This window comes from Rhinopithecus bieti, unplaced genomic scaffold, assembly GCF_001698545.2.
Source record: "Rhinopithecus bieti isolate Rb0 unplaced genomic scaffold, ASM169854v2 scaffold_23868, whole genome shotgun sequence".
Taxonomy (NCBI): domain Eukaryota; kingdom Metazoa; phylum Chordata; class Mammalia; order Primates; family Cercopithecidae; genus Rhinopithecus; species Rhinopithecus bieti.
In genome coordinates this window covers 379,178-449,664 of record NW_016811202.1, presented here as the reverse complement: position 1 = coordinate 449,664, position 70,487 = coordinate 379,178, and the positions used below count along the sequence as shown (strand labels likewise).

The following is a 70,487-nucleotide window of genomic DNA, read 5'->3' as shown; positions in this document are numbered from 1 at the left end:
TCTCCGAGTCAAGCCGAAAACAAGCACGTCTGTCTCTCCCCACCCACCTACAGCAGCACAATGGAACAGGAATCAGACCTCAGACACAAGGAAGCGCTAGTGGTGAGCTTCTGAGCATTCTTCCATAAGTCCATATAACCCACCTTTACTGAGTACAGGCTCAGACTAAAACACAAAAGACACTGTTAACAAGACATGTCCTCAGAGCTCCCAGCCTGGTGTAGTGGACAGACCCAGGCGCAGATAAGGATGGTACCAGCAGATAAGAGGCAGATTAGCCCTGGAGACACAGGATAGCGCGGTTGCTAAGAGTTTGGACCCTGGAGTCAGGGCTTAGTTTCAATCCCAGCTCAGCCACTCACAAGCTGTGTTACCTTGGGCAAGTTCCTCAACCTCTATGTTCCTTTCTTTCCTCATCCGTCAGGTGACAAAATGACAGTGCTTCCACGTGTTCGTGAGGATTTAACAGGTTAAGATGCATAATGCACCTAGATTGGTGCCTGTTAGAGCAAATGTATATGAGTGCCAGTCATGGTTAACTAAGGGAGTTGTGTTAGGGGTGACAGCTGGGTTTTATGATTTTTTTTAGGCAGACATTAGGGGAAAGGGCATCTCAGGAAGAGGGAACAGCAAATTCAGAGAATCAGAGGAGAGAGGGAAGAGATCGTAAAGTAGGTCTGGCGACTAGTGGCTAAAGAGAGGTCCCCTGGGGGAGACCCTGCAAGGCGCTAAGAACCTGACTTTGCCAGGTTCCAGACTGACTACTGAGACCACCCCTGAGCTGGAGGAATAAGCCTCTTCTCCACAAGTGGCAAAGACAGAGACTCTTGAAAGCCGCAACAGAGAGGTGACTCATTCTATACAACGAATCCTTAATATGAGTCTCGGCTGATTTCTCATCAGAAACCATGGCGGCCAGAAGGCAGCAGGATGGCATATTTAAAATGATGAAAGAATAAAAAAACTGTCAAGAAAGAATTCTGTATCTGGCATGACTATCCTTCACAAAGGAAGGAGAAATGAAGACATTCCCGTGTAAGTAAAAGCTGAGGGAGTTTGTCACTGGTTGACTTGCCCTATAAGAAATGCTAAAAATTAAAAGACATTGAACAACAACAAAACAACCAATCCAATTCAAAAATGGGCATAGGCAAGAGTTTGATTGCACCACTGCACACCAGCCTAGGTGACAGAGTGAGACCGTGTCTCCAAAACAAACAAACAAACACAGGCATAGGACTGAAATAGACATTTCTCCAAAAAAGATATACAAAGAGCCAAGAAGCACATGAAAAGATGCTCAGCATCACTCATCATTAGGAAAATGCAAATCATAACCACAATGAGATATCACTGTACACCCGTTAGGATGGCTATTACTAAAAAACAAAACAAAAAATAAGTTTTGGCAAAGATGTGGAGAAAATGGAACCCTTATGCACTGCTGGTGGGAATGTAAAATAATACAAATGTTGTGAAAAACACTATGGCAGTTCCTAAAAAAATTACAATGAGAATTACCATATGACCCAGCAATTCTACTTCTGGATATATACTCAAAAGAATTAAAAGCAGAATCTCAAAGAGATCTTTGCACACCTATGTTCAAAGCAGTATTAATTATAATAGCTAAAAAACAGAAGCAATCCAAGGGTTTCTCAATAGATGAATGAATAAACAATATGTGGTATAAACATGTAATAAAACATTACTCAGCCTTAAAAAGGAAGGAAATTCTGACACATGCTATTAATACAACATGGATGAACCTTGAAGATATTATGCTAAGTGAAGTAAGTCATCACAAAAAGACAAATAGTGTATGATTCCACTTATGTGAGGTACCTAGAGTAGTCAAATCAAAACCATAAAGCAGAATGGTGGTTGCCAGGGGCGGCAGGGAGAGGGGAATGGGGAGTTATTGTTCAATGGATAGAATTTTTATTTTACAAGATGAAAAGAATTGTAGAAATTGATAGTGGTGATGGTCATGCAACATTGTGAATGTATTTAATGCCACTGAACTATGCACTTAAAGTGGTTAAATGGGGCCAGGCACAGGGCTCATTCCTGTAACCCTAGCACTTTGGGAGACTGAGGCGAGTGGATCACCTGAGGTCAGAGGTTCAAGACCAGCCTGGCCAACATGGTAAAACCCCATTTCTACTAAAAATACAGAAATTAGCTGGGGATGGTGGCAGGGACCTGTAATCCCAGGTACTCAGGAGGCTGAGGCAGGAGAATCACTTGAACCTGGGAAGCATAAGTTGCAGTGAGCCGAGATCACACCACTGCACTCCAACCTGGGTGACAGAGTGAGACTCTGTCTCAAAAAAAAAAAAAATTGGAAAAAAAAATTAGAGTACAGTAGACAGTAATGCAAAGCTATACGAAAAAAAATAAAGAACACTGGTAAAGGCACTTGCATAGATAAATAGAAAAGTCATATTTGACCAGGCACGGTGATAGGGTGCCTGTACTCCCAGCCACTTGGGAGGCTGAGGCAGCAGGGCTGCCTGAGCCTGGGAGTTCAAAGCTGTAGTACACCACTATTGCACTTGTGAATAGCATCTGCACTCCAGCTTGGGCAATATAGTAAGACTCCATCTCTTAAACAAACAAACAAAAAACAGTATTGTTGTATTTTTGGTCTGTAACTACTTTCTTTTCTGTGTGATTTAAAAGACAAATGTATAACATAATGATACATCTATGTTAACTGGCACACAATGTACAAAGATGCAATTTGGACAATAAACAACATAAAGGGGGAGAGAGAAAACTATAAAGGAACATAATTTTTAGATATTATTGAAGCTAATTTGGCCTTAACTCAAACTACATTGCTATAGATTTAAGATGTTATTTGTAGGCCACGTGCAGTGGCTCATACCTGTAATCCCAGCACTTTGAGAGGCTGAGGCAGGCAGATCACTTGAGGTCAGGAGTTCGAGACCAATATGGTGAAACCCCCGTCTCTACTAAAAATAAAACAATTAGCCAGGCATGGTGGTGCATGCTTGTAATCCCAGCTACTCGGGAGGCTGAGGCAGGAGAATTGCTTGAACCCGGGAGGCAGAGGTTGCAGTGAGCCGAGATCACACCACTGCACTCCAGCCTGGGCGACAAGAGCAAAACTCCAACTCAAAAAAAAAGATGTTATTTGTAAACCTAAGAATAACCATTGAGGAAAAAAACTTTTAAAATACACAGAAGAGTAAATGAGAATCAAAACAGTACTTTAGAAAAAAAAAAAAAGTCAATTAAACACAAAAGAAAGCAGTAATGAGGAATTGAGGAGGAAAAGATATAAGATATACAGAAAACATAGCAAAATGACAGAAGTCCTTCCTTAACAGTAATTACTTTACATGTAAATGGATTAAACTCTCCAACCAAAAGGTAAAGATTGGCAGAATGGATCAGAACAAAACAAAACAAAGAAAACAAAAACCAACCACATGATCTAACTATATGCTGCTTACAAGAGATCCACTTTAGATCCAAAGACACAAATAGGTTAAAAGTAGAAGGATTTCATGCAAATAGTATTCCATGCAAATAGTAACCAAAAGACAGCTGGGATGACTATACTATCGGACATAGATGTTAAGTCAAAATCATTACAAGAAACAAAGAAGGACATTATATTTTACTAAAAGCATCAATCCAACTGTTCTCAACAGCCCACAAATTTACCTCCAAACCTCCCTCTGCCCACAAATCTGGGCCAAGTACACAGAGTCCCTACCCTGGCCCCACCATGAAGCCGGGAGTCATGACATACTGAAGCACAGAAGCCCTCCTTATGGTCCTTAAAGACATGAGTCAGGCGCACTACAGAGCTCTGAGTTCTTATTCCAGCCCTGGACAAATCCTTCTCCCTGAGACCTCAGCCCCTGTATGTTCATGAAGGACTGCAGTAGCTGTCTCATGGCTTTCCATGTCCACCCTCTCCCAGGGAGGGCAGAAGCCTCTCCCATTCCCAGGCACCCTCCCATCCCTGTGCCCCCTGGGGACTCACTCTCACAGTTCTAGTCACAGGTGCCTTTCCTAGGTTTCTAAGTTGTCTCCCCACATTGGTCTGGGAACTCCTCCAAGGCAGGGAATAGTAGGTGAATGCCTGCTCTACCTGCCTTCAAGCAGGAAGTACGCTTCAGCTGCTTCCTTGGTCCTGAAAAAAAACCCAGCCCCAGGCCAAGATGGGCGGATCACAAGGTCAGGAGACTGAGACCATCCTGGCTAACACGGTGAAACCCCGTCTCTACTAAAAAAAAATACAAAAAAACTAGCCAGGCGTGGTGGCGGCGCCTGTAGTCCCAGCTACTCAGGAGGCTGAGGCAGGAGAATGGCGTAAACGTGGGAGGTGGAGCTTGCAGTGAGCTGAGATCCAGCCACTGCACTCCAACCTGGGCGACAGAGCGAGACTCTGTCTCAAAAAAAAAAAAAAAAAAACCAAAAAAACCCAGCCCCGGGGAGCTGACCTGCTCTGTAGTTCCACAGACCAAGCCCAGTGGGATCCATCCTGTCCTTTGCTGTGATGAGTGGGAGGGCCTTGGGCACGTTACTCAGCCTTCCTGAGCCTGTTTCCTCATATGCAAAATGCAGATTAAAAACCTCTTTTCCGGCCGGGTGCGGTGGCTCACACCTGTAATCCCAGCACTTTGGGAGGTCGAGGTGAGTGGATCACGAGGTCAGGAGATCGAGACCATCCTGGCTAACATGGTGAAACCCCATCTCTACTAAAAATACAAAAATTAATTGGATGTGGTGGCGTGTGTCTGTAATCCCAGCTACTCAGGAGGCTGAGGCAGGAGAATTGCTTGAATCAGGGAGTCGAAGGTTGCACTGAGCCAAAATCATGCCATAGCACTTCAGCCTGGTGACACAGTGAGACTCTGTCTCAAAACAAACAAGCAAACAAAAAACCCTCTTTTCCCGCAGCTGCCATTGTGAGGCTAAAATGCCATTTGGGACTCCATGAAAATGCTTCTTCCTTCATCTGCTTCCCCGGTCTGCCTCTCTCCTCCTCTCTTCCTGCCAGTCCTTCCCTATCCTGAAAGATCCATGGGAAACAGGATGAAGGCTGTCCCTCCTGTCCAGGACTCATCAGGAAGCCCCAGGTAGGCAGAGAAAGAAGGAGGACTGTGGACAAGGCTCTGGGGTTTGCAGAGCAGGGAAGCCTCCCAAAGGAAGCAGAGGCCACACTGAAGCCTGAGTAGAAGTCAGTCAGGCAAGAGAGGAAGCCAAGCGCTCTGTGGATCTTTCAGGACAGGGAAGGATGTGGCAGGAAGAGAGGAGAGGGCTGACCAGGGAAGCAGATGAAGGAAGAAGCATTTTCATGGAGCTCCACGTGGCATTTTAGCCTCGCATCAGCAGCTGTGGGAAAAGAGGCTTTTAATCTTCATTTTACATATGAGGAAACTGAGGCTCAGGAAGGCTGTGTAACGTACCCAAGGCCCTCCCACTCATCAATAGCAAAGCCTGGGCTGGAGCCCATTGGGTCTGGCCTGTGCAACTGCAGAGCTGGCTGGTTCACCAGGGCTGGGCTTTCTTCAGGACCAAGGAAGCAGCTGAGTGTACTTCCTACTTGAGGGCAGGCAGAGCAGGCATTCACCTACAAGACACTTGCTCCCAGCAGAGGCCACCCACAGCTGGAAGTGGGTCAGTGTTCAGAGGGGCAGGAGCGGAGGGGTGGTGAGGAGGTCCCTTCAGCCAGAGGCCTGCCTCAGAGGCCCCCTGAGGGAGGATGCCCCTGGAGAGCTATGGGAGCCCAGGCCCTGGCACACAGCAAACACTCAGCGAATGGACTTTTCCTCTCCTAGATCCTGCCCATCTCTAATGGGCATTTGAACAGGCTCTCAGGCCGAGGGGCTCTAGAGGGGCTCTCCTCCAGCCCCTAGGATGGAAGAATATCTGTCCTGATGCTGTCCTGAAGCCTGCCTCTCACTCACACACAGACACACACACACACACACTCATCTGCAAACAGGCCGGTCCGTGCAGCCTCAGGGTGGCCAGGCAAGGCTGAGCCATTGGCCTCTGGTGACCCTGGAGACCGAGAAGCTGCTGGCCAAGCCCCCACAGCACACAGCCCCACAAGCCCTACAGCCTGCTGCCAGGCCCACCTGGCTCAAGGCCCACATTCCTGGCTTCTGCTCTGGAGACCAGGAGCTCATTAGAGCCTCAGACTGATCACGGGGAAGGGCTGAGGGTCAGAGGCCACTGTGGCCCTCAGTAGGAAGGGGGGCTGGAGGACTCAGCTCAGGGCAGCACCTCTGCTACTTCCCATAAAATCCCAGGGGGCTCCAGCTCAAGCCATGTCACCCCCCGCCCTCCAGTCACTGCTCCCCAAGGCCCTAAGGATAAGTTGGGCTCAGGGCCGTTTCTGGCCTGGCTTTGGGAGCCTTGCCAACCTCCTCTCCTCTTCCCCAGGGACCTTTCCACATCTAGGCCTTTGCACATGCTGTTCCACTGCCTGGGATCGAGAGATGTCTGTAAATAAAATCATTTCTGCCCAATGGGGTGAGCCCGTGAGAGAGAAGGAAACCCCAGCCGGCACATCAGAGGGAACAGGTTTCAGACTGGGCCTGGAGGGCTGGGTTTGGAAGTCTAGCAATTTTCCAAGAGAACACCCTGGGGAGGGTGTCCCATGGGTAAGCATATGGAAGAGGGGATATGGGATGGGGAGGACAGGCCACCCAAAGAGGTGGGAGCACTGACCTGCTGAAGAATCACCATGGTCCCAAGTCAGGAGCTCCTGCTGCCCACTGGGCCAGGCACAGTTCTGCAGGGAGAGAGACAGTGTCATGCTTCTGGGCAGGCCAGCCCTGGAAGCCTGGAGCCTGGCTGGGGTCACCTGGGCTCCTCCCAAAGCCCCAGCTCCTCCTCCCTCGAGGGAATCCTCCCTGGCTTCTCTCCCTCTGGCCACTGCCCAACCTGCGTGACCTAAGCCTCAGCCACTGTCACCAGCACCACTGCCCAGAGCAGCTGAATTCTTCTTTCAGTCACTGTCATTCAGAGATTCCCAAAGGGCTCCTAGAAAGTAGTAAGTCTGGCCCCACCAGGGACCTATGGCAAAGGGGCCCAGAGAGGGACCAAGACTTGCCCAGGGTCACACAGCTAGCCAGAGCAAATTTAGGACTAGGACTTAATCTCCGGCACTCAGCTTAGGGATTGTCCCAGGAATGTGGGTGACAAGGACAAGCCTGAGAGAGGGGAAGGTCATGGGCTGGGCATGACCTGCTCACGGCACACCCTGCCTGAAACCTCTCAAGAGCACCCACTGCCCTCAGGATGGCTCTGTGCAGAGCACTGGCTGCCGACGGGGAGGCAGGGTCATTGGGGTCTGTCTCTGGCTGTGCTGCTGAATGCACCGCACCTGGGCCTGGGCTCCCCAGGCCCAGCACAGTCTGGCCCCTGCTGATGCCTCAGTCTTTTCTCTCACTGCCCACTCCCTTTCATACCCTTATACTTGGACATCCTCAGTGACTCACTTCCTGAAAAACGCCAGCTCTTGCCATCTCCTGGCCTTTACACACTGGCCCTTCTACCTGAAATTTTGACTAGTGAATTTCCACCTGTGGTTCATGGTTCAGTTCAGATGATACCTCCTCCAAGAAGCCTTCCCTGACCACCCCAAAGCTGCCAAGAGCCTCTATATTCCCCTTTATCCCATTTTGACTATATGCATTATGTTGTCAGGGTAAGGATCTGTCCCACCTCTGCCCCCAAAGTTGGGGAGTTGATCCAGGGTGGGATGTGGCCGGTGGGAGAGGGTCTGAGACATTGCCTTGTCTCCAGCCTTACCCAGCACAGGGCCAGGCCCAGAGATGGGCTCTGCAAGGAGCTTAAAAGGCAGCCCCAGCCTATAGGCCCTGGTGTGAGGCCCCTCTGGCTCCCAACCTGTCCCCTAGAATGCACATCAATTTTTCACAAGGGACCATTCAAAGCTGCTGGGCATTCGATCCTCTGCCCATGACACCGCCTGACACCCGAGCCCTGACCCCTGCTCTGGAGCTCTGGAACACAGCAAACCCACGGTCCTTCCAGAGACCTGAACTAGTCTGGGTGCCTGGTGGGGGTGTGGATTCTACAGGGCCAGCAGGCAAATGCCACTGGGCGCTTGTCTGAAGATGGTGCCCAGGCTGTGGAGCCGGCGCCCTATGCCAACATGAGCCGTGAGGGCTGGGGGCAGAGCCAGTCCTTTCACTAGAGATGTGGGGCTCCAAGGGATGTGGATCAGAGGAGAGTGGTGAGGGCATGGAATTTAAGGGCCACATGTTAAAATGACAAGACATACATTTTATTTCTAAAAATGAGAACTAGACCACGTTCAAGTTAATTTCTTTTCCAACTGACCACAGGGGCCATAGGCTGTATTTATATTTCTATGTCTCTGCCTGGTTTTACCTCTTCCCCACTACAACCCTGGCTGGTGGGGCTTCATACTCCCATTTCACAGATGGGACATTTGGTGCATAGAGGAAGGAAGTGACTTATCCAGAATTGGAGATAAACAGTGTCAAAGAGAAAGCAAAGGAGACAGAGAGAGAACGGACTCTTCTCTCTCTCTGCCACCACAGCATGTCTAGTCCCCTGGCCCCAGGATGCCCCTAACCCCAGCCCCAGCTCAGAGAAGATTTGATGGACAACATGCCCCTTGGCTCTTCCCTCCTCCAGAGGACACGCGTCCATCTTCCCAGGCTCAGGACAATTTCGTTCAGTGGCTGTGGTGACTGAGCCCTCAAGGGTGGCAGGAAGCCTAGTCCTAGGAGAAAGTGGCTGCAGGGCAGAGGATCTAGAGGTAGCTCAAGTCCATGACTCCTCCACATCCAAACCCCTCCCAACGCCCCAGGACAGTGGGCAGCCCATCCTTACCTGGGGCCCAGCTGCTCACTCTCAGTGGCCTGCCAGCCTGGTACAGCTGCCACCTGCACGGAGGACTCAGGAAGCTGGGGTCATGGGCCCAGCCAGTCTGCAAACACACGTCCCCTCTTCCTCTGTCTGGCTCCCAGTCTCGCTCTGGACGTCCCTCTGGATATTTTCCTTCCTCACCGTCTCTCTGTGTGTGTCTTGTCTCTCCCTCTCTCCTGCCCAGAGCGGCTGTCCAGCCAGCACTGCTGCCCTCCCCTCGTCATTCCACAGCCTTCTCCCAGGAGGCGGAGCCGGAGGGGGCCTCCAAGGTCTGGGTGCGGTGACATCAGCTTGGGGGACGGGCTGTGCTGGGGCTGGGACTAATGTCCAGAGGCTGCTCAGGGCTCTGTTCGGAGCACTGGCTGCCGACAGGGAGGCAGGGTCACTGGGGTCTGTCTCTGGCTGTGCTGCTGAATGCACCACACCTGGGCCTGGGCACCCCAGGCTGGCTTCAGGTGCCTCCTGTTGTTTGCAGGACACAGCCTGCTGGCTCAGCACCTGAGCAGGTGATCCTGACTTAGTCTCTGATATGCTGGGGTCTCAGCCCGCCACCCTCCTCCAGCCCCATTTCCTCCTCCTCCACCTGGCTGTTTGGGAGAGAGAACGGTCAGGCAGAGCATGGCAGGAGAGAGAGTGCTGAGCTATAGCCCTGCCTTCTGCGCCTTCTCCCTCCTGCACACCCACCCTTGCCTCTGATGTGTGTCGCCTGACGCTCGTCAATGCAACATTGCCCCCACAACCTGCTCTGCGGGTTGGGGACACATGTTATTCTGTAATCATCCAGAAACTTTGCCAAACCAGCTGACTAGGAGCCACCCCACATGTGACAGCGACACATACAAACTGAAGTGAAATCTGTGATTTAAAGGGGTGGGCGGAACCAAGCAAAGAGGAGCGCAGGTCTTTGTTATTAGCGTTGTCGAGGGTGGAGACCTCCCGGGGCCCTATCAGGACCTGGCAGTTTCTCCTTTCCGCCCTCGGTGGCCACGCACCTGTCGGCAGCCCCATCGTGCACCTCTCCAGGGCAGCTCTGAGTGGCAGAAGGATGTCTCTTTTGGGTCCCTAGCCCCCATAACTGGGGTGTCTGCAGGGAAGCTACCCAGAAGGTGGGGTGGGGGCTCAAAGGGGCGCTATAGCTCGCCAGCGCCGCCTGCTGGTCACAGGCCCCACTGCCCCGCTGCTTTCATCAGGCGGGCTGAGCACCGCTGGGAAGTGACCGTGACAGGAGGCAGCTTCTGCTAGGGCCTGGGTCCCCTCAGACCCGACGACCCTGACCCAGGAAGACCCCAGGATGCCAACTGCCCCTTAGTCTGGTGGGCCTAACAGGAGTCCAGGAATCCCTGGAACACAGTCCCCACGTAGGATTTACACCTGCTGCCGAAAGCTAGTACTGGCCACTCCTCAAGCCCCCTTCTCCATCCTCCCAGGCTGGGCAGGGCCAGTGGTGTCAGCCCTACACGGTGCGAAAATGAGACCCCAGGGGAGCACAGGGGAGCCCATGGCACACGGCTGGCAGCAGGGACAAAATGCAGTGAGCTGTGGGGATGGGGTAGAGAGGTGGGCAGGTTGTGGGGGACAGGGTGGCCTCCAAACACCAGGATGACAGCTACATTGTGCTCAGCCATGCTATGAACCAGACACTATGCCAAGCAGATCACACAATTTACAACGCCCATTTCTCAGTCCCGTGAAGAAAGCGAGGCATCTCAGTTCACTTTGCCCTCACACTGCACTCACCCCGTCTCCTAAGTCCAGTTTTTCATTGAGTCATCCATTCTGCTTTCAGAATCATCCCAACCCTGCTGCTTCCCACCACCACACCAGCTTCCTGGCCCAAGATGCCTGCGTCTGCCCTCAGTAGCCTCTGCTCTGGTCCCCCCACACCTTCCTGTGCCCCGAAAGCACATCTCCTCTTCCAAGCCTTTCATGCACGGATCAGGGAGTAGGCGTTCTCTAACCCAGCAGGCCCACACTGTCCCATCAGTAATGTGCGGTGTAGTTTGTCATGACCAGAGTATGTATTTGTGCTCCCTGCTCGTTTGTAGACTGTTCCAGAGCAGTGATTGCTATGCCTGGTTCCCCACATCCCAGGTGTCCAGGACAGGCCTTGGCACAAAGCCAGCCCCGTACAGATCTACTGAATTAAGGAATGACTGAATGATCCCCACAATCTCAGCTCACGGGTGCACCAGGCAGGCAGTGGGGTCTTCCCTCTGACTGGAGGACAGTCGCCCAGGCCTGGGGAATATTCCTCCATTGTCCCTTCCCCCCAGAGGGACAGAGAGACACAGGAAAGTCTTTTTGGAATTGTGATAAGATTTATTGAGAATAGAACAGGCTTCTTGTCCCCCAACCCTGTGGTGGATCCTGAGAAGAGGGAAGCCCAGGCCTGGGTAGTGTGGGCTGGAGACCCCACCCACCTGCAAATGGGGACTCCCAGGTCCCCATGGGTGCATACAGTGAACAAAGTAATTGCTCTCCCCTACCTCCCCTGATCCTTACCTGCCTGGCCCCCAAGGTCTCCTGGGGACCAGAGATCCCTGCAATAGCCAGGAGCCAGCCTGGCCCACCTCAAGGGGCAGGAAGCAAGGGCAGCACCGTGGAACCTGTTCTGTCAGGGGGTGGCAGGCATGGCCTGGCCCGGAGACTGAAGCCCACAGGTCTGCCACTTGGTCCTGGTGTACCCCTGTATCCCAGGGGACATGGCTGAGCAAAGTCTCATGTGTTAGCCCGAGGTGCAAGCTGGCTCACTTCTACTCAAGAGCCTTGATTTGAAACAGACATAGAGAAGTGGTGATTACATGAACATACATATATCTAGTGTGTGCGTATACAGAGATACATAGAGAAAGGGGTATTTTGCCCTTACTCAGCACTTGGTAGTAAGAGTGCTGACACACAAGAATCATTGGCCCCACTTTGTAGAAAGGGGAAATTGAGGCACAGGAGGTTTAAGTGACTTGCTCCCAGTCATGCAGAGTCCTGGCCCCAGGCCCAGGTTCTTGAGGGGAAGTCCCGGCTTTCAAGACTGCTCTTGTCCTCCTTGTTGTTCATTTCCTGGCCCCTCATATGGCCCAGGGCCAAGACCCAGGAGCAGAGCCAGACACAGAGTGAGGAAGCAAAGTCAGAGAATCCAGCACCTCCAGCCAGAACACTATCCAGACAGCAGGATCTGGAGTCGAAAAGTCAAGTTCCCAAAAGGAATTCCCAGCAAGGACACAGGAATTCCTGTTCTTGAATTAACTGCACTTTTTCATTTGCTACACCTGGTCTGGAAGCCCGAGAAGCGCACAGAGGAGATCCCAAGTGGATCACGGCGCCAACGCTTACAAAGAGTTCTCCAGAGGACCAGCAAAACTGGAGCCAAGAAGAAAAATGGAGGTTCAGACTTTGAATTTTCTTTTAAAACCCCTGATTAAAATTGAGGTTTTCAACACAAAAATAATATAAAACATTGAGGACTAAAAGGAACATTTTGGTCCGGGCAGGAAGAAGAGCACTGTGGCCTCCTAGGCTGCATTTTGGGGGAATGTTGGTGGGGGGCTGTGGTCAGGTGATGGGGCTCCCTATCTCCTGCCAAGCCCAGTGGGTGGCCTGACTCTGGTGGGCCTGGCACCACACACCCCAGAGTCCTGTCTTTCAGGAAAAGCTGGGGTCTTACAGCAGAGAGGCTCTGGGAGCACTTCTCCCCTTCTGGTCCCCAAAGCCCCTCCACCTGCCTGGCCTCTGGCCCACTAACCCAGGCATGCTCCTTCTAGCACAGGGAAGAGGAGTCAGGAAGACGCCCTTCCTCACCCCCACTGATACCACCTCTCCAGGGACCTTAACCGAGGGGCTGGGAATGGAATCGGAAGCTAGAACGAGCAGGCAGCTGCAGCTCCCCTGGGTATCTGCCTCTGAGAGGACCTGAGGATAGAGGCGAGGCCCAAGGTAGAGGCTGGAGGAGGGCCCCGCTTCACCTGGGGCCTCAAAGGTGTCATTTATTCATTTGGCAAATCCTACTGAGTGAGGAAATGGATGGGTGAGTGGACAGGATTAGAGAATGAACAAATGTCACCTGCATATTTTCCCAATTCCAGCCTGAGCAGGAACCCGGCAGGAGCCAAGAGTCCTTTCAAGATGGGACAACACCAGGTATTGCTGATGGGGAAAGTGAGGTCTGGGAGGCTGGGTTGGGCCTAAGACACAAGGAGCAAGAATGGGGCTTGGGGATGTGGCAGTTTGTGTGTAAACAAGTGACATCTTCTTGGCACTCCTCGGCAGACAGCAGGGCCTTAGGAAAATGTTTTCAACGGATAGAGTCCCTTAGCAGTGGTGACAGTTGAGGCGGGGAAATCTCAGCAAGAAAACTCCTCCACGAAAAGGGAATGCTTTGGGGCCCTCAGGACACTGAGGCTGAGAGAGGGGCAGAGACTTCCTAAGGTCACACAGTAAGTCAGTGGAAGAGTGGGAAAAGGACCCCAGTGCCCTGGCTCCCAGGATAGACCCAGGCCCAGTAGGGACATGCAGATGGTGGTGGGAACTGCTGGAGTCAGGCAGGTGGGCAGGTGTCAGACAGCCATGAGGGAGGTGCTGCTGAGAATGTGCACAGCCACAGTGCCTGGCAGGTCGCTGGGCTGCCGGCTGTTTCGGTCCCGCAGGTGGAGGGTATGCAGGGCCTGGAGGTTGTCTGGGTCAGCCTTTAGGTGCACCTGGCCCAGAAATTCATCCTTTAGCACTCGGTGGTTCCAGACCTGCGAAGAGACAGAGGATCATGGGAGGGGCGGGCTACCTCCAAGTCCAGAAGGTAGGAAGCAAGGGCAGCTCTGTGGAACCTGTTCTGTCAGGGAGTGGCAGGCATGGCCTGGCCCCAAGGCTGAGGCCCACAGGTCTGCCACTTGGTCCTGGTGTGCCCCGGTATCCCAGGGGACATGGCCCAAGGTGTAAGCTGGCTCACTTCTCCACCCCCTACTCAGGTCTATGGGGAGTGCTGGTGGTGGTGGCAGGGCCTTGAAGTGCAAGCCTGGCTGAGGATCAGGGGCCCTGGGCTGTCTCCCTCTCCATGAACCATGGGCAAGGTGGTGCCCCTTCCAGAGCCTCAGGCTCCTCAGCTAACTAAGCTCCCTCCCATGCATAAAGTGAAATCTGTTATCAGCTCCGCTAGTGATCTTGGTGAACTTGGACAAGCGATACACCAACTGCCCTAGTTTCCCCATCTTTAATATGAGGGTTGAGTCAGCTGCCCTTAGGGGTCTTTCCAGCCCTGAGACATACAGGTCTGTGATTTGATCCAGTGTGACTCAGTGTTAAGAAAACTTGGATAAGCCACAGTGGCTCCCCCAGGGGGCCCCAAATGCTTGTTTACAGATGCTGTCTCATTGACAGAGATGCTGACCAAGGCCTGCGGGCCAGAGAGCTCCCTACTATTGAGTTCAGAATCATCATCCCCAGGCCACATCAGCCTGAGAGGAGAAGGAAGCCGTGCGAGGACACTGGCTTTCTATGCCCTGCCCAAGGCTCTTGCGAAATAGCCACACCCACCACACAGCGGCTCAGTGCCACTTTCTAGGTGGGGCCCCCATGGGGGAATGGGAGGGACAGTTCCCAAAGCTGAGGGTGAGGTCAGCAGAGATGACTGCTGTCCCCAGTCAGGAGACTGACCCTGCTGGATCTCAGGACCACACCAACGAATCAAATTAACCTACCTACAGAGGGACCTTGGAGTGGCAAGAGAGCTCCCAAAGCCACACCAGGGGTCAGGGACAGACAGCTAGAGCCCAGCATGCCTGGGTCTCCATCAGAGGGTCTTCCACCTGGGCTTGTCTGTCTGAGTGGGGAAGCCTCAGGCTGGGAGCCCGGGGGTGGCCTCTGGAACCAGGGGCTCACCTGTACAGTGATGGGCTGGCTCAGCTTCTTGCGGTAGAAGATGCCTTTCACATTGTACTCCGGTGTGGAGGTGCCCTTCTGCACGGCCGAGCGGACTTTGTCCCCCTCACACTTGATGATTACGTAAGAGTTAGCCCCTAGCGAGAGGGAGTGGGAGATGGGGTGAGGGTGGGGGCAGGGGCTGCAGCAGGGCCTGGATGGGACAGATATCTGCAGGTGAGATACCCACCTGGCTCAGTTTTTCAGATGGAGAGACTGGAGCCTGACCCACCTCAAGGCCCTTCGTTTCCAGAGACAGGCTGGCCAGCAGGGGCGCACTGGCCATCTCCAGCCTCCAGAGCTTTACCCACACTGCTCCCTCTGCCCGGAGCACCTTTCTCCCTTACCCCCTTTCATCAGGCTTTGTATCTTCTCAGCCTGGAAAAAGGCCACTCCCTCCAGGAAGCCTTCCCTGAGGTCTCCCTCCCAGCTGGAAGCCTCCTGAGAGCAGAAGGTAAACCTTTTCCTCTCTATGTGCCCAGCATCAGGCATCACCCCAGGAATGGCTGGGCCTGCAGTGCCTCTGCGAGCAGGAGAGCTCTGAGGCTGGTGTCCGTGCTGGCGGAGAGAGGCCATGGGGCAACTGGCAGGAGGGCCGGGGGACTTTCCCTGGAAGAGCTCACCTGCTGGGGAGTCCTTGAGGCCAGCAGCCCCCAGGACGTGTACCTGGGTCACCAGCTGGGGGTAGCCACAGAGGGAGCTCCAGCAGGTGTGTGGGGGCTCATCCAGGCGCAGTTCCCTGATATGGGGTGGCAGGGGAGAGGGGGGTGATAGAGAAGGGCCAGGAAGACAGGGGTGAAGAGGGGGTTCAGAAAGTGGGGAGGGAAGAAAAGCAGTATTAAGCCCAAATTTGATTTCATTTGGTCCTGGGCAAACTCCCATGAGCAGTCCCCAGCTGTCCAAGCCGTAGGGGCTTCCTGCCCGGTCCTTTCCCAGGGAAAAGGCAACTTGCTGAGCACCTTCTCTGTGCCAAGTCCTCCGCTGGCGTTATGGGTGATTCCTAATCTCCACAAAGGCTATTATGATGCCCATTTCACAGCTGAGGAAGCAGCAGGCTCAGCCAGGTGAGGGCTTGCCCAACAGCTGGAAAGCTGGGGAGCCTGGGTCGGCAGAACCCTGAGCCGTCTGACTCCACAAGCTGCCTCCTGGGTCTGGCACGTGCGCAGAGCTCACCTGTCCTTTGGGGGACACCAAGCCTGGGCTATATATCACAGTGGAGAGCAGTGCGAGACACACAGGGTCAATGCCCCAGCAGGGGCACAGAGGGCTTCGGCACTGGAGCCCAGAGCCACCCCCATGGGACAGGAAATTGTGGTGATAAGACCCAACCCTGGAACCAGGCAGGCTGGGTGACTCAGCCCGACTCCACCACCGGCTGTATGACCTTGGACAACCCTTCTAACCTCAGCCCCTGAATCTCATTGGTAAAGTGAGGGAGTCAGGCCTCCCGCTCAGGGATGCAAGAAGATCAAATGAGATGAGTGAAAGCTTCTCTGTCAACTGTAGAGTGAAGTGTACATACAAGAAGCTGTTCCTAGTCATGGCCAGGGATGCTGGGACAGGGGAACAAGGGAAGAGAAGGGAAGGGGATGGGCACTGGTATCAGCCCAGAGTGGCTGGAGGCCCAGAGACTCTGAGCATCTCCGAGGCTGCAGGTTCCTGGTTGGCCCAGTGTGGACCTCACCTCCACCCACACTGGCCTCAAGCCAGCCCCCAAGTACCGGCAATTGGAGGGCACATCAGTGAAGACTCGGAGCAGGAACTCGCCAGTGTAGCCTGGCTCGAAGGTGGTGGGGATGATGACATAGCGGCCCTCGGGCTGATCAGTGCGCAGGAAGACGCTGCGTGAGTTGATGTAAATGGAGCTGGCGGCCTTGTGCTGCAGGCTGTGCATGCGGTACTGGCGGTTCTCCTCCACCTGCAGGAGGAAGGCGGGGCTGGGCCACGTGGAGACACACCCTACAACACCCCGTCTCCCCCTCACCTAAAGGGACGATGGAATCCCTTTATATGAAATGTCCAGAACAGGCAAATCTATAGAGACAGAAGTGGATTCGTGTTTGCAGGGCTGAAGGGAAGAGGTCAATGGGAGTGGGTGGTGATTGTTAAAGGGAGTGGGTTTCTTTTGGGGAGATGAAAATGTTCTACAATTGATTGTGGTGATGGTTGTACAAACTCTGATCACACAAAAGTCATAAGATTGTATACTTTACATGGCCAAATTGCATGCTCTGTGAATTATATCTCAATAAAAACTATTAAAGGAGGCTGGGTGCAGTGGCTCATGCCTGTAATCCCAGCGCTTTGGGAGGCCAAGGTGGGAGGATCACTTGAAGCCAGATGTTCAAGGTCAGCATGGGCAACAAAGCGAGACCCCATCTCTACAAAAAACTTAAAAATTAGCCAGGCATGGTGGTGTTCACCTATAGTCCCAACTACTAGGGAGACTGAGGTGGCAGGATCATTTGAGTTCAGGAATTTAAGACTATAATGAGCTATGATGGCACCACTGCACTCTGGCCTGGGTGACAGAGCAAGACCCTGTCTCTTAAAACAAACAAACAAACAAAAAAAAAAAATAGAGGGCAATAGGAACCCCCCTGGTAACAATGTCAGTGGCTTTCTGACTCTAACAGCACAACCAAGTATCAGGATCTGCAGAGGTTACAGCACATGTCCATGAAGTGCCATCACCAGCTGCCAGGACCTGCCTGACAATCCCAAAACAAGTGTTCTTCGGTCACACTTAGTTGAAGATCACCAACATGCCAAAGTCACAACAGTTATGTCACAAGGACACTAGCACACAACAAAGTGCTACCGCCCACAAGGTATGAAAACAAAGTGGCCACAGCATGGACCAGGGCGCATCAGACAGCCAAGACTAAGGCATGCGACCCAGCCCTGCGCAGGTCCTGCGTGGACTTCACTCCGTTTCTCAGGCGTCTGACAGGCACATGGGGTCCCACCATTGCTGACTGCTCACCACACGACTTTGGGCATTTACACACGTGGAAGGCCTCAGGTTCCAGGCCAGGGGGTGTGGCCAGGGGTGACCCCACGTGGCTGTGCTCAAGGATGCCTCCTCCTGGTGCCCAGCAAGGCCTCCAATGCAGTAAGGCTGAGGGGCTGCAAGGGGTCCTGAGCCCTGAGGGAGGAGCAGCAGGGGCCCAGCAGATACCCAGGGCCTCCCAGGGCCTGGCCCCAACCACCAGCAATCTTCCCCTTCCTCATCCGCCAAACATCCCAGGCCTGTGGGTCTTAGGCAGAAAGCAATCAGGCTGAGAGCTCCCATAGAAGCCAACCGTGGGCAGGCTGGGCCCTCTGTGAATATTCTAAATTGGGCCCATGCCACGGCATCCTCACGTTTGCCACGGTGGCCAGGGCAGCTGGGGCAATGGCAGTGACCAAGGTGTTCTAGAGTGTTCTTCCCCAGGTATGGGCAGTCCAAACTCCAGCTCCCTCCCCCTCCCCACCCACAGCAGGAAACCTGGCTGGCCTCACCTTGTAGATGTCAAAGCCAATGGCCAGGTTCTCGCCCTTGCCCTCCCGGCGTGTGGACCGCTTTGGCCGCTGCTGGATGCAGATCAGGACTTCATCTTCTGGCTTCTTGACATCGAAGATGTACTGCAGGTGTGGCCAAGGAGAGAGAGAGACACTGCAGTGAGACCACGCCAGGGATGGGCTGGCTGGCTCCCGGAAGCTCAGATTCCAGAGCCTGGACCAGTCACAACACCTCTCTGTGCCTTGGTCCCTCTACTGTGAGGTGGGCCCACCAATGCCTGCAACGGCTACCCTGCATGAAGGCCGGGGAAACCAATGCCATGGTGGCCGCTCTGCACAGAGCCTGGCACACAGGTGGTGCTCAACAGAGGCACATCTAGGACCAGGGCTAAGCAGTGCCATGGGTCAGACTGAGGAGGCTGTGGGGAGAGGCTCCATGGGGAAGCCCAGCCCGGCCAAGTTCCCAGGAAGGGACAGAATTGTGCTGTTGTGGAAACAAGGGGCTGAGTCCCCGGCTCAGCCTCTAAATGTCCCTGTAGCTCAGGACAACATACCCAAATGTCCCTCAGAGCCATCCCTCAGAGCCACGGTTTCCTCATTTTTACCATCTGTAGGTCAGATTGTGAGGCTGGGGGCTTCATGACCCCCAGATGGGACCAATGTAACCCCATCTAACCTCCACTGTACAGACAGATTTGCTGAGGCCCAAGGAGGGACAGGGATTACCCAAGGTCGTACAGGAGTCCCTGGCAGGACAGTGGCAAAGCACGCCGCAGCTGCTGCAGGGGCAGGGTGGGGATCCCTGAGAACGCCCACCTGCGGGTTCTGGAAGAAGGTGTCCTTGTGGTTGATGCAGCCGCCACTGCGGTTCTGTCGCGGGTCCTCGTGCAGTGTCCAGGCGCCATGCAGCCGGGCCTCCTCCCACGTCTTGTGGATGCTCAGGTAGGATGTGTTGATCAGGCGGCACTTGATGATGTCCGTGAAGTACCGGCACACGTCCTCGAAGGTCATCCTGGATGTGGGGAGGGGCTGAGCAGGGTACCGCCCCCACACCTCTCCAGGCTCCTGGCCCCCCAGCCCAGCCACCTAATATGTCCATATGGCCCAGACGTGAGAGTACACAGCTGGCTTTGAGAGGAGAGCTAAGCCCACACAAGGGCATGGGCATGGCATTGCACAGACCCTTAACCTCTCTTCTGACTTGTTTCCTCGCCTGTAAAATGGGGCTGAATCTAACAGCAGGTGCCCATCTCAGAGCTGGCGAAGGAATTAGGTAATGTAATCAAAGCAGGCAGTGCAACTCTCAGCAGACAGAGCACATGGGCAAACCCAGGCTGTTACTGTCGTGAATGGTGTTAATAACTACTGTCTGCTGCCCTCTACAGTTTATAAAGCACATCTGCATCCACGATCTTCCATGGCTGTTGTGAGGCTTAAGTGGATGGTGGGAACCCCATGGTGAGCGTGCTGCAGTGGCCAGGGTGTTGCTATGGTCACTGCACACTGTGAACGCCTCCAGCGGGCTGGTGGGGGCAGGGGGTAGTGAATTAACTGTGAACATGTAAGAGAAAGGCCTTCAGAAGAAACTCTTTCTAAAGACAAGTAGTTCTGCTGTGTTTTTATCTGCTGACCCCTGAGCAAGACTGGCAAAGTGGCCTGGGTGGCCTTCTGCAGCAGCTGACCTGACACCTGCAGAAGGGCTCCTCATTGGGTGCCAGGACCACTGCCATCTGCCCCCGGTCTGCCTGGGGGCCCCGAAAGAATCCAGCACACACAGGATGCCTGTACCCCTCCAGGAAGGGGCTGAGTTTCCGTATCAGGTTCTGCTGAGGGGTGACACTGAGCCTGGCCCACATTCAGGACTCATGCAGGCTGGATGAATGCAGGATGAACCCTTATTACTACTGGAGTTTTCTTTTGTTTTGAAACAGGGTCTTGCTCTTTTGCTCAGGATGGAGTGCAGTGGTGCGATCATGGCTCACTACAACTTCAACCTCCTGGGTTCAAGCAATCCTCCCACCTCAGCCTCCCGAATAGCTGGGTCTACACGGGTACATCATCACACCCAGCTAATTTTTCATTTTTGTAGAGATGGGGTCCCACTATGCTGCCCAGGCTGGTCTCAAACTCCTGGCCTCAAGCAATCCTTCTACCTCGACCCCCCAAAGTGCTGGGATTTATAGACATGAGCCACTGTACCCAGCCAATTACTGGGCTCTTTAAGCTGAGCTGCTGTCATCTTCCCAGCTCACCCATGTACCTGCTTAGCTCCCCTCTCAAACCCAGCTGTGTTCTCTCACCTCTGTGCCACGTCTCCTTCCTTGCCCACCAAGGGCTACTCTATACCTCAAGTCTCAGCTTAGGAGCTAGCTCCTCTGGGAGCCTCTGCTACCTAATCTCAGAAATCAGGCTGCCAGAGGGCCCCTGGAGGCAGGCTGCAGGCAGGGCTTCCTGGAGAGGGACTGGGCATAGACCTAGTGCCCCTCGCCACACCACACCGCTGGTGCTGGACTGCGCTTCATACCTCCTTACCCTTGCTAGGGAGATCCTGGTGGGCCCACCTCTTAGACGACTCCCCGACCTGCATGCCAAGGTCTCGGTCTGGGTGCCACAGCGGCTCCAGGACCCCTCAGTTTGGCAGAGGGGACTGTGGGGATCAAAGGGCCTGGTATTGCCCAAGTAATTTTACAGAGGAGGAAACAGGCTCTGAGACGGTGTGACTTGTCCATGGCCACACAGCAAGTTGATGATGAGGCATGCAGGAGAGGCCTGGCTCCTGACTCCCCACCTGGTGCTCCCCGCCAGGCCCGTGGGAAGCTCCCCCTCAGCCGCGGACGCCCAGGGCACACACACTCACCAGAACTCACCGTCGTCCTGCACTGTCACACCCATCTTCTCCCGCTCACTCTTGCTCACTTTCTGCCACTCCTCCGAGCTGGGGTGTGAGGGCCGGGGAGGAGAAAGGGAGCTGTCTAAGAGGCAGGCCCACCAGGATCTCTCCGGCAAAGGCGAGGAGGCCCGAGGGGCAGTCTTGCACCAGGCCTCCAGCGGCACAGTGTGGCCAGGGGCACTGGGGCCATGCCCAGCCCCTCTCCAGGAAGCCCTGCCTGCCTCCTCCCTCAAGGGACTGTGAGCTGCCACCATGCTGGGAGGTCTGGAAGCAAAGCTGCAGGCTGGGAGGAGGGGGGCGTGACCCCCAGTGAAGAAGGCTCCTTCACTTAGCACTTGGGCTCCACTCCCATCCTGGCTTCACCAGGGCCATGAGCAAAGCACAGAGGGGTCCCCCATTTGCTCAGGGCTGTGGCCTCCCTCCCTGTTCCCTCCCTCACCCACTCACCAAGCTGGTCTGTACACCCGCTACGGATCAGCTCACCTCCAGCCCCAGGTCTTTCTTGTGCTCAATCCATCACCCCATACACCCACTCCAAAGTAATTCGTTCCTAGTGTCATCCTCCCCCAGATCCTTCAAGGCCCAGCCCTGGTGTCACCTCCTCCAAGAAGCCCACCCGTCCTTGTCCAAGCCCTCATGCCCTGTGCCTGCACCCCCATCCCCAGGCCTCACGTGTCACTCCAGGGCCCGTTCCACTCCCGCTCGCCCCAGGGGTTGCGTAGGCGGATCATGTCCAACTTCTCTGACTTGAAGAAGGCCAGTAGGCCGTGGCCCAGGCGCACCTTGCGCACATCAGTGACGGCATACGCATGGCCCTTTACCAGGCCGCACGCCAGGCGGGCCTCCATGTCAGCTGCTGTCACTGCCTGTGGAAGGACACAGTTGCTGAGAGAGGCAGGGCCACACTGGAACCCAGACCAGGGACTCGGGTGCTGGAGGGCCAGGAAGCCGCAGGGGACCTACAGGATGGGACGGGAATTGCAGTCATGGGGCAGTGCTGTGTTCACAGACCTTTAACACTCCCACGGGCAGCAGTCTCAGTAAAGGAAGGTACCCACAGTGGGTCAGCCCAGGGGAATGCTGGTGCAAATGTGCACTGGCTCGGCTGTTGTTAAATATTCCAGGAACTGTTAAGTATTCAGGAACATTGCTTTGTTTTTTGTTTTTGAGATGGAGTTTCGCTCTTGTTGCCTAGGCTGGAGTGCAATGGTACAATCTCAGCTCACCACTACCTCTTCCTCCCGGGTTCAAGCGATTCTCCAGCCTCAGCCTCCCGAGTAGCTGGGATTACAGGCATGCACCACCACGCCCGGCTAATTTTGTATTTTTAGTAGAGACGGGGTTTCTCCATGTTGGCCAGGCTGGTCTCAAACTCAAACTCAAACTCTCAAATCTCAGGTAATCCGCCCAACTTGGCCTCCCAAAGTGCTGGGATTATAGGCATGAGCCACCGCACGTGGCCAGGAATATTGTTAATAGCTGTTGTTTAAACGTGGGTAGCTGGAAATCAGCCATGGTGGGAGTATTTACACCACAGTAATTAGCAAATGCTACAAATCAGGGCTTTTTACTTAGCAACAGAGGCAGTTTACCAGCACACCACAGGGTCTGCTAAACTTGGATTCGAGCTTTGTTTTCCCTGGGCCTCAGCTTTCTCATCCAAAACATGAGCAATTAATGAAATCAGGACCACCCTCAGGTGCACAGACGTTCATAACTCAAGAGGATCAGAAAGAAGTTTTGATTGGACAGTGTGGGAAAGGCTTTTCATAGCCTAGAGGGTCTGGGCAGGGGGTTGCACCTTCCAACTTCTCCCCTCCCCCACAAGGCTGAGGGTCTGGATACATAGGAACTGACCTGAGTGTGGGATGTCACAGTTGTCTCCCTTCTCAGTCAGTGAGGGTGAAGGGGAGGGGCTGCCTCTGGGGCCTGCTGTGTTCTCACCTTGATGGAGGCACTGATGAGGCCGCCCCGGCTGTGCACTTTTAACATGCGCTCAAAGAGCTGGTTCCTCTTAGTCTCATCACTGGCAAAGTCACCCTCGGTCAGGTCGATGGGCTCAGAAACACCACCCGTGAAGTCCACCAGTGCGTCTGCTGTGTTGCCTCCATCCAGGGCCTGGTAGCAGCCTGCCAGCCTGGGAAGCAATGTGGAAAGACTTCCCAGCTCATGCTCCCCAGCCAGGCTGCATCCTTCACCTCTATGAGGGAGGTTTTTGAAACTCAGAGCGGTCAGACAACCTGTTGCAGTCACACAGCAGGCCATGGCGGAGCTAACACTAAAACCCAGTTCTTAACACTGAAGCCAACATACAAGGCTTAAATTCCCCTAAGCCTTAGTGGCTCAATTTTGAAAAATCAGCTGTCCAAAAAAAAAAAAAAGCAACTCTTTTCAAAAGTGCCAACAATGGTCGGGGTGGGAAAGGAGTCACTGTTTAATGGGTATAGAGCTCCTGCTGGAATGATGAGAAGGTTCTGGGGATAGGTAGTGGTGATGGCGCATGGCACTGTGATCATAATGAATGCCACTGAATTGTATGTTTCCACATGGTTAAAATGAGAAGCATTATGTTTTGTATACTTTACCACAATGAAACTGTTCTTCAAAAAAACAATAGACAACCAAGGCCCCTGGGTCGGCTCCTCTGGAGTGGGGAAGACAGGCCTGTATCCAGGTGGTGGAGACTCAGTGGCCACCAGGGGGCTGGCTTTCCTTTCTTAGGATTGAAAGTGGAAGCTGCCAATGTGTTTTCTTGGGTTTTTGATGTTGGGAGTTGTCTTTCTTTTCCTCTCTCCCCCTTTCTCTTGTTCTCTGTCTCTCTCCCTCCTTGCCCCTGCCCCTACACACATATTTTTCCAGCAAGATTGACAAATGGGCCTAGTAGGAGGAACCAGGGAGTGGTTCCCCTAGAGCCGGCGAGGCTGGCCTCTGACCCCAATGCCCCTCCTCCCTCCTGGCCTAGACCTATCCCTGCCCCGCAACGGCCTGGGCAGGCCACTCTTCCCCAGGGCTCCCCACTGCTCAGCAAAACTTCGCTTGTGCCCCTTCTATGCTGGGCTCTGTGCTAGGCACTGGGGACACAGAAGCAGAAGGCACGGAGCAGAAGGAGGGGTCAGCAAAGACAGAATGGACAGTCAGCCAGGCAGAGGTGGACAGTGGACAAGAGGGAGGCCCAGCAAGCGGGGAAGGCAGGCAAGCAGCCCACCCTGCACAACCAGGCCCCAGCTCAGTTACCACTTCCCCAACCAAGGCCCCAGGCAGGGCGTGGCAGCATGAACCTTCGAGGAACGGTCCTAAATGTGAGTGCTGCCTCTGCCCCCAGCTACCTACAAGATGTTGCCTGGGCCTCAGTCTTCTCGCTCTAAAATGGGAGTAACCAACATTCCTCTCCTTACAGGGCCCAGGCCTCCAACCCACCCAGCGCAGGCTCAGCTGACTATACCCGCAGGCCTGGCGGTTGGGCCTACCGCGTGCCTGCACCAGCCCCTCGCCTCTCTGTGCCTAAAGCCCTGGCTAAGGAAACACCATGAGGAGCCTATCCAGTGCCACCCCCGCCTGGGCCTCCCACCTGCCTGCCTGCTGCTGGCACCTACTTGGCATAGGCCTTCTCCACCAGGGCACACCAGAACTCATTGCGGGAGCTGGAGTGGCAGTAGATGAGCTGGTTGTTGACTGTGGGCAGCCGGTCATCGATGACCACGTCCACCCATTCCCCGAAGCGCCAGAAGTGGAAGTGGAAGATGCCCGCGTAGGCGTTGGGCTTTTCAGGGTCCCATTCCTGCTCTTTCCAGTCTGGGATGACCTGGGTGGGGGGAGTGGGGGATAGGATGGGGGGACACAGTGAGGCGATGGCTGGCTTCCTGAGGAAACGGGGGTGCGAACTTCCAGTGAATCAGAACGGAAAGGAATACTGGGTTCAGGTTCTGACTCTGCCACAAGCCTGCATGAGACCCAGGTGAATCCTCCCCATCTCCAGGCTCAGGTTCCCATCTCCGCGGGGCTTGGAGGCTCCCTGGGCCTCCTTCCAGCTGTGTTGTTCTCAGAGTGTGTGAGCTTCCCTTTCTCATGCCTCCCTGCAACCTTCCCCGAGACTTCTGTCTACATCTACCACCAGCTGCTGCCTAGTGACCAGCACCACCACCCACCCATCCAGCCCACCCCAATGCTGGCAGTCCCCCTTGCTGCAGCCCCACTGGCTACTTCGCTTTCCCTCCCTCCATCAGATCAAGCCAATCTGAGCACCTCCATCCTCCTGACATCCATCTCCTCCTCTCCATCCAACTGGCACTACCCTGGCCCAATTCCCCATCTCCCCGCCCAGGGACACTGTAACAGTGTCCGCAGTTACATCTACTCTCGCCCCACACAGACTAACCCAGTCCTGTCACTTCCCTAGAAAATAAGACCCAAACTCACAATGCACTCCCCCAGCCTCATTTCTCTGCCTCCCCCACGGCAGCCCCCATCCCTGCTCACTGCTCCGGATTCTTCCTCCTCCTCTTTACCCGGTAGACTTCCATTTGTCCTTTAGTGTCCATCCTCTTCCTCCAGGAAGCCCTCCCTGACTTTTCAGATTAGGCCAGGACCCCTATCTCAGTCTCATGGCCCTTGGCAGCTCTCATCTGAGATACTTACCTTTACTAAGTTATAATTAAGTAACTGTGTGACTTTGAGCTCAGTGTCTGATGTTATCACTGGAATGTCAGTTCTCTGGGGGCAGGGCCATATAGGTCTCGGTCACTGCTATGCACCCAGCACCTAGCTCAGGGCCTGGCCCAGAGAGTATGTTTAGTAAACATGCACTGACTGAATGAATGAATTCAGAGACATTGATGGGGGACACTGAGACACTGATTTATTACTTATGAAGCATCTGGGAAATGCCTGTGACTACCACGAATTATCTCCATTTAATTATCACGATAACCTCTGAGTAGATGACTATTATCCAGTTCTACTTCACAGATGACAATACTCTGGCCCAGACAGGGCATGTAACTCGTCCAGGGTCACATAGCTAGAAAATACACACATGCTTTGGAGGCAGACCAACCTTGGTTTGAAGCCAGGATTCAAACCCAGATCTGTCTGCCTCTGAAAAATGAGCTCCTTGGCACTGCGGACCACTCTGCACCCAGCCCCAGGCTGGACACTGACAACCAGGTGAATCACATGGCCCCTCCCCTCAAGAGGCTCCCAGTCTGGTGAGAGAGGGAGGCACCCAGGCAAAGTGCTGAGGCTACACAGGGTGCAGGCAGGGCTATGTGAGAAGGGAGTGCCAGACCCTACTCAGCAGCATCTGCACAGCTGCCACAGGGCATTCCCCAAGCAGATGAGGACAACAGCCACAATCTGGGCAGAGAAGGGTAAACCCCTCACCCTGTCAAGTCAGGGTGCATGACCCCTGACCCTGCTGGGCATGGGACCAAGTGGAGCTGAGCCCCATCGGGATCATAAGCAGCTCCTTCTAGAAGAAAACCACTCCAGGTATGGGGGTCACCCAGGCGGAGGAATCAGAGGTACACCAGGAGGCTGGCACTCACCTGAGTGTACAGACTTCAGCCAAAAGCTGCTCCCCACTGCACGCTCATTAAGGACACTTTTGTTTGCACATCTTTTACCATCAACAGGGATGTTGGCAAAGGGAAATGCTCCCTAATGGGACATGTGAGACCAAGAAAATGAAAATGCTAACTGCAGTGAGAGGTACTACTGCCCTAATGGAGCCCTGCTGGGTCCCAGGCACAAGGCCAGGCTGCTCACACTAGCACCCCTGAGCCTCACGACAGGCTTTTGAGGCGATACTACTGGAAGGTGCTGGCAGAAGGCTGGCCTCAGGCACAAGTGAAGGAGGCAGGGTTCAAACCCAGGACTTCCCAACCTGGCCACTGTCTGGAACCCAGCAAGGGCTCAACACTGGCTGTTCCTTTCCCCCACCTCCTCACTCCGACTTTTCTGTCAACTCTGTGCCCTTTCTAAGTAAAAACGCCCTGACTCCTGGCACTCTCCCCACTTTGCTTTCTGGACAGAGAGCTGTATCAAAAATAGGTCTCATGGGAGGCCAAGGCAGGTGGATCACTTGAGGCCAGTTCAATACCAGCCTGGCCAACGTGGTAAAACTCTGTCTCTACTAAAAAAGAATACAAAAATTAGCTGGGCATGGTGGTGTGAGCCTGTAATCCCAGCCACTCAGGAGGCTGAGTCATGAGAATCACTTGAACCCGGGAGGCAGAGGTTGCAGTGAGCTGGGCAACAGAGCAAGACTCTGTCTCAAAAGAAAAAGAGCGGTTCCATACAGGGTGAGGGTTACCATTCCCACCGCACAAATGGGAAGGCTGACGTCCAGAAAGAAGCAAGATCTGCCCAAGCACAGAGTGACAGGGAGTCCTAAGCTGAGAACACGGGCCTGGCCCACTGCCTTCACCCCCTCCTTCTGCTTCTGCCCTGTTCTGAATGCTCTGGACTGCATGCCTGGGAGGAAGGGCAGCCCTCACAAGCTGCTGGGACCTCGGGAGGATCATTAGTCAAACTCGAGGCTTGGCTCTCTGAGCCCTCTGTGGCTCAAGAAGCTGCTAATGAGGCTCCAGGGCCTGGAGATCCAGAGTCTGGGATCCCCGAGGGCCTCCATTTCCCCTCCTGCTTCACCACTCTGCACTTGGCACGGGATGGGCCCCAAGCCAGCCTTCTCACCCTCAACTGCTCTGCTGTCAGCCAGGATGCTGAGCAGGAGGGAGACTGTCCAGACAGGTGTGCTCCAAACCAAAAACCAAAAACCCTCCCACGCCATGCTGGAAATCAAGAAAGCCAGCACAGACTCCTGGGGCCATGTCAAAAGATTCAGGAACCATCCTGAAGAGGTTCCTGCTGGCCAAAGATGGTCTAATTTGAGCGTCAATAAGGGCAAAAACAGCAATGGATTAAAACACATCAAGTACGTTCAAATTCATGAGATCAGAATGATACTTACAAAAACAATTAGTCACTATCAGAGGAGGGTAGGGAATCAAGTCATTTTTTTATTGAAACTGGAAAATTACAGGAAATTTATCCTGTCTCTGTAGACAAACTATACCAGATGGTAACCAAATAGTAGATGGAGGGAAGTCTTGAACTGGAAAAGATTTCTAGCTCATAAATGAGAAAGGAATGATGATATTAGACCACCAGCATTTTATGACCACTGAAGAAAATGAATGAATTTAGGCGGTGGTCACTGATGGTTTCTAACAACACAAAAAAGAAAGAGAACCAGCCATGATGTGCCCCCTGAATGAAATACACAACATCTTCCATGATGCAGCCGTGACAAAAAAAGAAAAAAATTGTTCCTAAACCGTATCAAGCTTCTAGAGCTAAGTCCCAGGTTACAGGAAATGCAGGGGACAGAGAACATGTTAAACACCATCACGAAGACACAGTCAACAAAACCCACACCATGGGAAACCCCACAGGACAAACGGCCCCGTTTCTTTGATAGATAAATTACTAGGAAAAAATAAAAGATGAAAGAGCAATCAACCAATTGCAGTGATGGACTTCTATTTGGATCTCACTCAAACAAACTGTAAAACCTGTGCATATTTATAGCACAAATGAGAAATTAGAACAATTACTGGATATTTAATGATCTTAAGGGATTATTTTAAAAGTTAGTATTATGGTTTTTTTATTTTTTATTTTTTGAGTCCTTATCTTTCAGAGATGCATCCGGAAATATTTACAGATGAAATGAAATGCTGCCTGGGCAAAGTGCAGGGGCGTGTAGAGGAAATAAGACTAGCTATGGGCTGGCAAGTGTCAAAGTGAAGGGATGGATGCAAGGAGTCCATCAGGCTGTGCTCCCTACCCTCTCGCTGTCTACAGCAGAAATTCCCCATCACCACGGACACCAGCTACCTGGCCCAGCAGTCCACGCTCTCACCCTCATCCCTCAAACACTCCCTCCTTCAGGTCCCATCTACCACAACCATCAAACACCCATGCCACTTGAAGCCACCTCATCCATGCACAAGTGGCTCCCTCTGCCTCCTTCCCTTGTCTCTCAGGGGCTAGCTGAGAGCAGCAGCTTTGAGGGACCTCCTGCCGGGCCCCCCCCCAACAGTCAGACAGCCCCTACTCCTGGCACCCCAGCATGGTTCTCTCTTCCCTGCCCACTGGGAGGAGCTCCTGGGGGACAGAGGCCAAGTCTGACTCATTCTCAGATCTCCAGCACCCAGCACAGGGCCTGGCCCAGCTCCAAAGCTGGCTGGAGTCTTCCTGGGAGGCAAATCCGCCGGACTGGTCACAGTGCAGCCCTGACTGGCTGGTGACCTGTACACACGACTTAATACCACATTACTCACTGCAGTGCATGGCAGTGACTTCATTTTCAACTGGGCCACCTCTGAGTCTCGGTCTCCTCATCTACCAAACAATCTCCAGGGCTGTTATGAGAACTAAAGGAGACAGCCTTGGAGCTCTTTCATAAACTGGAGAGAGCTGTGCACACGAGGGGTCATCTGTTGTTGGTATACACGTGTGCCTTCACAGAACAGTCTAAAAACCTCAGGGCTGGGAGGGAGCTGAGATGACCTGGTCAACCTCCTTCCCAAGAGGAGAAAGGAGAAGCTCCCCACCAGCTGCTGTGTGCCTATGAGGCTTTACTGATGTGGGCTGACCTGGCAGCGAGGCAAAGGACTGGCGGGATCTGCCACCTCCCTCATACCCCCTGGGGTGTGATCACCAATGGCCACCCACTGCAGAATGGGCCCAGAAACCTCAGGGTCCCACCCATGGGTGCACCACAGCATCCCTGGCTCCTGGATTGTCCCTAGAGACTCCCACCTAGACCGAAGTGGCTGCTCTCAAAGCCTCCCAGGGTAGTGGCAGACAGGACTCTGCCCAGCTGTGCGACAGAGAGAAGACGGGGGTCAGGAGCCCAGGGAGGGAAGCTGCTCAGGACGTGCCTGCAAGTGTGTGCGTGCGTGGAAATGTGTGTGCGTGTGTGGAGGTGTGTGTGCGTGTGTGGAGGTGTGTGCACGTGTGTGGAGGTGTGTGCACATGTGTGGAAGTCTGCGTGTGTGTGCGTGTGTGTGGAGGTGTGTGCGCCCGTGTGGAGGTCTTTGTGTGTGTGTGGAGGTGTGTGTGGAGGTGCACGTGTGTGCGGAGGTGTGTGTGCGCGCACGTGTGGAGCTGTGTGTGTGTGTGCGTGTGGAGGTGTGTGCGCATGTGTGTGTGGAGGTGTGTGCGCCCGTGTGGAGGTGTGTGCGTGTGTGTGTGCGTGTGTGGAGGTGTGTGGAGGTGCGCGTGCACGCGAAGGTGCGTGTGCGCACGTGTGTGGAGGTGTGTGCGCATGTGTGGAAGTCCCTGTGCGTGTGTGTGCCCGTGTGGAGGTGTGCGCGCATGTGGAGGTGTGTGCACGTGTGGGGGTGTGTGCGTGCATGTGGTGGGGGGTGTGCGCGCGCGTGGAGGTGTGTGCATGTGTGCAGGTGTGTGGACGTGTGTGCAGGTGTGCACACGTGTTGAAGTGGGTGCGTGTGTGTGGTGGACACCCCCTGCCTTCTCAGGAGAGCAGAGCCCTACTGCTCCTTACCAGAGACCAGGGTGTCGATGCACCAGAGTGGCCACGGCAGGTCCTGTTCATGGGGCGGCTGAGACAGGGCAGGGATCCCCAGCTTTAGAGCAGCCCCCCTTCCCCTGGGCCTCCGGCTCCCCAGCAATCATGTGAAGGCTAATGGTCTCTGCTGGGCCGCTCTGAGGTGGCGATGGTGACGGAGGAGGACACACTCCCCCATGGCCGCTCTCTCAGACCACAGAGCCAGGCCAGGTTCCTGCCCACGCCTCCACCCCGCGCCTGCTGCCATCGGCACTGGCCTGTGATGCCTCAGGCAACTTACTTCAGCTCTCCACAGGTTCTCCTGTACCCCCACCCCTGGGATAACTGAGAGGGGAGACCCTGTGTCTATGGTGATGGGGCAGTAACCATGGGCAAACTCAGGGAGGGAAGGTGACCATGTGCGGGCTCCAGGAAGCTCAGGCACTTTCTGGACATTTGCCCATTTCACCCTCACAACAGCCTCAAGGGAGGTGCCATTGCTGGCCCCAACTCACAGATGAGGAACAAGCTCAGAGGTTGCCCAGGGCCATCCAGTTGGCAGGGTGGGGTGGGCTAGGTCGCTCACCGCACTCGCTGCCTCTGGGCACAGAGCTCAGGGAAAGGCAGGTCTCTTTCCCTGTGGTTTCTCGTGGTTTCCAGGGAAAATGGGTTATTTGCCATTCCTGCACTCTGGGGATACAGCCAGGCCTCTACTGCTGTCCTGAGGCTGGATTCCTCTGTCTCAGGCACCTCTAGGAGTGGCTGGAAGGCCAGTTTGGGGAAGGGATGTCAGGGAAGCAGAGACCCTGAGAGACGGGCGGGGGTTTGGGTGTGGGGCTGGGGAAGGGTTCTGCGCATGCTGTGAGGGGTGTGTGAAAGGGAAACCAGGGGGCAGCAGCTACTCCGAGGTGGGCATGAAAGGGGCTGTGAGACCCAGGAGAGTGGTGGGGTTGGATTTTGAAGCAGGGCTCATTCCGAAACAAAACCACCGGTGAGGGCCCCAAGGCAGGGCTTGACTTGGTCTCCAGAAAATGAAGGCAGCCCAGTCCGAGCCTGGGTTCTCAGGTGGGTGGGGCCCATCTCCCCAATTCATCCCAGGGGCCAGTGTCATGGGGCCAAAGGTCCACAGGCCCAGAGCCTGGCCCGCCCACACCTGCTTCCAGCCCCTTCATGCCCTCTGTGACCTGGGCAGGCCTCCTCCTCTGGGCCTCAGTTGTCTCTGTCCAAAAATGAGTGAGTTTGAGAGTGGTGATGAGGGAACAGAGCTGTGAGGAAGGATCAAGTGGGGCACTAAAGTCACGTGGCCTTGGGGTTACATCTTGCCCATGTCAGTCTAGCCCGGCAGTTTGACAATTCCCAGAGGGTGGGGCTGAAAGGGCCTTCACAGAACCAAGCTGTTCACTCTGGAAGGTCTGAGGCTGGGAGGGGGTTGGCAGCTGCCTGAGAACACACAGCTCATCCATGACAGAGGCCAGACTAAACCCAGGGACAGGCCTGATCTCACCCCACCCCTCATAACTCTGCCCTTCCGTCCACACCCTGCCCAGTGGCCCTGCAAGGCAGGGAGACTCGAGATTGTACCTGGTTTGGTGCCTTCCTACCCAAACCCTCAGCAGTGCCCAGACGGCACCTCCCTCAGCACAGCTCTCTGCACACCCCACATGGAGGCAGCTCTGGGGCTACCAGAGAAACAGTCAGGGCTGGAGGCTCCTGGCCGGCCTCAGGAGATTCAGTGAAGCCCCTGATTATTCCAGGCCTCCTCCTTGGAAGCTGGCAGGGGCTGGGGGAGTGTGGGAAATGGCCAGGGAGCAGGTGCTCGAGGCTGTGAGGGCTTGTGAAGGAGATGGGGGCTGATGGCGAGAGAGTGCGCACCACCAAGGCCAGGGCACAGGCTTTATTGGGGACCTGCAGCGGGCACAGCAGAGGCACTTAGGCCCCGGGACAGATTGGCTGGGGAGATAGGCAGTCAGGACTAAGAGGGTCCCCAGAGCTGCAGGGAGAGCTCAAGCAAAGAGGCAGAAGGGCAGGGCCACTGTGCATGGGCCTGGCCTCCCTGCGTGCTCGGCAGGGCAGGCGACAGCCAGGACTTCTTCAAGCCTGTCCCAGAACGGGCCCCAGAGCTGAGTCAGAATGGACCAGTGCTCAGCCCACAGCCACTCTCTCACTCTCCAACCCGCAGAATCTCAGCTGCAGCATGCTGCCCCAGCCTGCACACCTCCGGGGTGGGGCTCACCCTCCCGGCAGCCCCAACCTTGGGGGACGGCCCTGACTCTCTGGCCCTCAGTGCATCTGTTCTAGAGCCGCAAGTTCCTTGACAGCTCTGCTTCATGAGGGGAAATGTCTTGGATGCATCTCTGACTGGCTGAGGACAAAACACAAGACTGGCCTTAAGTCAGGGTGCTGGGGACAGTGGCTTAGCTGTACTCGGCTGATGTTAGGTGCAGGTCAGGCACTCCCCTAAAAGGGGGGCTCTTTGGGACTGTGCAATGTGAAGGGGAATGAGGCTCGGAGCCAGAACTGAATCCGATGAAAATTGTGCCTCAGTTTCCCCATCTGTTTGGTGAGTGAGTTGCACCCAATGACCTCAGAGGTTAGCATTCTGCCGTCACACCACTACCGCCTGCAGCCCACTTAGGACCATCAGCCATCGTAACTGCCCACCACGCCTTCACCCTGCGCCCCTCAGCTGCACTGAAGAAGCCCAATAAATGCCAACAGATGCTATCTCAGGATGAAGCACTTGCCTTCCCTGACCTGCAAGCTCAAATGAGCCTGACTCCCCAGCAGGGGATACTTGAGGCCCTGGAGAATCCACTCTCTCCAGCTCCAACTTCCCCCAAGGCAAAGGGAACCCCCTTTACTAATCCGCTCCCTGTTTCACTGTCTGAACTGCAGTCTCCTAGCTCAGGAAGCCCCCAGGCCAAGGTCATCAGGACCAGGCCCCTGTTAAGAGCCATCCTTGAACCAGCAGCAATGATGAACAGATAATCCAAAATTGCACTTGTTCCTAGGGCAAGAATAGACCTCTTGAATACATCCATATGAATACAGCATGCTCTCTCTCATGGATATGTGTACGTAGAGACAGATCTCTGTGTAACCTCCCCCTTCACTCCTCCACCCTGAAGTCAGGTCCAGAAGAGCCACAGCTGGGCCTCCACAGCCTCCAGGGCGCCAGCCACTCTCCACTGCCCAAATCCGCCCCTGCAGCAACCCTGCCCCACATCCTGAGGGCTGCCAAGGTGCTGTGGGACCAGCAGCCCAGACACAGACTCTGGCAAAGGGCACCGAGGCCGGGGAGCAGTGAGTGCTGGCTTGCTGGACTCCCCGTGGAGACTGCTCCATCACCTCCGTCTCCCTGACTCTGGAGGAAGCGGATGCTGGGTTTTTCAATCTTCGTCTCTGTGTCTCTCTTGGTCTTTCTCAGTCTCTCTCTCCCGCAATGAAGCAGAGAGAAGGCAGATGGCCCCGGCCTCCCTGTCCATGCACACTGGCCCCGAGTAGGCCTCTACTGTCTAGATCAATGTGGCGGCCAGTCCAGCTTGTAGGCTATGGAGCCTTGGAATCTCCCTCCTGTGAGCCGGAGTGCTGGCACCAGGGAGAAGCAGAGGAGAAGGGCGTGGGACTCAGGGGGCTTCTGGGCAAGCCGAAGACAGGCTGAACAGTGAGAAGAATGGCCCCAAAAATATAGGGGGGAAGGTGGCAGGGGCAGGGCAGAGCACAGGTGGGCGAGAGGAGGGCAGCAGTTGGCAGCTGCCATCAGAGCTGGTTAAAAACCACGGAGGCCTTGAGGTTAGTGGGTTCCACACCCTCACCAAAGGTGATGAGGAAGTACATAACCTTGCGGATCTTGGCCAGGTCCGACAGGCGCTCCCCAAACTCCAGGGCGTCGGCCTCGTTCCAATCCATGGCATCCGAGTCCTCCTTGCGCCAGAAGATGGCAATGGGGTCCAGCAGTTGGCGTGTCATGAGGTTGGTGAGGTCAGGCGTCCAATTCTGCGAGGTGCCTGTGATGGTGACCTTGCCTGGCTTGTCCAGCACGACATGCCAGCGCTCGAACTGTAGCCGCTGCTGCTGGGTGAAGTCGAGGCGGTACACGGACTCCACTGGCCGCAGCAGCTTCTCCCCATCCTGGCGCTTCTCCCCGCGCTGCTTCAGGCTCTCCACGCGTAGCCGCATCTGCCTGGTCAGGTCATGGTCCAGGACCAGCGGCATGTCCAGTTGCGGCTGCTGCGGCCTGTCCTCCGCCATGGCCCAAGTGCTGCTGCCACCAACACCAAGGACCCAAGTGGGCTGGAGCCTGGGGCCGTGGAGAGAAGAGGCCACCAAAGGGATGCCCCGCCTACCTTCTGCCCTTCCCTTTTCCCCTCCCTTTGTCACTGGCCCTTCCCAGCCCCACCCAGTTCTCAAAATGGGGTGTGTGTGAGGGGTGGGAGTCCCCATCTGCCTCCACTCCAGTCCCCACAGAAGCGATAATGCAGGCCCTGCAGGCAGGCGGAGGGTGGCAGGCTCCTTGGGGACCAGGTCGCTGATGTCAATTGCTGTGGCAACCGCCCTGACTACTAGGGCCGGGCTGGGCGCTGGCTTGTTTGTGAAGATGCGAGCACTTCGTAAGTGCAGTGATGGGGAGGGCGGTGGGGAGCAATCCTCACTGGAGGTACACAGGAGAAGGTGAAAGACCCGCAGGACCAGGTGGAGAAGCCAGGACCAGAGAGGGCTCAGTGACTGGAGATCTGTAGTCACCTAAGCCAAACCTTGGAGTCACCCCTGACACCCACCTCCCCCTCACTCTTCTACACCCAATCACCAAAGTCTGTCGATTCTGCTTCCCAAACACCCTGGGACCCTTCCCCTCCAGTCCCCTGCCAGGATCTCAGCCCAGCTACCACATCTCACCCAGACCCATGGCTCTCAAGACTTGAGTGAGCATCAGACTCACCCTCAGGACTTAACACACAGATTGCTGGACCCCCTCCCAGAACTCCTGATTTATCAGGGCTCTGTGGGCCTGAGAATCTGCATTCCTAACCACCTCCCAGGCGACATGCTGCTGGGCCAGGGACTGCGCCTTGAGCATTACTGACCCGGGTGACACTGGCGGCTGGCTGTGCCACAGCCCCGCACCATGGCCACCACAGGACCAGGCTTCACTTCTACCCAAATCCCACCACTTACTCCACCTGAATTAATCCTCAGTTTCCCGCAGGAGACTTGCGGCAGAGGAAGAATCTGGCAAATGTTTATATCCCCAGGGCCCAGGGCGGAACCAGGAGCTCAGCCTTTATACTGGGGAAAAGAAAGAACTGGAATGTGTGAGTGGAGCTGGAGTTGCGGAGAGGGTGGGGATGGGAGTTGGAGAGTGGCCGTCGCCACAACATGCCACACACAGAAAAGAGGACAGAGTCAAGGCCAAGGTGTAACAACAGAAAACAATCTGAAGGGTCTAGACCAGAAGCACGGTCAATTGTGAGACGGTGGCTAATCAATCAGTGGGATCCTGGGCTACCTGAACAGCAGAGGGGCACCAAGGCAGACAGAATACCTGGTCCTGTTAAAACCACACTGCAAGCCCTGGGTCAGCTCTGCAGGTCATTGGCAGCAATTCCCCCAAGGGTATTTGAGAGAACCATACAGCTAGACGTCCAACTGCCTGATCCTCACAGAACCTTTTGCTTTGTAGCTGGAGGGGCAGGGGAGAGGGGAACAACTTGGCTAAGGAACTACCATGGGAGGCTTCCCTTTCCTCCATATAGGGGAGCTGTTTCTATCCTTTCCAGCACCACATTCTGCTTTTTATTTGTTGAATTGCTCAGTTTTTGCCTGTGACACACCTGTCCTGAGAGTGTAGGAAGTGTGTCTTGTCATCACTCTAGGCCAGCACCCAGAACAGGGCCTGCCACACAGAAGGCCTCAGAAATGCTTGTTGAACTAACGGATGAACAAACAAATGAATGAATGAATGGATGGATGAATGAATGAACGAATGAATGAATGGATGAACAAAAGAACGAACGAATGAATGGATGAATGAATGAAAGAACGAATGAATGAACAGATGAATGAATGAACGGATGGATGAATGAATGAACGGACGAATGAATGAACAGATGAATGAACGAATGAATGAACAGATGAATGAATGAACAGATGAATGAACGAATGAATGAACGGATGAATGAATGAACAGATGAATGAACGAATGAATGAACAGATGAATGAATGAATGAACAGATGAACGAAATGAATGAATGAACGGATGAATGAATGACACTGACAAGGGACAGGTGATGTGATGGACCATGGGGCCCAAGCCCAAGGCCAAGAGGAAGGTGGACAGGTGGGGAGACAGTACACAGGTACTGGCCAGGGCCAAAATGAAGAGTAGCGGCAGGTGAGTGTCAGGGTTGGAAGTGAGCAAGATGGCTGGAAGGTGAGGTCAGAGAGACTGGGCCTTTGGCTGAAGACTTCCAGGGAGAGCAGTTCTGGGCCCAGGCTGTGGCATGGCAGCAAGTGACCGAGGTGGCTGAAGGTGAAGGCTGATGGAGAGGAGATGGAGAACTAAGACAAGGGTAAAAGGGTAAAGTGAGAGGGCGGACACAGTAAAGCCTGGGACACAGCGGTTCTTGGGGTAGAATGGGCTGGGAAATGGGAGGAGCCAAGCCCTTTGTGCCCAGGTGACTGGCCAGGGCAGCTGGCTGGTGGGGACAGCAACACAGTGGGCTGAGGTTGGGAGCCCAGTGAAGAAGCCAAGTGCTTGTATGGGGACGCCATGGTCTGGAAGCAGCACTGGGGAAGGAGGATCCCCTATTTCTGGATCCTGAGTGATGGGGGTGAGAGGGGTGTGATCAGCTTCTACTGATGAGGATTTAGGGGCACAAGACCCCTGGGGAGGGCCTGAGCAGAGTGGCACCGAGCTTCAGGAGGCTGAAGGTAGAGGACGGTTGTGACGGGAGCTTGAGTCTTACAGATTGGGCAGGAGGGAGGAGCGGTGGGAGTCAAGGGAAGGCCTGGGGAGAAAGGGATGGAAGAGGGAGGGGAGCAGGCAGAGGGGGTGGACTGAGGCTTGTGGGCAAGGGAGCAGGCAGGATGCAGGAGGCTGCGGTTGGGGGCTGGGGCCACTGAAGTCCACAGACCTCTGGGCAGCCATCAGACACCTTGGGAGGACCCACCCAAGGCTGGATGTAGCAATGAATACAGAGGAAAAAAGCAAGCTCTAAACTTGCAGATGTAACTGCAAAAATGTATACGAAAAAACAAAAGGCTGGGCACGGTGGCTCACACCTGTAATCCTAGCACTTTGGGAGGCTGAGGCGGGTGGATCACCTGAGGTCAAGAGTTTGAGACCAGCCTGGCAAACATGGTGAAACCCCCTCTCTACTTAAAATACAAAAATTAGCCGGGTATGGTGGTGGGCACCTGTAATCCCAGCTACTCGGGAGGCTGAGGCAGGAGAATTGCTTGAACCAGGGAGGCAGAGGTCGCGGTGAGCCATGATCACACCACTGCACTCCAGCCTGAGCAACAAGAGCAAAACTCCAACTCAAAAAAAACCAAAACAAGCAAAATCCTCTTTAACACCAAGTGGAAAAAAGGACTAGAAGGAAACACAGAAAACCCTTAACACTGATTGTGCCTGACAAATTAAAACCTTACGTGACTTTGTACATCCTTGTACTTTTTCAAGCCTTCCATCCCCAGGATCTACTATGGTTGTCAGGGCACAGCTGGTGCTCCATCCGTGTGTGCTAAGGGAACTGCTTGGTAACTAAAGAGCAGGAACTGCTAATACAACCAGGTCAGGGACAGAGTGGGAGGCATTTTTAAATGCCCTCACTGGCCTCTCCCAGGCCCCACCCAGGGTTGCTCACCCCAGCACTCTCTCCTAGAGACAACCAGGCATTCGACTGGGACTCTGGTCACTTCCATGCTTATTTTTGGCCAGGAGCTGCCTGACCCCCCCCGGGCCCAGGCCTGGCCCCGTGGCTCAGAGCAGGCGTCAGGTCTGCCCCTGTGCCTGGGGCTGCCCCAGGCTCCAGAGAGGTGAGCTCACAGCCGACCTTGGCTTAGGCCAGGCCAGGACCATGGCAAATGTTCAACCAAACTGTTGCAATCCTGATTTCAAGTTCCTAAAACCTGGTCACCTGAAGTCCACTGCCCTGCCCTTAGGGAATGTACCATCAAGTCGGGGAAGCTAAAATGCCCCCATCAGGGATCCCGTAGGATCAGGGCAGAGGCTAAGAGATGTCTGGCAGAACAGAGAAGCCGGTGGGGCATCTGGAAGGGGGCAGGGGAGGGAATTTAACAAGTGCAGAGTGTGAAAGGCAAGGGTTTGCCTTCCTCTGGCCCCTTTAATCCTCCACAACCCTGGGCGCTGGAAAGGTCAATTTACACTGAGGACAAAAACAGCTAGCAGCGGACCCAGCCAGCATCAAATCCAGGTCAGGCTGGCTTCGAATCCTGTGAGGAGTAAGGGTGGCTTCCTGTGGGGGGGGGGGTGTTGGGGGCATATGTGTCGAGGGTGTGATGCTCAGTGTGTCTGAGGCTCAGAATTCCCAAGTGTGAGGTGGGGAGGGCAGGGGTGCAGCTCAGGCTGCGCAGCACCCCCACTGCCCTTCCATAGAGAAAACAAGGAGGCCCTGCAGGGCAACAGGCCCAGAAAGTGAGGGGTGACAACAAACAGAGCCTAGTCAGCAGGGACGAGGGAGGGAAGGTACAGTAATGAGCTCCGCAGGGCCCTGAGCCTCCTTCTGGGATCCATGGGCTAGCACCACAGCAGCACAGGAGGCAAAGCGCAATTAGCCAGGAGCACCCAGAACCACCCTGGGCTCCCTGGGATCCAAGCTGCTATAGATCAGCCTCTTGGCCCTGGCAGCCTCCCAGACCAGCCAGGCCAGGTGCCCCAACTCCCTGCAATAGGAACCTTTGGCCCACAGATAAACACGGGCCTCCTACCTGCAGTCCTGGGCCCGCTCTTCACTGGTGAGAGGCAGAGCTGCACCAGGAACCGCTTGGGGCCAAGCCCAGGGCAGAATACACAGGCTTCCACCTACAAATGGCCAGACAGATGGCCTCCCCAGGAGAGGACCCAGTGGAGTGAGGCCCAGCACCACAAAGCCCTGGGAGGTCTGGGACAGCAAGGCCGACCATGGGGCTACTGGGTGGTAGCTGAATCCAACAATTTGGAAAGGAGCTCTGCTCCCAAAACTCTCCTGAGCCTTCTCTACTCCACGTCCCTGGTGGCCTCAGCAGGGACATATACGTTGGGCCAATTCTGCTCATGGGGAGCTCACCTCATGGGGGAGGTGAAAGATAAAACAGGCAATTACAGGGCAAGGTGGGAGGTGGGGACAGCCCTACAGGATGCCCATGTGCCCCTTCAGCCCCTGACTGAGCCCTCATCTAGCACGGGGTGGGCTCTAAGGCAGGGGGACCTTGTTCTGGGCTCAGAGAAGGGGGTGGGAGCCTGGAAGCTGGAGAGTGAGGACCAGCCCGACACCCAGAGCACAGAACCAGGCTCCAGCCCTCTGTGGGCCTTCAGGTGTAAAAGTAAAATGAGCCAACGCATGGTTCTTGGAAGTCGTCCTGGCTCAGGTGCCCCATGAATATCCACATCCACACGCTGCAACTGTGGCCTCTGCCAAGGCCCCAGGGGCCCTACAGCAGGCAGCTGCTCTTACCCTGCAGGACCATTGGGGCTAGGCCCCAGGGATGCCCACCCTGGAGTGGCTTTGAGAGGTCACACCCCCCGTTCTGCAGACTCAAGAGCAAGACAGCTATCAGAGTCTCAGCCTCGCCCAAAGGCACGGTGCGCTCCCTCTGATGGCCAAGGGATACCTCAGGATGAGGAAAAACTCAGTCTTGCACAGGAGTACCTTACCTGTATGTTCTATGATATTAATTATCATAATGCTGGTAGGCACAGCCACCTTTGGCCAAGCACCACACCACACAAGGCTCGTTGAGTGCAGCATCTGGTCCCACCCTCACCACTCCCCAAGAGACAGCCACTCAGATTGTCCTGATTTTACTGATGAGTAACCTGAGGCCAGCTCCAAAGCTACCAAGTGCTAAGGCTCACTGCCAAGCCCTCGCTTGGAACCGGGAGTCGTGAAGCTGGGGACCGCCAACCCACCCTTGCTCAACAACTGGGGAAAGTCAGGCCCAGAGGAGGACAGCGACCAGCCAAGTCACGCAGCAGGTCTGTGTCTGTCAGGGGTCTCCTGAGCCCCACCAGTGGTGTCCACTGCACACTAAATGTGAGGCACACAGCTTCCACATTTCACAGGTGTGTGTTAATCCGCCAAGTGTTCCCAACAGCGAGGGCGGGGAGAACATATCAGAATGACCTTGGGAGCCCCACAGATTCCCAGTGCCTGCCCAGCTGGAGGGTGAGGGATGGCAATTCTGACGCTCGGCCAGAACTGGGGTCCCCCACCCCATCCCTGGCACAGGCTTTTGAAAGTCTCATCTGCCACGTTCAGGTTCCACCTGTCTGGCAGTGAGAGCTGCAGGCTGCGTTCACACTCCCCAGCACCCTGCCCCACCCTGCCCCAGGCCTCACCTTTTGCCACAGCGACTCCCGAGAGGCAAGTGACGAGCAGGCTGCCACAAACCAGCAGTTGCCCACCTGGCCCTGGTGCAGGTCGTGGGAGCTGATGCCATCCACAAAGAGGCGGGGGTCCTCGCAAATGTCCTGCAAAGACGGTGAGGAGACAGCGTGAGGGGCTGAGAAGCATGCAGATGCCCCCCATGGCAGAGGACATGGCAGACACAGACAACAGACACAGACTTGCTGTGTGACTGTGAGCATGGAGAGTCACCTGCCTCCCACCACAGACTCGGGGCCCCATATGGCCCATCTGCTCCCTGCTTGCCCCTCACCCCATGGTCCTGCCTGGGATCCCTCTCCCCTTCCTGGCTGGAGAGTGCTCCTCTGCTAAAGGTTTGCTGATGAAGAACCTGTGGGAAGAGGTCAGAGCTCCAGACCCAGGGCACTGCCTTCCTTCTGCCCGCTGCGCCCCTCCCTAAGCAGCAAAAGCTCCGTTCCCTTCCTTCTCCAGCACCAGCAGCCTGAGTGCCCACCCCTGCCAGTCCACAGGGGCCCAGGAGGATTAAGTGGGGTGGGAGTGCAGGCATGGGGCAAACACCCAAATCCCATGTGGGGAGCACAAAGTGAGGGGCCAGTGGGGAGCAGTGGGCCAGGCCCCGCAAGGCACTTGACTCATACAGTCTTATATCTGATCCTCATGCCGCCCAAGGAGCGAGGAGTTGTCATTCCATTGTATGGGTGAGGAATGAAGGTTCAGAGAGGGACTGTGACTTGTCAAAGGCACACAGCAAGCAAATGCTCAAGTGGAACAAAAACGCAAGTGGAGTAAAAACTTCGTCCCCTCCCCTCTCCTCCGCTCTCGTCCCCTCCCCTCTTCTTTTCTTTTCTGACACAGTCTCGCACTTTTGCCCAGGCTCGAGTCTGGAGTGCATTGAGTACAGTGGTGCAATCTCGGCTCTCTGCAACCTCCACCTCCTGGGTTCAAGCGATTCTCCTGCCTCAGCCTCCCAAGTAGCTGGGATTACAGGGGCCCACCACCATCCCCAGCTAATTTTTATATTTTTAGTAGAGACATGGTTTCTCCATGTTGGCCAGGCTGGTCTCAAATTCCTGACCTAAGGTGACCTGCCCACCTCGGCCTCCCAAAGTGCTGGGATTACAAGCATAAGCCACCGCACCCAGCCTCCATTTTTATTTTCTACAGACCGGCGGGCATGGCCCAAGAGGCTGCTCCATGAGACGTAGCCAGGGAATCCGGCCAGGGCAGCCACTGACCAGGGAATGATCCATGAGCAACTGGCTGCTCTCAGGCCCAGCACTTCCTAATTTCTGGAAGCCCCTTGCCCTGCCTGCCAAGAGAGAGGCAGCCCAGGGGGGCTCCAGTACCAGCTACCCTCTGCACCTGACCCTGCCCAAGGAGCTCTGGCTCAGGCTTTCCAGCTCTTCCTGCGGTGGGAGTATTTTCCTTAAAAGCCCCCTGAGGCAGTGCTGTGAGAGGCAAAAGCATGGGCTTTGTTTTCGGATTGGAGACTGAATTCCAGCTCCTCACTCAGCAGTCTGGCGAGCTCTCAGTGCCTCAGCTTTCTGATTTATAAAGTAGGAACAACGATTTCTTTATGTTGTTGGATTTGGGGTTTGTATTTTTTTTCTTTTTTTGAGATGTGGTCTCGTCTGTCACCCAAACTGGAGTGCAGTCACAATCACAGCTCACTGCAGCCTCAACCTCCTAGGCTCAAGTGATCCTCTGGCTTAAGCCTCATGAATAACTGGGACTGTAGGTCCACACCACCACAATCAGCTAACTCTTAAATTTTTTGTAGAGATGAGGTCTCACTATGTTGCCCAAGCTGGTCTCAAACTCCTGAGCTCAAGCAATCGTCCCACCTCAGCCTCCCAAAGTTCTGGGATGACAGGCTTGAGCCAATGTGCATGGCCAATAATTTCTACTTTGCGAGGAGAAATCAGTGTATGTAAAGTACCAAGCCCAGGGCCTGACCCAAAGCGAATGGAAGTCTCCTTCAATGTTCAGGTGCTAGGAAGCTATGCCCAAACCACCATGGGTGGCTCCAGCACCAAGAGATGCAACCAGGAAGGGTCAGCTCACCCTGTGTTCCCGCAGCTGTAATCATCCCACGCCAAGGCCTGAGCCTCAGTGGTGGGGCCTGGCCTGATCCCTAGCCCTGGCCCAGAGAACAGAGTAGGCCCCTCCTCCTCTCCCATTGCCTCACTGAGCTGAGGAAGCCACTGCTCCCCAGGGGTTGTGGGTACCGAGGAGGGTGGGGACAGGCAAACACTGAGACATGCCTTTCATGCACCAGGCATCCTGCTAGCACCACAATCCATCCTCACCATGGCACTGAGAGGTGGGCAATAGTTCCCTTTTACAGATAAGGAAACTGAGGCCCAGGGAGGTTGAATACCATGCCCTGGCCACACAGCATGGGCAGATGGCAGCAGCCCTCTGCCTGCCTCCACTCCAACAGGCACTCCTGAACTAGTTACATCCCAAGAGCTTCTGCGATCCTACCACAGGTGGCCAGCAGAGGGCGGAAGAGGCAGGAAGACAGAACTTGAATGTCTGCTCCCTGTCTACTGGCTGTGCAACTTTGGGCCTCACCCGTGCAGACGAGATAAATGACCATCCCTACAGGGCTATGTAGGGACTCTACAGATCGCGGAGCAGAGCAGTGGCAAGAGAAAATGGGGCAGAGGGCCCCTAGTTCCCACCAAGATGGGGACCCTGCTGTCACCTCTGCCCAGAAGAACCAGAGTTTTAGAGGGTCAGAGAAAAGGCTAGAATGCCCCCAAGGGCATGAGCAGCTCCTGAGACCTGGCCCCTCCTTCCAGATGGCACCACAGGGTGCCCCAGGGCCAACCTGCACAGCGGCTTCTGCAGAGCACAGGTCTAGGAAACCCAGTGAGGCCACTTGCTCTCATCCATCCCCAAGGGCACCCCCTCAGGAAGCACAGGCAGGAAGAAGGGACTCGCCTCCCCTCCCTGCTGCCCTCCTATCTTCCCTCCCAGCCCTGGCCCACACCCCACAACCAGCCCATCCTCTGAGCCAGAGGGAGCTATGACTTAGCTTCTGTTCCCTGAGGCCAGGAGGGCAGGCAAGATGGGGAAGGGAGAGGGGCTTCCACATACGGAGGACCCCAGCCACATCCCTGGGAAGAGAAACAGCTACCACCTGCCATCACCAGGGTCTATGGCAGGAAGTGACTCAGGTGTCCCTCCACTTTAGATCCTCCCAGCCAGTGTCCTAAGACAGACACACGACTGCCCCATCCCACAGAGGAGGAGGGTGAGCCCAGGACAGGGCAGTGATGTCCAAGGTAACAAGGCAAGTAAGTGGGCCAATCCGATGGGACGCCCTAGGTCTGCTGGGCTCCCAACCAGGGTCTCCCCACACTGAGCACCACAGCTGGGGCAGACCTGAGGTGCAGATCCAACCAGATCTGGGCCCCAGAACAGGGCTCTGGCCCCAGACACTTCTCCAGTCCTTGAGAGACAGACGGAGCTTGGGAGTCGCGATTCCCAGATTCCATCACCCTGACTTGCTGTGGAAGAGCAGGGACCTGGGGGCAATCGTGCAGCCTGGGAAGGAGCAGACAGAGCAGAAGGCAGCCAGGCATGTTCCCACTGCCAGGAGAGGCTCAGGGTCACCAGCTCTCACCAAGAGAAGCCACTTGAGGTTGGTGGCACCTGGAGTCTGCTCTGGAATCCAGGGGCCACCTTGGGGCACCTGTAAAGGAACAATAGAAGAAATATCTCATGATGTCTGGGCACCTGCTATGTGGCAGGCACCGTGCAAAACAACCCTGTGAGTGGGCACAGTTGGCATCCCCTTTTTACGGATGAGGAAACCAAGGCACAGAAAGATTAAGTCACTTGCCCAGGGCCACACAAGAAGAGGTGAACTGAGATTCAAATTCAGGCGGTCTGGCTGCAGTCTCCAGGGGGACTAGGCTGGTTGGTTGGTTTGTTTTTTAGATGAAGTCTCACCCTGTCGCCCAGGCTGGAATGCAATGGCGCAATCTTGGCTCACTGCAACCTCCGCCTCCTGGGTTCAAACAATTCTCCTGCCTCAGCCTCTAGAGTAGCTGGGATTATAGGCGCCTGCCACCACACCCAGCTGATTTTTCTATTTTTAGTAGAGACAGGGTTTCACCATGTTGTCCAGGCTGGTCTCAGGTGGGCTAGGTTTTATGGGTAACAAAGCCATCCTTCCTTCACCTGTCACCCTGCACCTGTCCTAACCCAGATTAGGGGGTGTCTCACTAGATAGCAGTGAGACCAAGGGGTTGGGGATGCCCAGGCCCTCACCCCTGCCACCATGGGGCCAGGCTTCTCAAGTCCAGTGTTTGTCCTTCCACTTTTCCTGGGCCACTGGCTGGACATAGGTCATAGAGTAAGTGAGGGGAGGTCTCTGCCCACAGGCAGGGACCTTGAGAAGGAGCCAGGCCCTGAACCTCCATGTGAGCAGGGCTGTGACAACAGGAGCCAGAGATAAATCAGAGGAAGCTGCCTGGAGGCAGTGATGCTGGCAGAGCAGGCATGGAGAGTGCTGATAAGCAGGAAGGTTCAGGAGGGAAATGGGGACCCGAAGTGTACTGAGGCAGACGCTGCCTCCAAAGCAGTCCTCAGGTGCCCAACCACCTGTGCTCCCTTCCATCCTTGTGCATACTCGCTGGGTTTCCTTAGGGTCCCCATCACCAGCCTGTGAGCGCCTAAGCAGGGCCCAGGCCTGACTTTGCCAACTTCCACGCTTAGCAAAGCTTGGCAGGTTCCACTGGGGCTGCGGACAGGTCCCTGGGAGGGAGGGGGGACAAAGCGGTGCACAGGATTGGGCTGTACAGGGGCTGCCCCTGAGGGCTGGAGGTTGACCATTTCTCCAGTCAACACAGCTCTAGGACAGCCTTCTGCACCTGCAGTCACCGCTCCCCTGCTCAGCCCCTCCCAGCCAGTTAAGACCAGCTTCACCTGACAGGCCACAGCCTAGCCCACCTCCCTTCTCCCTTTGTGGCACAACAAGAAATTCCGGTTTCTAGTCCTGGTGTACAAAGCAAGGCAAGGCAGCAGACTGGATCCATGGCACCTGGGCTGTACCTGCAGAGGCTCCCTCCACGTCTGTCCTCCTCCCCCATTCTTTGTCCATCCAGCTTTACCCCAGTCACCTCCCGCCTGGAATCTAGGATCACAGAGGGAATGAACTAGACAGTGGGAAACAGGTCCAGGAGGGACGTGGGACTTCCATCTGGAACTGGAAAGGGAGCTGTAGCCTATGGCCCATCCCCTCTGCAGAAGACTTGCCCTCCCCCAGCTCTACCTCCTTCTCCTCCATGGCGGTCCCCACCCTTCAAGGCCTCTGAAAGCTCTCCCTGACCCCACTGAACCCCATCTCTGAGCACATGCCCAGAAGGGGGTCATTCCTGGGCAGTTGCCTCCGCCTCCCCGTGCTGCCAGGCCTTGCTGCAAACTGCCTGTTTTGTGGCATGAAAAGGCCTTATGTTCAGGGAGCCCAGGAGTAGGGCCATCTCCAGGAAATGGCTTGATGGACAAGAGTCCCAGGGACTGGGCTGGGGCTGGGGCCCCCGAGACTGCCCCGGGGGAATTCCGGAGGTTCCAAACTGGCGTCTGTTCATTGGACCCCCACCCCTCGTCCCCTCTGCATTCCACCAAAGGCCCTCCAGGCTCATACACAGACGTGGGAGAGACAGCGCACTGGATGAGGGGATGCTGCCCCCACAGTGGTGACAGGAGGCCGCCTACGAGGGCCCTAGCCCTGAGTGAGGAAAAAGGACACCCTGAGCTCCCAGGCCTGGGGACAGTCCCCATTCTCCACGCATCTCCTCAGCCAGGCCTGTGAGGGGCCAGTGAATGACCACTGTACTGGAAAGAACAAAAACATAGCGAGCCTGTGGGCAAAGGGTATGGGTTCAAGGCAAGTGCCCAGGTCAGCACCCAAGAGGACAAGGCCTGGTCCTACCTGCAGAGTCAATAGGAGATGGGATGTCTCAGCCAGAGTGGTTCTAGGTCTCCAACACAGGGTTGCCAAGTAGAAGACAAGCAAGAGAGGGGAACCAGTTTGTCACCTGTCTCCCATGTGTATGACACCACAAATATCTCAAGTCATTTCAGTTTCCAGAAACTGCGACCAGCAAGAATTATCCTTTCCCAATTACAGATGAGGAAACTGAGGCCCAAGTAGGAGTGACTTGTTCAAGGTCACACTTCTAGTGAGGTAGGGCCAAGGCTGTAGTCAAGTTCATTCTGGCTCAAAAACTAGCCTTGGCATTCCATCTGAGAGGCAGGGAGGCTGGGAGCCTGGTTGAGGAGATCCTCCAAGAACAGAGCAGCCACTATAAGGACCAACTCAGCCAGGCGCAGTGGCTCACGCCTGTAATCCCAGCACTTTGGGAGGCCGAGGCGGATGGATCAAAAGGTCAGGAGATCGAGACCATCCTGGCTAACATGGTGAAACCCCGTCTCTAATAAAAATACAAAAAATTAGCCGGGCATAGTGGCAGGCACCTGTAGTCCCAGCTACTCAGGAGGCTGAGGCAGGAGAATGGCGTGAATCTGGGAGGCGGAGCTTGCAGTGAGACGAGATTGCGCCACTGCACTCCAGCCTGGGCGACAGAGCAAGACTCCGTCTGGAAAAAAAAGGACCAACTCAGAGAAGAAGCTGGAGGGGATGGACTGGCATGCATGCAGCACGGCTTCCCATTTGTAAACAGGCAGTCACAGGTAAGACTTCATTAAAACAAGGCTGTCTGAGGCCAAAGTTCCCTCTCACTGGTGAGCAGCTGGGCATTACTAATAACCCACTGGGCTGGGCCTGCCTCACTGCTGAGCCAAGCCTGCTTGACTTCCTGCTCCACAAACCTCCCATCCCATTAGTGGGACAGAGGCTGCCTGTCCCGCAGGCCTGTTGCCAGCCAGTAGGCAGTGCCTACACACACGGTTTAGGAAATCCAGGCAGTGCCATGGACCATCCACCCCAGCCTGGTCTGAGTCCCTATCGATGCTGCCCCATGGGCTCCACTCACACAGTTCTCTGGACACCAGCCACCATATGTTCTCTGCCACCTGCCCCCACATCCAGGACAGGGCAGCTCTGCGTGTCTAGAAAGGGCAGGACACTGAGTGAGCCAGCAAGGAAGGCAACGAGAGGAGGAGGTGTGGCAAGGCTCCTGAACCCGCAAGGAAAGGGGCTCAGAAAGGGCAGCTGACTCCCCTGGTTCATGCAGCGGGAGAGTACCAAGTGGACCAACCTGGCGTCTCCTCCTTTCACCCAGGCAGGCCCAGCCTGCTCGCGCCAGGCCTCACCAGCCTCTTTCCAGTCCATCCGGGCAATGGCCAGAGGGCAGGAGGGAGTCAGGATGGGGCAGCCAGGCGATGGAGTGGGAGGAGGGTGAAGACCTCGAGTGCCCAGCCCTCCCCGCCGCAGCCAAGGCCTCACAAAGACCCTTTGAGGCCAGCTCCCTCCCCACCTACTTGACAAAGGAAGAGAGGAAGGCGTGGGAGAGGGGTCCCGAGAGGCAGAACTCTTGTGGCCAGGCCAGGAGGCTCCTGGGCCTTCCAGAGAGTCAGTACAGGGCCAGAGGGTCTGTTACAGCTCTTGGGACTGAGGTCAAGGGCACCAGGGGCCCTTTATCTGGTGTCAGGAAGGTGGGACGCAAGGAGGCAGGGCTCCTGGGTCCTCACCTACCCCTGCTAGCAGCTCATGGGGATCTAGGACACGCACCTTCCTCTCTTGGCCTCAGTTTCTCTGCCTCTCAAAAGTCCCAGTCCAAGGACATCTACAGGGTATTTTCAGTCAGAAGGGACTCGAGATCATAGCCTGAGAGGGAAACTAGAAAACTACATTTCATTTTCCCAAAAGCCCAGAGGATCACAGGGAACTTTGGAAAATGCAAATCTGACCCTATCACAGGCTGCTGAAAGCCTTTGCCTTAGAGGGACCTCACTACCCACAGAGCAAGGTTGAGCATCTTGGCCCCAGATCTGCCATCCTGGGCACGGCCCTCCGCAGGCCCACAGGAGCCTAAGGGGCTCTGACCTGTGAGTTTCTATTCCCTCTGCCTTTTCCCACCCAGCCCTTTGGGCAAAAGCCTCATCACCCTTCACCTCCAAGACGCCTCCTCTGATTACTGGGCTGTGGGAGTCACAGCCTCCTCCGGCCCTGAGCATCCTTGAGACAGCATGGTCTCCTGCTCTGTGAGGGGATGGCCCTCACAGTGTCACCAGCACAGCCCTGGAGGCCAGGGAGGGGCCTGCGCAGTAACTTCCAGCCGCTTCCCCTCCACCAGGCCACCAGGGACCCCACTCTGCAGGACCCACAGACAAGCAGCGAACCCCTCCCCAGCCCACCCTCACACCCAGGAATCGGGGTTCATGGGGATGAAATCACACCACAAGGCCAAACATTTCTGTGTAACACACTCTAGCCTCAGGGACCAAGAGGAGCGGTCGGAGAGATGCCACCTGTTCATCATTATCAATATCCATGGTCCCGTACTGGCTGCCAGACTGTGTGTGGAATTTGGCATGCATTACCTCTTTTAATTCTCACAACCACCCTATGAAGTAGGTACTACTATTTTTTTTTACTATTATTATTATTGATTAATCACCATAATAAATACTTTTCATTTCTACCCCAAATGACTATTTCAAAATCATGATGATAGCAATCAGGAAAGCAAATTCCTTACATTTGGATGTCAGTCTACATTTTACTAAAACGGTCATATCCACATCACCCCATTTTATTCCAAAATGACCCTCAGTGGGGCTGAGGTTACTGCCCCATTTTCCTGTGAGGAAGTGGAAGCCCTGAGAGGGATGAAGGCCTGGCTGGGCCTCAACCAATCCAGTGGTGGGCACAGGATTACAGCCCATTCTCCGAGCTCCCCATCCAGATCAAATCTCACCATTTCAGCACCCTCACTTTCTCAGCAGCCTGGGGCTAAGGATGCCTCCTACCGCCACTCCAATGTCCCTGCAGACCCAGCCGTGTGGGTGGGCCTAGGCCTGCTCACCCAGCTCCAGCTGGGACCAGACACTGACCTTGGGCCGCTTCTCACCTGACAGTGGCCCTGGCGTGCCCTTAATAGTAGAGCGAGTCGTCAGTGGCAGGGAAGAGGGGGTCCTCTGAAGAAGCACCTTCCTGCTCAGTGCAGCAGGCGCCCTCAGGGCCGAGTAGTTCTGTCCTCATAGGGCTTCTCACGCACGGAGAACATGGTGGTTGCTGCCTCAGGAGGGAGGGGGAACACCTGGACAGGAAGGCAAGAAGACCGTCACTCGTTGGAGTCCCTGGTCCTGCTGGTGGCCCTGTGAAATTGGGACATTCATTCCAGCCCCCATAGTAACAGGCAATAGGAAGGCTCAAGAGAGGCATGGATGCCTATCCAAGGTGCACAAGCTGGTATATAGGCAGAGCGGGACAAGCAGCCTGACTTCACAGACTGGATTCCTCTCGTTTCTGAAGCTCAGAGGCAATATCCATTGGGCCGCAGGCCACTCAGAGCTCAGGCCTGGCCCAGAACTGGCACCTCACCTCTGCTGCCTTCCTTTGACCAGCCTTCCATAGTACCCTCCCCAGACAGAATCAGACCAGTGCGGCCAGCCTATGGCAGCTCCTGCTGGTGTGCCCTCCCACAGGAAATGCAGCGTTGTTGCCTCCGGGTTTCCCTCCCATCCTACCTAGAGAAGCGGCAACATTTTCTGCCTGGTGGCCTGTGGAAAACCTTGCCCCAGGTACCCTCTCAGCATCATTCATTCATTTCTCCTCCAGTGCCTCCCCGCCACCCATGCTGCTTTCTCACAGCACGCTCGGATAGATGCCTCCAATTTCCGTGGGGAGCAGGCCATGGCTCCTTAACCCCTCCCTACATTCCTAGGGGCCCTGGTAGGGGTAGAGGGCCCAGGCAGGGGGCAGGGCAAGGCAAGGAACATGTGCTGGTAAAAAGGGACTCAGCATATCAGTGTGGCCCAGAGATGCTCAGACGGCCAAGCGCCTGAGTGACCACCCATTTATGACCCCTCCCACCCCATCCCATCAAAACTCCATCCTTGGGCTGCAGTGCAGCCCAAAGCACCCGATTCTCCTCTTCCTGGGGCCTGCCAGTGGTAATCAGTGCAACCCTTTGGGGGTAAAGGCCACATTTCCATGCCCAGCCCTGACGAAACCAGGACATAGGGTGGGTTGGCTGTGGGGGCGATTATCTGAGAGAAGACCGACATGAGTGAGCCCCGGCGGCACCTGCCGTCCTGCTATGGGTGACACCAGACAGGTCATGTGAACTCTCTGAGCCCGTTATCCGGCTCAGCGACTGGGAAACTATGCAGCGCTACTGCGACCTCTCTGGAAGGAGTGAACCATTAATGAAGGCTGAGGAGCCCGCCAAGCCACACCAGTGGGGAGAGGAGTTGAGAGGGAAGAGCCGAGACACCCGGTGTCCCCAAGAGACGCCCCTTTTCCCTGGCAGATGTGCCCTGTGTACTGCCTGCCAACAGTGCCGGTGGCACATACGGCTGTCCAGCTTCACAAAATACAACTGAGGCAGTGAGGTGAGGTGACCTGCCCCTACAGCTCCCTGGAAACCTGGCGTCTGGACAGGGACCCAGGAATCCTCCGACTTCAGTACCACCCGCCTTGGCCTGTGTGACCCTAAAGCCTCTCATTCGCTCAGGTCTCCCCACAGTCACCATGCTGAGTCTGTGGCTCACTGGGAGCCTCACGTGGAGGGAAATAGGGAAGGGGAGAGACAGGAAGTGGAAGAGGCGAGTACGGCAGTGAGCACTGGGCACGGATGGACAGAAGGGAGGGCGAGGGGCCCACTGTCCTACTCCCACCTGCCAAGGGGAGCTTGACGCAATTGTTCCCCTGCTCTGCACCTGAAGCCATTTCACCTTCCCTAGCCCCATATCCGTACTGGGGCAGTGATGTGAGCCTGAGCCAACCACTTAACTTCTCTGCTGCCCTCTGCCCCAGGGAGCGCCAGCAGCCCTGCCCCCTTCCCACCCATGACTCCTGCCTTGGAGGCCTAGGGAGAGAGAGAGAGCCCACAGAGCCAGCTCCTGGCTTCAGGCTTCCTGTGCACAGGTCACACGAAGGAGCATCATTAGCACCAGACGGGTTCCGGCAGGCGTCAGCTCAGGAAGCAATTTAAGCTAAAAGAATTAGATCAGAGGAAGCTGAAAGCAGGAGCCCAGAATTAGCTCCTTGCAATTCCAGTGTTTCTGAGCCTAGAGGGCCCAGAGATGGGGAGCAAGCTCACCCAGTGTCACGACAGCCAGGCTGGTAGAGAAAGAGGGTCTGGTGTTCTCCAGGCCCAGGAATGGGGCCACCGCCTGTTGGGAGGGTTCCACTCCTGGGGAGGACGGAAGGGAGGCCAGAGGCCACGAAGGAGAGCTCAGCTAGGCCATATGGAAGCTGCACAGGCGGCCCAGGCCTGGCTGGCTGAGGGGTCTGATCCATTGCCCCATTCCTCCAGTCCTTACCGCCTCCAGGCGACTTGGCCTTACTTATTGTGAGGTTCTTCTGGCCACCCAGCCCTTGCAGACTGCCCTCTGCACCCTTCCATCTTGCCTCAAGGTCACCTCCCAGTTTATCTATGGGGCCATATACCCCCATAGGTGCCAGCTGTCCTCTGCTAGCTCCAGGTAGAGCACTGAAGGCCACTAGAGAGACACAAGGCAGGCTAAGCTTGCTCCACCCAGGCCTTTTTCTTTCTGAGGCCGTGAGCTTAGGCCTGCAGCACTTCCTGTCTCCCCTGGGTGTTTCAGCTGTTTGGGCCAAGCAGGACCACCTGAGCCTTCCCAGCTTGCCCTGTGCGCCTGACTCTTCCCTCCTCCTGTCAGTTTCATCCCCACCATTCTCCACCTCTGGGCTGAAGCTCCAGGGCTTGGAGCTCCTGCAGCTCTCACAAAACTGTTCCTCAGGGCCTCTGCACACAGTGTTTCCTGCTGGCATGCTGGTGCCGGCCTGGGACAGGCTTAACACTGTACCCCATCTGCACATGACTTGTCTGCCTCCCCATGCTATCCTCATGCCTCCTCCCGGGCAGGGGCCATGTCCAGCTCCTCTCTCTATCCCCAGGGGTCCATGGTGAGGCTTCTAGGGACTGAGTAGCTGTGTTGCATGAACCAATAAACGTGAGTGTAGGTGGAATTCCCCCTTCAAGAAGAGAAAAAGGCTCAGAGAGTGGCGAGGCTCCCAAGGGAATCAGTTTTTCCACAATCACAGCACGCACTCAGGTCTTGCTGCAGCAGGGCCCACCCCTTCACCCTGGGCGCAGCCTGGCCTCTCCTCTCCTCTCCTCCCTGATAGCTGTTGTGCCAGCCGGTGCCCGACATCCCCATATCTAGTGCGGTAATGCCTAGCACATTCTGCTGCAGCCCGGCCCTTCTCCAGCTCCTGAGACTCAGCCCGGCCCCCGCTGGCCCTGAGCAGTGCCGCATCACCTCACTGGTTCTGCATGGCCCTTGTCTGGAAGAGACAATTGTGCCAGGAGCTCTGGGCCACGTGAGGAGCCAAATAATACCAGCCACCATGCAGAGCAAGACAGCACTCTGTATCTCTTTCAATGCTCTGTGCCCTGAGGACTGACAAAATGTCGAACATGGCAGTTCGACTCCTGGGCTACCCACGATGTGTCCAGACCCCATTGCCAGGCCTGGGGGGGCTACCACAACTTGGGGTTCCTGTCTGAGTTGGTCTATGTGTGGCCCAACAGGCACAAGGCCAAATGGAAGTATGTCAAAGGAAACAGTTCATGCGCAGTGCTTCAGAAGGTACGAAAAGACTATCTTTATTACACCATCCAGGCGCACCCCCTCAAAATTGATACACAGTGCTAACTGGGCCCTGCTTTGGGAATGCCTAGTGAAACGAAGTCTGGAGGCTTGAGATCTGCATAAGATGCTGCAGACTCTGGACAAGTTCCTGGGATGTTCCCATTCTACAAAACGGCTTAGCTGGTCATTCATCTCCAGGGGAAGGCTCCACATGATATCAGCCCTCCTCCTCCTGTGGCATATGGAGCGGTGAGTCAGACCCGCCCTGTACAGCGAGGCTCTGTGGTACCGTAAGAGTGGAAGTTCTGAGTTGGATCAGAATGAGGGGGGCTGGGGGTGCTCACCGGACTTCACCGGAACCCAGACTTCTGGCAGGTCAGTTCAGATTTGAGTTTGCATCTCCAATCTGCATCAATTTAGCTGCTTGTGTGTCCTTGGGGCAAGGTGGGATACTCCCTATGAGCTGTCAATCCAGCAAGCCTCCTCTGAGCCCTACATTGGGGTTCCATCTCTAAGGTGACAGATGACGACAAAAGAAAGTGGTATCTGTGTCCTAGGCCTGCCTTAGGGAAGCTTAGTCTGTCCCTTCACCTGGGACATGGTTGGTACTCTCTTCCGAGGCTGTGTGGCCTAGTCTGCTGTTCCTGGACCCTCTGAGGTGGCAGGACAGCCATGGCTTGTGTACAGGAATAGAATAAGGCCTCATCTTCCAGTGGCCTGATACCCGTGAGCCTTCCCTGGACCACCTAAGCCATTTTGTAGATGGGAACACCAAGGAATTTGTCCTTGAGGCAGAAGCCAAGGCCAGGGTCCAGAGCTATGTGGAGGGGCAAGTCACTTACCCCTCTGAGCCTCTGAGAGACGGGGTCATGGAGTCAGCATCAGCCCCAGGGGTATGATAAGAACCAAGGATACAGCTGAGCCCAAGCCCAGAAGCAAGAGGGCCTCAAAGCCACCACGGGCCTCAAAGCCACAAAGGGCCCAGAATAAGCAGAGCCATTTGAAGACAACAAGCTGGAGGACTTACACTAAGTAACAAGGCTGATCACAAAGCTTATGGGGTACTGTCTCACAGACCAGTGGAACAGAATATAAAGTTCAAAAATAAGCCACAAGTATAAGGACACCTGATATATGACAAAAGAGCTGCCACAATGCACTAGGGAAAGGATTTATCTTTTCAATAAATGGTGCTGGGTCAACTGGCTATCCATAAGGAAAAATAGTCATCTTACCCCTACCTCAAACCGTATACAAAACTTATTCCAGATAGATTTCAAATCTAATTGAAAAGTAAAACAATAATGGTTTTAGGAAAGAACATGAGAAAAACAGTATACCCAAATGGCCTAAAAAGGGAAGAAAAAGTGCTCAACTTCACTAATCATTAAGGAAATGCAAATTAAAACCACAATGAGATACCGCTATGCCCCATTAGAATGACGAAAGTGAAACACACGCAGACACACACACACACAGTCCCAAGTAGAGCTCTTATGCATTGGTGGTAGGAGGATAAATTGGTATAATCACTTTGCAAAACCATTTGACTATATCTAGAAAACCTGAAGAAATAATATAATCATGTGTTCATATAATATCGTAATCTAGTAATTCTAAGAATATGTCCAATAGAAATGGATGCACATATTCAGCAAAAACCATGTACAAGAATGTCTATTGCAGTAGTATTTGTTAGAGCTGAAAATGAGAAACAAGCTAAATGTTCATTAACAAAAGAATGGATCAATAAGTTCTTGTATATTCATATAATAGAATAGTAAACAATAATGAAAATGAAAAATGTTGTTGCACACAACCCCATGGATGGATCTTACAAGCATATTAAGCAAAAGAAGCAATATTACATGATTCTACTTAAGTAAAATAGAAAAGCAGGGCCAGCATTACCCCATTACCAAAACCAGATAAAGACACTACAAGAAAAGAAAATTACAGGCCAATATGCCTTATGAACATAGATGCAAAACCTTCAACAAAATACTAACAAACAAGCTGGGTGTGATGGTGCATGCCTGTAGTCCCAGCTACTCAAGAGCCTCAGGAGGATAGCAAGACCCAATCTCTAGGAAAAATAATAATAATAATAAGGCAAATAATTCAAAAGCACATTAAAAGGATCATTCACCATGATCAAGTAAGATTTATATCAAGGATGCATGGATGGTTCAATATATGCAAATCAATAAACATGATACACAATACTAACAGAACGAAGGGCAAAAAAACATAAGATCATCTCACTGAATTAAAAAAAACACATTTGACAAGATTCAGCATTCTTTCATGACAAAAATTCTAAACAAAACAGGTATAGAAGGAATACACAGAAATCAGTAGCATTTTTATATACTAACAACACACTATTCAAAAGAGTTAAGAAAACAATCCCATTTACAATAGTTACCATGGAAAAAAGAAATGCTTAGGAATAAATATAACCAAGAAGGTAAAAGACTTGTACACTGAAAACTATCAAACACTGATGAAAGAAATTGAACACAAATAAATGGAAAGATTCTGTACATGTAGATAAGAATTAGTATTGTTAAAATGTCCATTCTACCCAAAACAATCTACAGATTCAATGCAATCCCCTATCAAAATTCCAATGACATTTTTTGCAGAAATAAAAAACAATCCTTAAAATTCATACAGAATCACAAAAGACCCTGAATAGCCAAAGCAATCTTAAACAAAAAGAACAAAGCTTGAGGCATCACACTCCCTGACTTCAAAGTATACTACAAAGCTATAGTAACCAAAACCAACCACATGGTACTGGCACAAAAACAGACAAAAGACCAATGGAACAGAATAGAAAGCTCAGAAATGAATCCACACATTTAATTTGTCAATTAATTTTCGACAAAAGTACCAAGGACACACAAAGCGGAAAGGACAGTCTCTCCAATAATTGGTGTTGAGAAAACCGGATATCCACATGCAGAAGAATAAAAGTTTCCCTATCTCTCATCGTATGCAAACATGGACTCAAATGGACTAAAGACTTAAAAATAAGACCTGAAATTATGACACCACTAGAAGAAAACATGGGAAAAGCTGTTATGACATTGGTCTGGGCAATGATATTTTAGATATGACCCCAAAAGCACAGACAACAAAAGCAAAAATAGACAAAGGGGATTACATAAAGCTAAAAAAGTTTCTCTACAACAAAGAAAACAACAGAACGAAGAGACAACCTGCAGAATGGGATAAAAGTTTGCAAACTAGGCATCTGACAAGAGTTAATATCCAGAATAGATAAGAAATTCAAGCAACTCAATAGCAAAAAAACCCTAATGATCTGATTTTAAAATGGGCAAATGATCTGAATAGACATTTCTCTAAAGAAGACATACAAATGGTCAATAGGCATATGAAAAAAATGCTCAACGTTGGCTGGGTGCAGTGGCTCATGCCTGTAATCCCAGCACTTTGGGAGGCCGAGGCAGGTGGATCACCTAAGGTCAGGAGTTCAAGACCAGCCTGCTCAACATGGCGAAACCCCATCTCTACTAAAAATACAAAAAATTAGCCAGGCGGGCACCCAGCTACTCAGGAGGCTGAGGCAGGAGAATTGCTTGAACCCAGGAGGTGGAGGTTGCAGTGAGCTGAGATCACACCACTGCACTCCAGCCTGGGAAACAAGAGTGAAACTGTCTCAAAAAAAAAAAAAAAAAATTAAAAATCTCAACATCACTAATCATTAGGGAAATGAAAATCAAAACCACAATGAAATACCACCTCCCACCTTTTGGCTTTTATAAAAAACACAAAAGTATGATATCTTACCAAAAAAATGACAAAAGATATGTCTTTTATAAAAAAGACTTTAAAAAAAAATTTTTTTTTTTGATACGGAGTCTCGCTCTGCCGCCCAGGCTGGAGTGCAGTGGCGCAATCTCGGCTGACTGCAACCTCTCCTTCCCAGGTTCAAGTCATTCTCCTGCCTCAGCGTCCCAAGTAGCTGGGATTACAGGCATGTGCCACCATGCCTGGCTAATTTTTGTATTTTTAGTAGAGATGGCGTTTCACCATTTGGCCAGGCTGGTCTTGAACTCCTGACCTCAGGTGATTCACCTGCCTTGGCCTCTCAAAGTGCTGGGATTACAGGCATGAGCCACTCACTGTGCCTGACTTAAATCTTTTTACAAAAGATACATCTTTTATAAAAAAGACAAAAGGTAAGTGTGGGCGAGGATATGGAGAAAAGGAAACCCTTGTACAGTGTTGGTGGGAATGTAAATTAGTACAGCCATTATGGAAAACAGTACAGAGGTTTCTCAAAAAATTAAAAATGAAACTACCATATGATCCAGCAATCCCACTACTGGGTATAAATCCAAAGGAAATGAAGTCAGTATGCTGAAGACATATCTGCACTCCCATGCTCACTGCAGCACTATTCACAGTAGCCAAGATACGGAATTAACCTAAGAGTCCATCAATGGATGAATGGGTAAAGAAAATGTGGTATATACATACAATGTAATCTAATTCAGCTATAAAAATAAGGAAATCTCATCACTTGTGACATGGATAAACCTGGAAGACAATATGCTAAGTGAAATAAGCCAGACACAGAAAGACAAATCCCACATGATCTTACTCATATGTGGAATTTTTTAAAAGTTGAACTCATAGAAGCAGAAAGCAGAAGGGTGGTTAACAGGGACTGAGGGGTGAGGGTGGGGAGGGAGGTTGCAGAGATGTCAAAGGACACAAAATTTCAGTTAGATTAAGAGGAGTAAGTTCAAGAGATCTATAAGTTCAAAAGATTGATTGCAACATGGTGACCATAATTAATAGCAATAGATTATACTCTTGAAGATTGCTAGAAGTAGACTTTTGGTTTTTTGGAGTCTCACTCTGTTGCCCAGGCTGGAGTGCAGTAGTGCAATCTCGGCTCACTGCAACCTCCCTCTAACGGATTCAAGCGATTCACCTGCCTCAGCCTCCCAAGCAGCTGGGATTACAGGTGCCCACCACCAGACCCGGATAATTTTTGTAGTTTTAGTAGAGATGGGGTTTCACCATGTTGGCCAGGCTGGTCTCAAGCTCCTGACCTCCTCAAGCTCCTGATCTGCCTGCCTCGGCCTCCCAAAGTGCTGGGATTCCAGGCATGAGCCACCACTCCTGGCCGAGAGCAGATTTTGAGTGTTCTCAGGACAAAAAAGTATGTGAGGTAATGCGTGTGATAATTAACTTGATTTAGCCATTCCACAATGTATACGCATTTCAAAATATTACGTTGTACATGATAAACATATACAATTTTTATCTGTTAAAAAGATCTATTTTTTTTTAGACAAGCAAAGCCAGCAAAATTCATCTACAGTGAACAGAAAGCAGGACTTGGCTATCTTGGGGGTAGAGACTGGAAGGGGTGTGAGAGAGCTTCTGGGGTTCTGGTAAAACTACTTCTTGATCTGGGTGGTGTTTACATGGGTGTGGTCCCTGTGCAAATCCACTGAACTCTATACTTATGACCTATGCACCTATCTGTAGATCAGTTAATACACTTCAGTAAAACGGTAAACAAAAGGACTGGCTGAATGTGGTGACCCAGGTCCCAGCAGATCAGGACCCTTCACAGCTGTAGTCCTGTCCAGCTGGACACCACATACCCAGGGGGGCTGACCTAGGGGGAAGGGAGGCAGAGTGGGAAAGTGCCCCAGGCTGGGTCCGAGCACTAGACTTTGTCACACGCAGGCTGTGTGACCTTCTGCGAGCCTCCACTTCTCTGATCTCAGCCTCCTCCTCTAGCTCTCAGGACACTTGCGGGCTTGATACTCAGAGTGTCTCAACACTTGGAGCAGTCCACAAGAAGTTCCTACAGGTGTGTGGCACCCCAACACCCAAACCAAGCACACACCTGCAAGGTTTCCTCTGCACCTGAGAAGGGGAGACGCCAGCCAGAGACCATTCCTAGGGGGAAGTTTTCAGCCCTGAGGAGGGTGGCATCGTGCTCAGAAAAAAAGGGGAGGGAAGGGGTGTGGGACAGGGATCATGGATGAGGCTGCAGAGGATCCCACCAGAGGCCCCAGGATGCCAGGTGCAGGAGTCTGGCTTCATCCTAAGGTGATGGGGAGTGTGGAACGGTGCTGAGCAGGGGAAGGACTTGGTCATGGCTGTCTCAGGGAGCCCCATCTGGCTGCCACATGGAAAACAGACTGGAAAAGGACAAGACTAGACCAGATACACCATAAGAACGTCCACAGGACTTGGACTGGCAGGCTCACATGTGGACGTGGAGGGGCTGGGTTCCAGGGCCAAGTGGGAGAGAGCCTCAACTCTTTCTGGTGGCCAGCCAGTGGTGGGGGTGAAGGAAAAACACAGGAATGCCTACTGGGGGTCCTTCTCCTGTGCCCCACTGCCCCATACCCCACACTGGTGCCTGGCAGAGTGGGTATCACCCAGTGCCGGCCGAAGGAGCCAGTGACACCCTCACCCATTCCCTGCCAATCAAAGCCCCTTTCCCCTACCTCCCTTCCTCAACCTCTTCTCCCCTCTCAAGGGAAGACACCCCCCCCCCACCACTGCCCTTTGCCATATGAACAGGGGAGGGCTGAACAGCTGGGGCTTCATCATTCAGGGGACACAGTCAATTCCAACCTGCACATCTTTCCTGATGCCCGATCTGGGCTGACGCTGAGCTGGCTGATGAGGAAGGGGCTGGGGGAAACGGTGGTGGCCTTCTGAGATGGAGCCTGAGCAGGGCCCGAAGGATAGGCCAGAATCAGCAAGGGCATAGCAGGGCAGGATGCGGCACAGGGAGAGGGAAAAGGTGGGAGGGCACGGGGTGGGTGGAGCCTGGGGGGGAGTTGGCAGGACCAGCTCTGCAGGGCTGGGGATGCCAGGCAGAGGGGCAATGGCACTTACTGAGGCACAGGGGAGCCAGGGGCAAGACTAAAGGTCAGATGCTGATGCAGTGACCCAGGACTGGAAATGCCCTGGCTTGAGCCATAGCAAGGAGGGCCAGAAGCCAGAGGGGACTGGAAAGGGCAGAAACTCCATTTGGTGGCTGCCTGGTTATTTGTGGTTTTGATTCTGTTAATGTATTTATCCCCTTCTATCCCATACCCCATCCTCCATGTGCTCCCTAAGTCACCACCTAATAAGATGCTTAAAGCGTGTGTCTCTGTCCTTTCGTGGGTGTACTGTGACCTCCCAGGCCCCTGTCTCTCTGACGTGCCATGTGCTGAGGAATGGATGGCAGGGTGGGGAGGGAGAATGTGCTGTGGAGGGACAGCCAGGCTCAGAGCCACCTCAGGCTCTCAGCCCCTGGGCCACCCAGAGCTCCGGGCTCCTGGGTTCTGGTGCCAGAGCCAAGGCAACCAGGCCCAGTGAGTCACTCCAGCCACCACCAGGCGAGCTGGCACCAGGGCTGGGAAATCCTGTCTTTCTTCTCCCCTCCTCTTCCCTTATCGTTTCTGTGTACAATCCATTCTCCACCCGGCTGCTGAGTGATCTTTCTAACATAAATCCCACCAGGCCGCTCCCCTGCTAGGAGACACAGAGGGCCTTGTGGGCAGGGTCAAGCGTGTACAGGGCATGGGGTCTCCAGCTGGTCCTGGGGGAATGGTGGTCCTGCAGCCGTGATGTCCCCCGGTGGTGCATGTGAGGGCTGTGCTGGCTGCAGGCCTGGCTCTGTGTGATCGTGACTGAGTCACAGCCCTCACCCTGCAGCTGTTCATCTGGTAATGGGCTCCTGCCCAGGGTGCTGTGAGCAGGAGGGAGTGTAGGAACAGCAGGAGCCACTGTTGTAAACAGCATCTGTAAGCAAGTGGCCAGGGGAGAGGAGCTTCTGAAAGGGTGTTCCAGGTCAGGGGTTCCTGCAGGCCTTGGGCAGGACAGGAAGAAGCCAAGGACCTGGCCACACTTGTGGAGGTGGAAACTGCTGGGCAGGGGGCAGCCCCAGGCCCAGTCTCGGGTGAACAGCTCACCACAGTTTGAACACTGAAAGAACCGCATCCGGGAAACCCATAGTCCCAGGCAACCCAGTGCGGTGGCCACCCTACCTCGGGGCTCCCAGTCCAGCACCAGGTCCTGCAAAGAAAGTACTGAGAGCGGCAGATGCAGCTGGGTGTCCCTGTGCAGGACATTCTCTCTCACCCGGGGTGGGGTGGGGGCTGTGTGCTCGCTCAGTCCCCACAGGGGAGACAACCTAACAAAATGGGACTTGATCAGGTCACTGAAGCCACATCTGCCTCACTGTGCTGTGTGAGCCCAGGCAAGCCCCTGCCCTGTCTGGCCACAGGCTCTAGCCATTGAGTGGCAGGGAGGGGAACACTACACACTATTTTCCAGTCTGGCGGGTTTCTCACCAGGACAGCCCTTTTCTCCACTTCCTGCACAGGCAGTCCTAGACTCGAGTCCCGAGACCTGTCTCCAAGACTCAAGATGTGAAGACTGGGGAGACAGTGCCCACTTCCCACTTTGGGAAACTGAAGTGTGCCATTCCTCAGCGCAAGCTCCTGCACAACCTCAGAAAGGAGCTGTGCTGTTCTCATTACACAAATGGGAGACAGAGGCTCTGAGGGGAAAGAAGACATTCAGGGCAGAGGCACGAACCTGTCCCATGTCAAAGTCCTGCTCGGCCTGCCCACCACCCCTCCCTCGGGCAGTGACCCACTCTCCAGCCCTGGGTGTCCTGTTCAGGTGTGTCCCCCGTTCCAGCTTTACTCACACACCTTCCCTGTGCCTGACCAAAGGGCAGTGAGGAGTGAGATGGGAATCTGTCCTAGAGGTCGGCCTGGTGAAGGCGAGAAGCAGAGACCTCGGTACAAGGCAGGGAGACCTGCTCTCCCAGGGAGGATTTGTTCACACCAGGCAGGGACGGCTGCATGGAGGAAGTAGCCTCCAAGTGGGATCTCAAAGGGTAGATTGGGATTTCAAGAGATGGAGAAGGTGGAAGGTTTGGGGGAGGAAAGATTTTTCTGGAGGAAGAAATCATTTAGGCAGGTCTGGAGGACAGAGTGCAGGGGAGAGGGAAGAGGAAGTAGAGAAAAATTGCCACAGCTGGGTTGCGGCTGGCCCTGAAAGCCAGGCTAAGAACTCAGGCACGAGAGGGGGTGCGATGATGTATGAGAAGGTCAAAGGGAAAGGAGGCCCAGGATGTAGGTGGGGAGGCCAGGCTATAGACAGGCCCCTGAGAGAGAAGCAGGGCCCAGCATGGTGTGGCCTTGGCCATGGGGATGGAAAGGAGACCCACACAGGGGCAGGTCCGCAGCAGGCAGGCCGGAGCTCTGGGGTTTAGCTAGGGTTCTTCCTGAGGTGCCAGGGGGCTTATCCCCTCCTGCAATGGCAGACCATGTCTCTGGGCGAGCAGCACTTCCAGGCCCCCTGCACTGCTCTAAGTCACTTCCTATTCCTAACTATGGCAGCCTAGAATGCCAACGCCTGCTCCCCATACCCAGGCAGAGGGCGAACCAGAGCCCCAAGATGTCAGGCTGGGCAACATCCTGTCCACAAACCCATCTTCAGATGGGAAGACTGAGGCCAGCGAGGAGCAAAGCAGTTAACCTCTTTGTGCTTCAGAATTCTCATCTGTAAAATAAATGTATTTTCTGCTCTACTGGCCCAGCCTGTTCACCTGACCCTACATACCAGACAGGACTTGGCCGTAATAGGCCTTGGTATTCTCAACTGTAAAGTGGGACCCCCAGCCCCATCCCCTTGTAGGGTGATGGTGAGCATCAAATGACCCTGCAAAGCACTGGGCTTCTTGTGTGAATGTCTGAAATGAGCTGCACTCCACCCTGAAAGGCCCAGCACGCTGTCAAATGCAGGCAGGGTCCAGACACTGGGGCCACCCATGCAGCCATGCCAGGGATGCCCTTCCTCCAAACATCCCTGAACTCTGGCTACCAGGGGCTCAGGCTGGACACTGGGGCCAGGGCTACAGCAGCGCCCAGCCTCCAAGGCTCCCAGGCTGGAGGGGAGACAGACATTGTGAGTGACCTCCTGGGTAACAGGACTGTGACTGGGGAAGCCAGCCTCGGTGGGCACTGGGGTGGCGGCGGGAGCTGGGAATGGTGCCTGCAGTGGTGCTGCAGTCAGCTCCTGGGGTGGGCTGAATGATGGCCCCAAAGATACTCCCAGCCGGATCCCTAAACCTGTGAATGACACCTTGTATGGCACAAGGGACTCTGCAGATGTGATTAAGGACTTTGAGACGAGGAGACGATCTTGGCTTATCTGGGTGGGCCCTGAATGTAATCACAAGTGTCCCTACAAGAGGGAGGTGGAGGGGATCTGCCCAGAAGAGGAAAGAGCAGTGAGACAGAAGCAGAGACTGGGGCAATGTTGCCAGCAGGAACGCCAGCAGCCACCCGAGGCTGGAAGAGGCGGGGAACGGACTCTCCCCAGGATCCCACAGAAGAAGCCAGCCTGGATTTTAGCCCCATTAGACTCATGGGGGACTTCTCACCTCCAAAACTGTAAGAGCGTATATCTGTGTTGCTTTCAGTCACCAAGTGTGGCAATTTGTCACAACAGCGATAGGAAAGGAATATGCTCTTGAACGATGCTGTTCCTGAAGAATAGCTAATGGGAGTCGGGGGGGTCACGGGGCCCCACCCGCCTCTCCTGCCCGGAGAAGCCCATGAGGGGAATGAAGTTCCTACACCTTGAGTTGCTCCGCTGTACAACAAAGTGACCCCACGCCAGTTCCTTAGTTCCTGCTGTGAGTAACATATCACTTGGGTCTCACCTCACTCCGACTAGCAGAAGTTATACAGCAGCAGAGGGTACTGGCTGAGCAGGGGCTGGCCGGGCAAGGCAGGTGGGTCAAGCCAATGGGCTCCCAGCCTTCTGTCCACCATCCCGCAGGGCACATCCTGACAGTGAAGGGCAGCTGGGGACCAGTGGATGGGCTTTGGTGTGCTCCGGTCACCAGCCCCTTCTCCCACATGGCCACTGTGGGAGAAAACCACAGCAAAAACCCACAGGCCACTGCAGCCTCAGCTGTCGCCAACCCAGACCCCTATCCCTGCGAAAGCTCAGGTCCCTGGAAGCACACGTGCAAACAACCAGAATGGGGAGCAGTAACCCAGGCCCTTGCGGGTAAGCACACATTGTCCACAGCTTCCCCTTCCAAGCCTGAGGCTGGCCTCCTAAGACATCCAGATTCCAACCGCAAAGGGACCTGGCCCCTTTGCCTTGGGTGAGCAGGGAAAGGCAAGGCCCGAGGCCACAGGCAAGTGAGCAGCTCTGCCTGCACTGAAGCAAGGCAATCCCAGGGCATCTCCACCAGCCCGGAGGAGGGCTCAGAGTGTGCAGCAGGAAGCCCAACTCTCAGGACCATGGTGAGCCCAGTAAAGTTTTGAGTAGGGACCAGGGATGGAGAGGCAGAAGAGCTCTCTGAGGGCACTCAAGGGGTGCCTGGGAGGGGCTCTGAAGGCACTCAAAACACTTGAATAGATGGGGACAGAGACAGGGTGGGTGAAAAGCCCAGCTGCAGAGAGACTGCTGCCAGCTGCCCAGGAGGCTGCTGGGGAGGGGTGGGGGGTGTTGCAGATCCTGCTCGTTGCAGCTGGGGGAGCCAAGGGCCCGCTGCTGGGCTTTCTGTTCAACCTTCACATGCTGTACTCTAGGGTGCTCCCGGCTGCTCAGCCCTTGCCTCTCCTCAGGCGCTAGAAGCTTTCAGGGGAAGCCAGGGGACTTGGTCAGGCAGATAGAGACCACTCCCGTAAGCAGTCCCCTCACCCACTAAATCCAAGAGAGGCTTCCACTTCAATAGGAGAGGCCTGTTTGCTTCCACCCTTCTTCTCCCAAAGTCAGCCCCTCATCCCCAGGGAGGGAACTAAGTGATGCTGATTGCCAGCTGCTATTAGTAATAATGGCTATCAGACACCATGTACTTAGAAAGATGCGTTCAGTGACATGATCTAAGTTCATCTTCATCTTCCCCCAGTCCCTGTGAATAGGCAACATTTATCCCCATTCCGCACATAAGAAAACTGAGACAGAAAAGGGAAGTTCTCCGCCTCAAGGTCATAGGCAAGTAGGAAGGTACAGAGATGGTCTCAGCCAAGAGAAAGATCAGACACATGATTTAGGCCCTGCAGGTAGGAGAGGATACCCACTGAGGGTGCAAGAGGCCTCCTGTTTGGGACCAGGACTCCAGGGCTGATCTGAGAGCCTGCCAGGAAAGCAGGCAGAGACAGTGCTGGCCTGGGAGCAGTGTCCCAGATGTAACCCACAAAAACCCACAGGCATCTCACAACCAACCTGTCCAATAGTCCACTTGTCAATTTACTCCCAACCTGCCCCACCCGCAATGGTGGTCCCCATCTCACAGGGGCAGCCCCACCTACCTTCCCCTAGTACTGGGGCCCTGTGTAGCCTCTGGGCACCTCCTGCCCCCAGCACCCCTGCTCTGGGAACCTTTATCAGGGCCCCTCCTCCCCTGCCAAGGCTAACCCTGGGTGGGGAGCAGAGGAGAGCAGAAGGGAGGGCCCTCTCCCTGCTTTGACCTCCTCCTTACAGGCCTCGACAGAAGCCCACCCACTACACAGCCAAAGGTGACCCTTCTTGGACACACATCTGACCTATCTCATCCACAATCCACCCCACCAGCATTCATTTTCACACTGCCAGGACTTTACTCATGCTGTTCCTTGGGGCTGCGATGCCCTGCCTTTTCTTTTCTGCTTAGTGGACTTCTTTGAGACCCAGCCCCAACGAATCTGCAAGTGAACTCATCCCCAACTTCTAGGCACCCAACAGTCCCTGTCTTGTGCTTCCAGCACTGGGTACAACTCTGGGCAGGGCCTTATCTGTGGACCCACTGCCTGTCTTGTCAGAAGGGAGGCTCCTCAGGGCAAAGACCCTGCCTCTGTGCGCTAGCAACTAGCCTGGCCTGGCCTGCAGCAGCAGCGGGGGCCCACCACACCCTGCCCAGGAGGCAAAGGCAGCCAGACCACCGCATCCCAAAGGCAGCCAGACCACCCCACTGCCGGACCCTGGGGACAGGAGCAAGGACCAGCCCGAGGACCCTGGGAGGTGTCAATCCTTGTGGAACACACTGGTTCCTCCAGCAGGCCTCAGACTCATCGAGTTGGCTGAGTCTCACCCTTAAGCCCCTCTCTTCCAAGAAGTCTGCCCAGATTTCTCTTTCCCCTGAGTCCTGGGATAGTCGCCCTCAGTACTTTTCTCTCCAAACCACGGGTGCAGGGAGGAGACTCTGGGATGAGAGCCAGGTGGACCCGGGTTCAAATTCTGGCTCAGCAGCCCTGAGAGGGCAGCTGACTTTGTCTCTCTGTGCCCCACTCTGCTCATCTGTATGGAACTTGGGGATGAATCCCACCATATGAAATGACTGGGAGAGAGAACGTCGCACCTGTTAATGATCTTTGGTCCTACTTCACCTCCGGTCCCTAGGCCAGTCTTCTGAGACCCCCCCCAACCCAGAGGAACAGAGGTGGGAACTCTGAGGTCTGAGAAATCAAAGATCTATTCCCTCCCAGACCACTCTCCCACACTCCCGCAATACACACTCCCGCAACACACACAAACACACACACACACACACACACACACGTGTGCGCCCGCCCTGCAGTCAAAGAGAAAAGCCCCCATTCAACCAGGGAGGAGTGCCAAGAAGCGGATAGGCTGGGGCAGCAGGAGCCTCGGCCCTGCCCCTTTCCCAAGCCTGGGTGGGGTAGTACCCAGAAGGGGTTGGTGGATAGCAGGGATAAAAGAGGGGGTTAAGGAGGGAACAGAAGAGGGGAACTGTAAGGAAGATGAGAGGAAGGGACAGTCTAGCCCCGGGTGTTAGGCGCTTCCAGCGCGTCCGCACTAGGAAAACGACTCAGAGACACCCAGAGGGAGGTGAAAAAAAGACTCCTCGCCGGGGGTGGGGGTGGGGACGAGCCCAGGGAGCCCAGGCGGATAGTCCAGGACCCCGCCCCGCAGCCAGCGCTCACTTCCTTCCCCCCGGGGCCGCGGGAGATGCAGCCCCCTCCACCGATTCGTGGTACCGAAGAACGCAGTGGCTCGCGCTGCATCCGCACACGCCCCCCCGAAACACACACACAGACACACAGAAGCACACGCCTCCCTCCGCGCGCCTCCTACCGGCCGCGCCACCGCGGGTCCAGCCGGGTTCCCGGGATGCAGGGCACGGCGCGGGAGCTGGAGCGGAGGCTGCAGGCGCCCCGCGTAGCGGCCTCGGGTTCTGGCCCGAGATCCAGCTGGGACTGGCCTAGGGCGGGGGCTGGCGCTCTCATTCCCCGGGTTCGGCCAGCCGGGCCCGGCTCCGCCCCGCCCCGCCCACGGCCTCTGCCCATTCGCCCGTGGCGAGCCGGAGGCGTGGTCTCCCGTGGGACGGAGAGGGCGGGCCGAGGGCTCGGTGCGCGCATGCGCACTGGCGCCGCGGGTTGCAGCTCAGAGGAGAGGTCTGGTTCCAGCCCGGATGTTGAAGGGGGGGTTTGGGGCCCCTAGCGGCACCCACAACCTTTACCGACTCGGTCGGGCCTTCTGTCTCCCTCCTTCCCAGCCTATGTGCCTGCGGTTGGGTGCATCCCGGTGGGCAGCCTCCCAAGGGCTGGCTGCACCGCGAGGGATAGGGCCAGGGCGTGGGTTCAGCTCCCCGAGGGCGGGCCGCGGCTGACTTGGAGCTGGCGTCTAGTACCGAGGGCCCGCAAGGGCCGGGGTGCCTGCCAGAACGAACTCCACCTTCACATCCATCCCAAGTGTTCGGACGGAGAAGAGGGAGCCCAGGCCCCTATGAGCCGCAGATGGCCTCTGTCAGATGGGAAAACTGACCCCGGCCTGAGCACTTAACCCGGTGCTGCGATGGGCTTCCGGGCTCATGTTTGACTCTCTCTCCGTGACTGGCTCCCGGAACGCCCTGGGATGGCACCGAGCCTCGGTTTCCTGATCTGTAAAATGGGGACTATAATCTCTGCCCATCCCAGGCCGTTTGGGGAATCCGATAGAGAAGGTTTAGGGGTGACTAGTTCTTGCCTACAGTAGGGACTCAGGGGTGCCACCGTCCCCCACCCTGAGTCAGCAGGACAGATGCCCGTCTGATCTGATGAGCCCATCAGCCCACTCATTCTCCCCCTCCAGTTTGTTTCCCAGTCTCAGTTAATGATTTCATCAACTTCTTGTGTTACCGAAACAAACTTGGGTCCACCCACCCAGTGCAGCAAAGTCAAACACTGACATCAGGATTTGCAGCGGCAGAAAGGGAGGCATTTATTGCAGGGTGCCAAGCAAGGAGAATAGGTCAGCTAATGCTTAAGACCCGGACTCCCCAATGGTTTACATGTAAGAGTTTTTAAAGGTGGGGAGACAGAGGTTATAGGCAAAGTCATAAATAAATACTCTGGAGCTATACATTGGCTTGGCCCAAAAAGGTGAGATATTTTGAGGCAGGGGAGTTACAGGTCATAGGTGGATTCAGAGATTCTGTGATTTGCAATTGGTTTAGGAAGCAAGACTGTCTAGAAACCTGGGATCCACAGATAGGAATGTTAAGCTTTGGCTTATGGGTGTGACTCTTTGCAGAACCCTTGGGAAGAAATTTAAAGAACAGCCCTCAGTTTCCCCTTGTCTGAGGCCTAAGTGACAGCTGTGAAAAACAATTCAGGGACACAGGTCAAGATGTTATCTTTAGTTTCTATAGGGAACCAGACATGTTGTGGCTCTAACTTATTTGGGTGGCCCTTGTTTTAAGCTACAATTACCTTGTTGCTTGTCAAGGTGCTCGTTTACTTCTCAAAGCTAGCTAGCTGCCTGAAATTCCCCTAGAAAGGACTCACGATTTTCCTTTCTTTACACTAAGCGGAGTCCCTGCCTCACCTCACTCTCACTCACCCGGACTTCTCTAGCCTCTCCCCAACCTCCCTGCCTCTGTCCCAGGCCACCCAGATGCTTCTCCCTTAAGAGTAGCCCCAGCCCCCTCGGGAGCTTCCTATCCAACCAAAGAAGACTTTCACATATGCAGCTGAGACCCGCCACCCACAGAAGAGTGTTCTAAGACTGCACCCCATCTGACTCCCCCATCTCCCCTAACCTCATTCCGTGCCCTGTACTGGGAGCAGCAGTTCACCAGCCCTTCAAGGGTCATTTCAGGGGCTCTACTCTCCCCACCTGAACCCTTGCCCATACTGATCTGTGACCATCTGAAGGACTCTTCCATCCTCCCTGAGCCGCAGCATCCCAAAGCTCCCTTGCTCAGCATCCACCCCTCACCTATGGCCCTTTTCGGGCTGCATCTCTCAGAGTTGCTGGTGGGACCAAAATTTCCCCTCGAGGCCAAAGTTCCTGGAGGGCAGAGGCCAAGGGTCATTCTCAGGAAGACAGC

General features: G+C 54.5%; 2 protein-coding genes across 2 annotated transcripts in view; both read right to left on the bottom strand.

Annotated features, from left to right (window-relative positions):
- Positions 1-9,126, bottom strand: part of MYO7A (myosin VIIA) — an 89,710-nt gene extending 80,584 nt beyond the window's left edge. The window contains exons 1-2 of the mRNA XM_017893590.1: positions 8,881-9,126; positions 6,724-6,787 (exon numbers count right to left, since the gene is read on the bottom strand). Coding sequence (XP_017749079.1) covers positions 6,724-6,741 — 18 coding nt within the window. The 5' untranslated portion in view covers positions 6,742-6,787; positions 8,881-9,126. The remainder of the gene's footprint in view (positions 1-6,723; positions 6,788-8,880) is intronic.
- A 2,088-nt stretch (positions 9,127-11,214) lies between these two features.
- Positions 11,215-68,402, bottom strand: CAPN5 (calpain 5). The gene is given in 16 exon segments (XM_017893578.1): positions 11,215-13,649; positions 14,782-14,918; positions 15,444-15,559; positions 16,542-16,738; positions 18,325-18,447; positions 19,141-19,336; positions 21,182-21,259; positions 21,887-22,080; positions 23,159-23,351; positions 24,808-25,016; positions 41,350-41,481; positions 50,411-50,452; positions 50,454-50,495; positions 50,498-50,550; positions 50,553-50,616; positions 68,252-68,402. Coding segments are annotated over 15 exon segments (1,926 nt in total). The 5' UTR covers positions 50,584-50,616; positions 68,252-68,402; the 3' UTR covers positions 11,215-13,466.
- Positions 68,403-70,487: the final 2,085 nt, after the last annotated feature.